Source organism: Pelobates fuscus, chromosome 4 (assembly GCF_036172605.1).
Source record: "Pelobates fuscus isolate aPelFus1 chromosome 4, aPelFus1.pri, whole genome shotgun sequence".
NCBI lineage: Eukaryota > Metazoa > Chordata > Amphibia > Anura > Pelobatidae > Pelobates > Pelobates fuscus.
The window spans coordinates 936,570-1,008,658 of NC_086320.1; the positions used below are offsets into that span (position 1 = coordinate 936,570).

Consider the following 72,089-nt stretch of genomic DNA (forward strand, 5'->3'; position numbering starts at 1 on the left):
GCCCATTATATCTGGGATAGTGTCTATCTCAGCAAAAGTATCAGAGTACCTCGATCACTTACTACAACCCCTAGTCGTCCGAAATCCAGCCTATCTAAAAGACACCTTACAGATCTTACAATTAATTAAGGCAATCACGTGGCAAGAAGGCAATTTTTTAGTAACGTGCGATGTGACCTCTTTGTATAGTATTATACCGCACAAAAAAGGTCTAGAAGCAGTGCAATATTTTTTAAAGAAAAATAATTTTAAAGAAGAACAAATTTTATTCATTTTAGAAGGCATCCATTTAATTTTAACCAATAATTTTTTGGGGTTCAACGAGACCTTTTACCTACAGATTAGGGGAACGGCGATGGGCACCAAGTTCGCCCCAAGTTATGCCAACTTGTTTATGACTTATTGGGAGGAACAATTTGTATACCAAGGGCACCCATGGGGGGCGAACTTGGTGTGCTATCGCCGTTTTATAGATGATATATTTTTTATCTGGACAGGTACTAATATGGATTTGAACAATTTTATCACACATTTGAATACCAATGAATGGAGCATTGTTTTAACTGCAGAGATTAGCATGAATAAAATTAACTTCTTAGATTTAGAAATCAACATAATGGATGCACGGATCGTAACAAAAAAACACTTCAAGGAGGTTGATGCCAACGGGTACATTAGTAAGGAAAGCTGCCATCATGCACCTTGGCTAATGAACGCCCCAAAAGGACAATTCTTGCGAATTAGACGCAACTGCACAGAAGACCATGACTATATAACACAAGCGAACAAAATTAAGAACCAATTTTTACAAAAGGGATATGAGGAAACAAAACTTCAAGTAGCTTTAGAAGAGGTCCTTAAGATTCCACGAGAAAGCACTTTAGTTTATAAAGATAGAAAGAAGAATCCGAAATGGGGTGGCCATACCACTCCATTTATATGCAGCTTTAATGGAAACAATAGGAAAATAAACAAGATTTTAAATAGACACTGGCACATTTTGAAAGATGATCCTGTTCTTAAAAACATTCTACCAGACAAACCCAAAATAATATATAGAGGGGCGAGGAATTTGAAAAACACGCTGGTGCAAAGTTGTAACAAAGACATAACACCATCCAACAAAACCTTTTTGAATATGAGTAATGGTTTTTATGGATGTGGGCAATGCCTGGCATGCAGAAATACCAAAAGCAAAAAACGCCATATAATAGATGTGGAGCCCATCATAAATCAAAAGTTCCAGATAAAAGACCATCTAACCTGCCATTCAAAGGGAGTAATATACGTTTTAAAATGCCCATGCAACCTTTTATATGTAGGCCGAACAATCCGAAACCTAAACACAAGAGTGGCAGAAAATATAAGAAACATAAGAAAGGGAATAGAGACGCATAGCGTCTCAAACCATTTTAAAAAAGTCCACAACCTTAACCCTGAAGGACTAATTTTTATGGCAATTAAAACAGTGAAGAAGGATTGGAGAGGTGGCGACTATATTAAAAAAATTGGAAGGGAAGAGATGAAATTTATTTACAATTTTAACACTATGACTCCACATGGGCTAAATAATGATTTTGAATTATGCCATTTTATGAATTAATATGGTACATCTTAATTAATTGTTTTAAAAATTGGCTTTGAAACATTACTTCATTTTATCAGTATGTTTTCTAGATCATATCAGTACTGCCTTTTATTTACAAGTTCATTTTAAACAGTCTCTTTTTATAAACATATTCATGATTATAGTACCTAATATACATGGAGGTAAATACAACCAAAACATTAAAAATCCATATAAATATTAATGAAGTTACTCTTGAAAGATATATCAATATAGAAATACAGCAGTATTATAAGAGTAACTCTGGAATTGAACACATTGAAATAATAAGGTCCAGTCCTGATGTGAAGGATTGCACTATCTATATGCATTACATATGTATGTGTTTCTGCCTAGTGATTATAACTGATGAGATCGTGATAACGCAAGCTGGAACGCACGTGCGTTCCACAGACCGCAAAACCGGAAGCGGAAACACGACGCAGGTGGCGTTCCACCAAAATAATGGCTAAAAAAAGTGAGGACGCACAGTGGAACGCACGTGCGTTCCACGTAACGAGAAACCGGAAACGGAAGTACAAGGACCAACAATCTGAAGCGGGCGATTTAAAAACAGAAGGAGAGAGGAAGAGACAGAACAGCCAACTGAGGAAGCCTTTTAACAAGGCGAAACGCGTTTTGGACAATTGACATTGACTATTTAGTCTATCCAGGTACACATCTGGCACAGATATATTTATTTTATACTTTTTGATTTTTTTAAACGAATAAAGCACTTTATTGGATTCACTACCCTGGACCTGGTGTATCTATTATTTGAAACCGGCCAAAAAGGGAAAGGAGGAACCCAAAGCACTTGGAAGGAAGAATCACAGCACTTTAAAGAAAGCACCTTATACAGAAGGGGTTTGGACAACCTTGAATGGTCCAAAGGCGTATACAACCTGAGTCATATGACGGTATGACTCTAGGCTTGTGAGTAATATTACTACATTCTTATATTGGAAATTTTTATATACTGTGTTACACTATTTTGCTGCATTGTTTTATTCCTGTGTGATACAAAATCATAAAGTTATAAAAATGTATAAGTTTTAGCTTGGAGATAATTGAGGAGATACAGTAAGAAACTCAATTATCTCCCAAGCAGAGGGGAGGGAATATGTGGGATGAAACCGTTATCTGGTTGGTTAATGTATAATTGCCTGTGGGCGTCTCCCTTGCAGGGGAGCACTGCATAAAAGCAGAGTACCTGCCATTAAACATCAGTTCTACTTCACCCTCAATCTAGAGTCCTGTCTCTTATTGGGGGTAACTGCTATACAGCTATTCACACTAGCTCTTGTAAGAGCTTCTTCACTTGGAATACGACTGGATGCTGAGAATCCTCCTCACTGATCGGGAAAAGGACACTCTCCAGCGGTTGAAACCCCTCTGCTACACGGGGTAACCGCTACAGCTTCTTCCTCCTCATCCTTCGGGAGAGGGGTTTTGTCCTCAGTTAACTCTCATGAATCTCTTTTGCAGCAGAATTGATGGGGTCTTGTTTTATTCACCCTCCCTTTGTTGCGGAGCTTGGGTATTACCCATTAGTGATGCTGCCATGATTGGCCAGGAATACAGAACATTTTCTCCATACTTACCGTAATTTTATTTTCCTGGCTATAATTCATGGCAGCATCAGCAACCCTCCCATGTTTTTTTTTTGGTTTTGTTTTAGCTTTATACTAGACTGTGGGTTGGAGGGAGGAGGGACCTACAGTCTGGTTATAATTGGATAATTGTTTCCTGTCCTGTTCCAGTTAGGGGCGCAGCTAACCCATTAGTGATGCTGCCATGAATTATAGCCAAGAAAAGAAAATCACGGTAACTATGGAGAAAATGTTCTGTATTTGTTACCTAGAGATCTACTATGAACAGGTTAAGGGCACAGCTATGGGTACTAATATGGCGCCAACCTACACCAACCTGTTCATGGCAGAATTTGAAGACAACTTTGTATATAACAATAATCTATTTAAGGAACATGTACCTATTTGGTTAAGATATGATGATTGTTTCATGCTCTGTGTGACAAACTGCCATTTGCCACTGGGCATTGGAGAGGACTGATTGCTAGCCTCCTGCCCTGCGACAATGGCCCTGGGATGTATTACCATTTAACCCCTTGAGGACCAAACTTCTGTAATAAAAGGGAATCATGACATGTCACACATGTCATGTGTCCTTAAGGGGTTAAGAACTGTATTTGGGCATAATGGATTTTTATAACGCTGTTCCTGGCCCTTTAATTACTTTGGAGCAGTGTTGCAACTTTAAATTGGCACTTCGGATACAGTCGAAATGCCGAAGTGGCCGCCTTTCGACAAACGAACACGTGGCGGCGGCCATTTTAACTTATTTGAACGCGGTCAGCGGTGTGTGCAGCCAAATCTATGGAACTCGCTTCGGCTACCTAATTGCACGAACACTGCTGACCCGTACCTTCTACCCTACTCGACACTGCGGCTGGAGACTAAGTCCCGTTCGAAGATTCGAACGCTCGTTCGAATGGGACTTAGTCATTTCCCCGGTGTAAAATAGACCGACCGCACAGCCCAAATCCATGGAACTGTTTTGGGCATGAAAATTTGCTTGCGGTCGGTCAAAAGTCACTTATACCTATCTCCCGAACGGCTGAACGGATTCAAATGATTTTTGGGTATGTTTGTATTTGGAGTGTGCTGATTAATAATATGTGACTTTATTAATATTGGATGTATAGTTTTAGAGTTATGAAAGTTGGGTAAAAAGTATGTTTTAAACTGTACGGATAATTGGGTTAGGGAGGGAATCTGTGGGATGTAACCAGTGTGTGATTGGGTAATGTATAATTGTCTGTTGGCGTCTCCCTTGCAGGGGAGAATTGCATAAAAGCAGAGTGTGTATCATTAAATCTCAGTTCTTCTTGACCCTCAACCTTTTCTCGTGATTGGAGGGGACAGCTGTATTCACACTGGGGATTGCTATGCGCTGCATACTCCTTTGAGCTTTAATCACTTAGCTCTTTTGAGAGCTTGCTCCTGCTACGCTCTCTTTGGAGGAGAGGTCTTCCCCACACGGTCCTGGATGCTGGAGGTTCATACAGGGTGGAAAGAAGACGGCGAGACTCCAGTTAAGCTACGGCGGTTGTGGAGTCCGCGGTGTCTGCTGCAGTGCTTGGAGTCCTCAGGAAGCGCTAGGAGAATCAGTCAATGGTAGGTGTCCGTTACACTCTGGCATGGAACATAGACTGACCTCACAATTTTCCTTAACTACCTTAATCAATGCTATCCTGATATTAAATTCACCATGACTGTAAGCACTGTATCAGTTAACTTCATAGAAGTTTTGGTGTGTAAGAAAAATGGTCAACTAAGCACTGATCTATATTTAAAACCCACTGACTCGAACAGTTTAGTAAATGGTTTTCACCCACCTAAACAGCCAATTTTTACGAGTATGTAGAAGCGTCAATTCACAAATGTGATTGATATTGGGCTAACTGACCTTTCCAAAAAAAATCTTGGACAAAGGAGACAGCCAACACCTTCTAAAGAATTCTAAACAGAAAGTTAAGAGAATCAAACTAGAAACACTACTAACATCCAGACAGAAATCCAGACAGGACAGACTTGCTTTTGTAAGTACCCCTTTCATCCCAAATACAAAATATTATCTGTAAACACTGGTATATCCTTCAATTGGATCAACACATTGGACACCTGTTTAGAGATCCTCCTCTATTTGCTCTTAAACGGTGACAAGGTAGTCAGGGCAGACACAATGACATCCAATAAACAAAGATTTCTATCAAAACCTGTATATAGTTCATATCCATGTCTCAGTTGCAATCATTGCAGTGGAGTCATTAAGGGGAATTCTGTACTCATCCCAGAACTGGACAACAGATCGAACTGAGGTTTTTTTTTACACGTCAGACAGACATGTAATTTATGTCCTGATGTGTCTGTGCAGCTTAGGATATGTGGGCAAGACCATACATTCACTTAAAGATCGGGTGTCACATAAAACAACTATATGTAGTGCCTAGTCAGAGGCACCAGTCGCACGACACTTCAGAGAGAAAAGATGTATCGCAATTGTGCTACCAGGTTTTGGAAAGAGTAGCGCCACTTCCTCATGGAGGTAATAAGGAAAGAATCCGGTTACAGAAAGAGGGTCGCTGGATGTACCTCTTGGATACATTGTCACCTCATGGTCTTAATGAGAAGCATGAGTGGTACTGGTTCCTCTAGGTACTCCAGTGAACACCCGCTGGAAGGCTGAAGTGTCCTGGAGCGGGGTATGTACAAAATGTAAAATATTAATGTGATGGACCGCCTTGCACCCCGACCGGTAACCTCCGTCAATCGCTGCTTCCTAGTACTTGCGAGCACCATAAGCACTGTAGTAGAACAGCACAACACCCTTTAAACTCTATTGGAAAGGATTTGCATTTTCGAAGTGGCACTTCGGATACAGCCGAAGTGGCCACCATTCGACATACGAACATGTGGCCATTTTGTTTAGCCGAACACGCTCATCTGTGTTTTGCCGTCGAATGCCTGGAACTAAAATCAGACACTCAAAGGCACGAACACCGCTAAGACTTCCACCTTCGTGCGTTCGGCTAAATACATACGAACGGAGCGCTATTTCTGGAGAACAATCTACCGAACGAGGCACATTTAATGGAGAAATTCACAAATGGATCCGCTCGTGCAATTTAGACATTATGTGAAGGAGAAAATAGAACGGCCGCACAGCCAAAATCTGTGGAACTGTTTTAGGCATGAAAGCCATGCGGTCAAATGTGACTTCCATAAAACCTTTGAACCTCTGCTCTGATCTGGGTGATTTTTGGATATGTTGTTCGCTTAGATCAGAGCTATCCAAGATATATAATTTATGGGGATATGGTTGTGTTTTGGGGTGTTTCTGGACTTTGGGTAAAATTTGATATGTTCTGCCTGTGGATAATTAGGTTATTCCATTAGCTAGCTTAATTATATCACAGGCAGAGGGGAGGGATTGCTGACTGTATGTGGGAGTGCTACTGTACTAATTACTGTTCTTATTGGTTTGTGTCCCTTTTGTCTCAGTTTACCATCAGGTCCAGGGGTGTGCCTCTGGCCTGAAAATGTGTATAAAAGAAATGCCCTTGCACTCAATAAACCAGACCTTCTTACCGTCAACTTGCAGTCTCGTCTCGTGCTGTAGGGAACAGCTATAACTGCTATAATCACTGCTAGCTCATGTAGTGCTCTCCTCAGCTATACTCTCCTGGAGGAGAGATCCAGCTATACTAGCTACTCAGGATATCAGGTTGGAGCTCTGCAGCGCTCTCCAGTTATGGGAGGAAGGACGTCCAGATGGTAGATAACCCCACTCTATAGGGGTAACTGTCACACCATACAAGGGGTACGCCCACAGGGACCTTGTGGGGAACAGATTTACAACTTTACAGACCAATAGCAATAAGGTTACAAGGCACAACACTCCCACACACAGCACATAATCCCTCCCCTCTGCCTGGGAGATAATTGGATCAGATACTGTATTAACCCAATTATCTCCAGGCAGAAAAAACACATTTCTATAAGTCCCAAAAGTACCCCAAAACACATAATATCCCCACAAATGTTGGGGATATCCCCAAAACAGTTCCAGAGAATCAGGGCTTGTGGTCGGTCTAGTTCAGTCGTTTGAAAACAAACAAACTACCGACCAGAGTCAATAATCTTACCCTGGAGCTTGTTCCCTTCATCCAGACGATTGATCCCACAGAACAGTGCTCTTCTAACTTGTATAGAACCGAACGCAGGCAATGATGGAAGTCCAGCTGTGTTCGGGAGTTTCTGTATCTGATTTTAGTTCCAGGAGATTCATGCCCAAACACCGCTGCCTGCGTTCATGCGAACAAGATGACCGCCACCTCATGATTGTCCATAGGAATTGTGGCCACCAAAATGAACAATTAGAACACTGCGGTGAGAAACAATCCAAGTTGTTAATAGGTGTTAACTAGCTCCAGGGTGGTCTCTGGTGCATGTGGTAAACGAATTGCACAAACAGAGTCTGTTAAAAGTATTTTAGCCAGGTCTATTGCAGGGGACAAAGTCACAGGGCAAGAGGCTGGCCAGCAGGCTCCTCCAAGAACCAGTGACTAGGTTCAGTTCATCACAATCATATCTTCTCATGTCTTATTCTAGTAACTAATACCTTTATATATTTTTTGCTTTATTTCTTCCAGGGATATTAATAGCCCTGCACTTTGTTATTCTAAGCTAAATGCACAGGATTAGGCACCCTGTATACCCTAATACCTAATTGGTAATGGGTGGTTCTTCTCTTTATTACATATCTACACCCAGTTCCAAATTATTATGCAAATTATATTTTTCTCATTTACCTAAATAATAACAGTCAGCATAATTATCATGTTATCAACTATTAAGAGTAAATTCAAATTTTATTTAACAAACCTAATGATAACAGTATATATATATATTTTTTTAAACATACAAAACTTACAATGCACTGTTCCAAATTATTACGCACAGTAAGTTTCAAAACACTTTATAGGTTGTAAAGAACTGAAAATTGTCATCTGTTGTGTTTGCAGCATATTTACTGAAATCAAAAGCTATTTCAATCAAACTTATAACAACATATAAACTTACAATTTACAAGTCTTGCATCCATTGAACTTGTGAGTTTTTGGACAGTTTATGCTTGAATTTGTTTGCAAGATGTCAGAATAGCCTCCCAGAGCTGCTGTTTGGATGTAAACTGCCTCCCACCCTCATAGATCTTTTGCTTGAGGATGCTCCAAAGGTTCTCAATAGGATTGAGGTCAGGGGAGGATGGAGGCCACAACATAACTTTCTCTTCTTTTATCCCCATAGCAGCCATTGATGCAGAGGTATTCTTTGCAGCATGAGATGGTGCATTGTCATGCAGGAAGATGAGTTTATTACGAAAAGCATAGTTCTTCCTTCTGTACCAGAGAAGAAAGTGGTCAGTCAGAAACTCCACATACTTTGCAGAGGTCATCTTTACACCTTCGGGGACCCTAAAGGGGCCGACCAGCTCTCTTCCCATGATTCCAGCCCAAAACATGACTTCTCCACTGCCTTGCTGACATTGCAGCCTTGTTGAAAAAGGGTGGCCGTCCACCAACCATCCACTACTCCATCCATCTGGAACATCCAGGGTTGCATGGCACTCATCAGTGAACAGGACTGTTTGAAAATTAGTCTTTTCTACCCAATGCAGCCGTTTCTGCTTGTGAGCATTGGTTAGTGGTGTCCGAATAGAAGGTTTATGCACATTTGCAAGACTCTGGAGGACTCTACACCTTGATGTCCGTGGGACTCCAGAGGCACCAGCAGCTTCAAATATCTGTTTGCTGCTATGTAATGGTATTGTAGCAGCTGCTCTCTTGAACCAATGCATAGATCTGGCAGAAATCTTCTTCAATGTGCCTTTATCTGCACGAACCAGTCTGTGCTCTGAATCAGCCACAAATCTCTTAATAGTGCGATGATCACGCTTAAAGGGAAACTCCAGTGCCAGGAAAACAATCTGTTTTCCTGGCACTGGATGGTCCCTCTCCCTCCCACCCCCCAATCCCCAGTTACTGAAGGGGTGAAAACCCCTTCAGTCACTTACTTGAGGCAGCGGCGATGTTCCTCGTCGCTGTCTCCTGCTCCGCGCCTCTCCTCCCTGTGATTCCGTCGGCCGGTGGGCGAGGCTGATCCTGCGCACCGGCCAAGGAGACCTGCCGCGCATGCGCGCTCCCCATAGGAAAGCATTGAAAATTATTTTCAATGCTCTCCTATGGGGAAATGAGCGACGCTGGAGGTCCTCACACAGCGTAAGGACGTCTAGCGACGCTCTAGCAAGGAAAATCCTTGCTATAAATCAGGAAGTGACCTCTAGTGGCTGTCTAGTAGACAGCCACTAGAGGTGGAGTTAACCCTGCAAGGTAATTATTGGAGTTTATAAAAAACTGCAATAATTATACTTGCAGGGTTAGGAGTAGTGGGAGTTGGCACCCAGACCACTCCAATGAGCAGAAGTGGTCTGGGTGCCTGGAGTGTCCCTTTAAGTTTTCATTGAATATCTAATGTTTTCATACCTCGTCCAAGGCATTTAACTATTTCACTCTTTTCGGCAGCAGAGAGATCTTTTTTCTTCTCCATATTGCATGAAAATGGTGCTCTGCTTAATAATGGGGAACGCCCTCCTTTAGTAGTTTTTCCTTAAATTGGGCTCACCTGGCAATCTAATTATCACAGGTGTCCGAGATTGTTTTCAGTGATCAAAATAGCCCTGAGACACAATGCCATCCATGAGTTAAAGATTAAATATTTTGTTTTTCAGTTTGACACTTAAATAGAATTTGCATAATAATTTGGAACAGGGTGTAGTATATATGGGTATAACATTATATACACTATAATATTATACACCAGCGGTTCCCAAACTGTGTGCCGTGAGCCATTTTGTGCTCTTCCCTGGGGAGTGAGGGAGAGAGGACCCGGGGGAGCTCAAACCTTCTCTTCTCGTGAGTTACCACAGCAACGCTCCAAATCTTGCGAAAGTGAACTCGCAGATCCTGAGGATGCTAGAGTTCACTCATCCCTCTGGGACCAGCAGGGATTACAGGAAATGTTCCCCCTCCCAGGCAAAGTGGGGATATTTTAATTGAAAAAAATAAAATGTAAATATATATTAATTTGCCCTCCTACACCACACAATAGCTCATTCATACACACACACACACACACACACACTGCCCCTCCCCACACAAACTACATCCTTCACAAACACAATGCACCCCAGTACCCCCACCCCCCCACAAAAATATGGATATTAATACCACACTAAAAATGCATCAAATGTGCATAAGAAGGCAGAATCAATATATCAACATGCAAAATTTCATTTATTGTACACTAACTATAGATTCATCCAAAAATAGAAAAAAAAGAATCACTATTGCTGACAAATTGATGATCTCTCCATAAATTCATCTATAATACACATAGGAGCAATTAATAATATATATACACACATCTCAAACTATTTACAATAATATACCGTTTATGAATTTTATATATATATATATATGGTGCTGAGTATGTTGGCGTATTTCAGGTGGATCCACCACTGAGATGCTGTGATATCCAGTGAGTCAAGATAAAAAAAAAAAACCTGAAAAAACTAAAGCAAAATAAAAGATGAAAAAATAAGTAAGAAACTGAAAAAATAATCTAAGGGGAGGGTATGAACCCAAAAATAGAAAAAATATAATAATTAAAGAAATGAGAAAAATAATAACAATAGTCACTGGCAAAAATAGAAAGGACAGTGCACTGATCCGATAGTAAAACGGAGGTAATGCTGGTAATGTAGATATCCAGGGGAGAGGGTCTTTAACTGTAGTGAAGCTGTGTAGGAAAAAATCCTCATTCCATCTGATTCGCAGTTCACAAATGGCAGTCTTCCTTTCTCATGTCTGGGCTGCGCACTTGGGACGGAAATGTCCCTTCAAGGGCCCCGGAGTTTAAAGGTGGTATACAATATATTTTTGCAGCTTTTTTTTTTCTTCACACACTGGACATTATATTTCACTTTTATCTTTTCATTCAAATTCGATTACGTGGCTTCCTGTGTTGTAATTTTATGCTTATGACCTGTTTTTGATATATTCCATATTTGAGGTATATCGGTTTGAACTAAGTTTATATGTAGATTTATTTATTGTGATCTGTATTGTATACTCGTTTCCTAGCAATGTGCGTCATGATGTCACACTCTCACAGAGAGAAGCCAAACAATGAGAAACAGCTGCACTTTATCTGTGGGGGGGAGGATGGGGGCGGCACCTGGGTTCTTAATTTATTGCACATTGTATATAAACTGGTGAGTGTTGCTGCCTGTTGAAGGACATTTGCATTGAAAAAGGGCTTGTGCCCGAAACGTTTGCCTGACTTTTATGCCCAAATAAATGCTTGGTAGCAGATTGGTGCACACTACAGCTGGAAGCGCAGACCTCATGGTTTCTGTTTATTTGGTTTACACAGCTGGAACTACAGTGGGATTAGCTGCAGCTGAGGAGAAACGGTTTGTATTTTCAGTCCTTTTAATATTGCAATTACCTTTGCCTCTACTCCTTTTCTCTACGTAGAAAATTACCGCAGATGACCTATTGCTCTCCCTTACTAACCCATTGAGTCTCTGCCTGAACTTGGAAAATAATTGACAAGTCTGCATAGCTCCCCAAAGGGCTTACCATGCAGGTTAGCGATCTTATCAAACGTAACCATCCCTTTAGAGAGCAGAACCTCTCTTACCTACTAAGGCATTAAAAAGGACTTGAAACCCGGCTAACTTATTTGCCACAAATTGACACAACACTGTATCATAGTGACCTATTTTCCTTAGTAAATTTAATTTGGAAGGAAAATTATGACTGGATATGGCACCACAGTGACACCATGTAGTCTATGCAACAAGTCACATTTAACTTTGTTTTAAAGTTGGACTAAGAAAATAAGTAAAAGTGTATAAATATTATACAGTTATTAAATCACTGACTGGCCCAAGTACTGTCTCTACAATTCTCACTCTTAACTCTATACATTCAAAGTTAAGTTTTAACTATACCACAATTCTTTTTGTCTCAACTTACAGGATGGAACGTGACTTGTGAAAGACAGAACCCACATTTGACAATCTTTAAAAAAAAAAAAAAAATAAAAAAAAAAAAGTTGAACTACCTGACAAAATGTAAAGGCCTAATACGATGAAGAGAGAATATAAAAAAAAAAAATAAAAAAAAAAGTTACATTTCTCTAATAATGTAGAATTTGTACCCTCCAAATTCTACATTATTAGAGAAATTATATTAATGTTACATTGCAGAATTTTGGGGGCTCAGTCAATAAAGCACACAATACGCATTTACAAAATTTGTTCATTAAAAAACAAAAAACAAACAAAAATAAGACAAATACAAACTGTACAAAGAAACATTCACAGAATATCAGCACTCAGAAAAGAGATGTCACACGGTCAATTTCCAGCAAATCGTCCAATATCTGGAAAAAATAAATGCAAAGAATGTTTGTAACGAACTTGAACAGGAAAAAGCGATAAGAGTAATAATTTCACCCACCTGAATCTCCAACTTTAACCATTTATACAAACCTCCCTCGTCATCTATAGAGGCCAATCCTCACCCACACAAACCTCCATCGTCATCTATAGAGGCCATCCTCACCCACACAAACCTCCACCGTCATCTATAGAGGCCAATCCTCACCCACACAAACCTCCCTCGTCATCTATAGAGGCCAATCCTCACCCACACAAACCTCCATCGTCATCTATAGAGGCCATCCTCACCCACACAAACCTCCACCGTCATCTATAGAGGCCAATCCTCACCCACACAAACCTCCATCGTCATCTATAGAGGCCATCCTCACCCACACAAACCTCCCTCGTCATCTATAGAGGCCAATCCTCACCCACACAAACCTCCCTCGTCATCTATAGAGGCCATCCTCACCCACACAAACCTCCACCGTCATCTATAGAGGCCAATCCTCACCCACACAAACCTCCCTTGTCATCTATAGAGGCCAATCCTCACCCACACAAACCTCCCTCGTCATCTATAGAGGCCAATCCTCACCCACACAAACCTCCATAGTCATCTATAGAGGCCAATCCTCACCCACACAAACCTCCCTCGTCATCTTTAGAGGCCAATCCTAACCCACACAAACCTCCCTTGTCATCTATAGAGGCCAATCCTCACCCACACAAACCTCCCTCGTCATCTATAGAGGCCATCCTCACCCACACAAACCTCCATCGTCATCTATAGAGGCCATCCTCACCCACACAAACCTCCATCATCATCTATAGAGGCCAATCCTCACCCACACAAACCTCCATCGTCATCTATAGAGGCCATCCTCACCCACACAAACCTCCATAGTCATCTATAGAGGCCAATCCTCACCCACACAAACCTCCATAGTCATCTATAGAGGCCAATCCTCACCCACACAAACCTCCCTCGTCATCTATAGAGGCCAATCCTCACCCACACAAACCTCCATAGTCATCTATAGAGGCCAATCCTCACCCACACAAACCTCCCTCGTCATCTTTAGAGGCCAATCCTCACCCACACAAACCTCCCTTGTCATCTATAGAGGCCAATCCTCACCCACACAAACCTCCCTCGTCATCTATAGAGGCCATCCTCACCCACACAAACCTCCATCGTCATCTATAGAGGCCATCCTCACCCACACAAACCTCCCTTGTCATCTATAGAGGCCAATCCTCACCCACACAAACCTCCCTCGTCATCTATAGAGGCCAATCCTCACCCACACAAACCTCCATCGTCATCTATAGAGGCCATCCTCACCCACACAAACCTCTCTCGTCATCTATAGAGGCCAATCCTCACCAACACAAACCTCCATCGTCATCTATAGAGGCCATCCTCACCCACACAAACCTCCATCGTCATCTATAGAGGCCATCCTCACCCACACAAACCTCCATCGTCATCTATAGAGGCCAATCCTCACCCACACAAACCTCCACCGTCATCTATAGAGGCCAATCCTCACCCACACAAACCTCCACCGTCATCTATAGAGGCCAATCCTCACCCACACAAACCTCCATAGTCATCTATAGAGGCCAATCCTCACCCACACAAACCTCCCTCGTCATCTATAGAGGCCAATCCTCACCCACACAAACCTCCATAGTCATCTATAGAGGCCAATCCTCACCCACACAAACCTCCCTCGTCATCTTTAGAGGCCAATCCTCACCCACACAAACCTCCCATGTCATCTATAGAGGCCAATCCTCACCCACACAAACCTCCATCGTCATCTATAGAGGCCATCCTCACCCACACAAACCTCCATCGTCATCTATAGAGGCCAATCCTCACCCACACAAACCTCCATCGTCATCTATAGAGGCCATCCTCACCCACACAAACCTCCATCGTCATCTATAGAGGCCATCCTCACCCACACAAACCTCCATCGTCATCTATAGAGGCCATCCTCACCCACACAAACCTCCCTCGTCATCTATAGAGGCCAATCCTCACCAACACAAACCTCCATTGTCATCTATAGAGGCCAATCCTCACCCACACAAACCTCCATCATCTATAGAGGCCAATCCTCACCCACACAAACCTCCATCGTCATCTTTAGAGGCCAATCCTCACCCACAAAAGCTTCTGCCATCCACAACAAAGACATCTATTGTCATCTATCATCAAAGCCAATCCTGAGCCACGTTGTCAGTCATCCACTCAAAACATTAACTCTTTGTCCATCAACAAGGATATAATTAAAGGGAAACTATAGTCTTGGAAAAAAAAAATAAACCTTACTAATTAAGATTACTTACCCAATTTCCAGCGCAGAGACAACGCTGGTGCAGCCGCCCGCCGTGCCTCTGTCTTTGTCAACATGCCTGATTTTATCAAACGACCATGTTTGACTTCGTTCTGGAGCAGGAAGTGCTTCTAGTGGATTTAGGAACAGAGCCACTAGAGGTGTATTTAACCCTTCCATGTAACGTTTTACATGAAGGGTTAAAAGACCAGTGCATACAGATCACTTCATTGAGATGAAGAGGTCTCGATGCCTTTAGTCGTCCTTTAACCCCTTAAGGACACATGACATGTCATGATTCCCTTTTATTCCAGAAGTTTGGTCCACATGTCGTTGATCCAAGCTGAAATCTGCTTACCATTAAGGAGTCAAGAAGGAACTTTTTCCCCCCTTTTTTGTAGCATAATCGTCCAGTTTGCTATATCAACAGCATGAAATGTTTTTTATATAAAGGTTGAACTTGATGGACTTGAGTTTTTATTCTACCTAGATTACTATGTAATAACTCCAAATTGTATCCATGAATAACGTAAAATGTCATTGTGATGACATGGACCTCCCTGAAAAACCAACCTGCGTTGTGGGCGATTTCATCATCTCATGCTGCTTTGGGCAATACAGTGCATGCCAAGTCATGGAAATGAGATCTAGAAATCCACAGGACTCTCTTTAACCCTTTAATCCTCATTTAAAGTAAAACAATCCTTCTATTTTACAAAGCCCACTTCCATAAAACCGCTGTATCCTTAAAGTGCAGAATTCTATTCAATAGAAAATGCCGTCACAGACAGAGAACACCCTGTACTTACAATGTCAGTGGTGGTACCAATCTTTTTGGCGAGTTCGCTCCTTTCCATAGTGCTTAAATACAGAAATCTGTTGAGTAGTTCACCATCGAGCACATTTCTTACAGCATTTTGCAGAGTACGTCGAGTGGAATGTAACATCCTGAAAGCGAGAGAGAAAATATAACCCAACTTACACCGTTATTCACGTAAGGGAGAATGGTCAGGAATTCAAACTTGATTTTAGCCAGAAAATTTATGAATTTACAATTTACTTTTAAATCCTGACATTTTTCATTTTTCTCATCCAGAAATGCAATATCCATACAGTACAAGGTGCCAGTGACTGGCTCATATAACGGTTCCAGCAGGCATTTTGCCGGTGCCTGGTTCATATAACGGTTCCAGCTGGTATTTTGCCAGTGCCTGGTTCATATAACTGTTCCAGCTGGTATTTTGCCAGTTTCGGCACAACGGTTCCAGCTGGTATTTTGCCGGTTCTGGCACATAACGGTTCCAGCTGGTATTTTGCCAGTTCAGGCACATAACGGTTCCAGCTGGTATTTTGCCAGTGCCTGGTTCATATAACTGTTCCAGCTGGTATTTTGCCAGTTTCGGCACAACGGTTCCAGCTGGTATTTTGCCGGTTCTGGCACATAACGGTTCCAGCTGGTATTTTGCCGGTGCCTGGTTCATATAACGGTTCCAGCTGGTATTTTGCCAGTTTCGGCACAACGGTTCCAGCTGGTATTTTGCCGGTGCCTGGTTCATATAACGGTTCCAGCTGGTATTTTGCCAGTTCTGGCACATAACGGTTCCAGCTGGTATTTTGCCGGTGCCTGGTTCATATAACGGTTCCAGCTGGTATTTTGCCAGTTCTGGCACATAACGGTTCCAGCTGGTATTTTGCCGGTGCCTGGTTCATATAACTGTTCCAGCTGGTATTTTGCCAGTTTCGGCACATATATAACGGTTCCAGCTGGTATTTTGCCGGTGCCTGGTTCATATAACTGTTCCAGCTGGTATTTTGCCAGTTTCGGCACAACGGTTCCAGCTGGTATTTTGCCGGTGCCTGGTTCATATAACGGTTCCAGCTGGTATTTTGCCAGTTCTGGCACATAACTGTTCCAGCTGGTATTTTGCCGGTTCTGTCACATATAACGGTTCCAGCTGGTATTTTGCCGGTTCTGTCACATATAACGGTTCCAGCTGGTATTTTGCCGGTTCTGTCACATATAACGGTTCCAGCTGGTATTTTGCCAGTTCCGGCACATATAACGGTTCCAGCTGGTATTTTGCCAGTTCCGGCACATATAACGGTTCCAGATGGTATTTTGCCGGTTCTGTCACATATAACGGTTCCAGCTGGTATTTTGCCGGTTCTGTCACATATAACGGTTCCAGCTTGTATTTTGCCGGTGGCTGGTTCATATAACGGTTCCAGCTGGTATTTTGCCGGTTCTGTCACATATAACGGTTCCAGCTGGTATTTTGCCGGTTCTGTCACATATAACGGTTCCAGCTGGTATTTTGCCAGTTCCGGCACATATAACGGTTCCAGATGGTATTTTGCCGGTTCTGTCACATATAACGGTTCCAGCTGGTATTTTGCCGGTTCTGTCACATATAACGGTTCCAGCTGGTATTTTGCCGGTTCTGTCACATATAACGGTTCCAGCTTGTATTTTGCCGGTGGCTGGTTCATATAACGGTTCCAGCTGGTATATTGCCGGTGGCTATGCTAACATGGGGCACATACTGTATGTTTTGTTTTTGGATTGGAATCTGTGTGAGTAACTGGAGCTGAACTGATAGAAACATACCTGAAAGCCCTGGGATTAAGTCCTGCGTGGTGAGGCAGCATGGTGGTAAGTGCATTCTGTAACATTAAAAGCCGTCTGTATGTCTTCTCTTGCATGGGAAGCAGCAGACCAACCCCCCCATCCAGAGTGGCAAACCACGTAATATGTTTGTTGTCCCAAAGTACTGTTTTACGACTTGGCCCTTCATTGGCTCCTCGGCACGGGGTCCTCCAGAATGCATTCACATGGGACCCCGCATGGAAATCTGCTCTCCGCAGGAGACGCATTCCACCAAAACTTTCCTTTGCTGGGAACAGAATAATAAAATTGAGAAACGTGGCTGTATTCAATTTTACGGAGGAAACATTTGTTATAAGACTCACAGAGGGAGAAAGAGGGAGGGCAGGTGAGAGAAAGTGTGCATGTTTGAAAAGAAAACAAAAAGGAGTGATGTTTGACGGCCTGAGGTCCAACATGATCATGGAATCGGTGTGAGACAATTCTTACCTGCTGGAAGGTACATGTACAGCAAGAGGTTCCTGTCTCGATCTGAAACTAAAGTATTTAGAGAATTACCAAAAAGCTAGAACAAGTGGGGATGAAGACAGCCATATGCAGTAAAAAACAAACCAAAAAAACCCACACAAAAAAGGAAAAAGGGTGATGTGCAGCAGAAGACAGCAACAATTAGGAGGGATCACCAATTGACAGCAGAGAGCAGCGGAGGGGCGCTAAGCGGCAGCAGAGAGCAGCGGCTCGCTTAGCGGCAGCAGAAAGCAGGGGGGCGCCAATCGGCAGCAGAGAGCAGGGGGGCGCCAATCGGCAGCAGAGAGCAGGGGGGCGCCAATCGGCAGCAGAGAGCAGGGGGGCGCCAATCGGCAGCAGAGAGCAGGGGGGCGCCAATCGGCAGCAGAGAGCAGGGGGGCGCCAATCGGCAGCAGAGAGCAGGGGGGCGCCAATCGGCAGCAGAGAGCAGGGGGGCGCCAATCGGCAGCAGAGAGCAGGGGGGCGCCAATCGGCAGCAGAGAGCAGGGGGGCGCCAATCGGCAGCAGAGAGCAGGGGGGCGCCAATCGGCAGCAGAGAGCAGGGGGGCGCCAATCGGCAGCAGAGAGCAGGGGGGCGCCAATCGGCAGCAGAGAGCAGGGGGGCGCCAATCGGCAGCAGAGAGCAGGGGGGCGCCAATCGGCAGCAGAGAGCAGGGGGGCGCCAATCGGCAGCAGAGAGCAGGGGGGCGCCAATCGGCAGCAGAGAGCAGGGGGGCGCCAATCGGCAGCAGAGAGCAGGGGGGCGCCAATCGGCAGCAGAGAGCAGGGGGGCGCCAATCGGCAGCAGAGAGCAGGGGGGCGCCAATCGGCAGCAGAGAGCAGGGGGGCGCCAATCGGCAGCAGAGAGCAGGGGGGCGCCAATCGGCAGCAGAGAGCAGGGGGGCGCCAATCGGCAGCAGAGAGCAGGGGGTGTCAGGGTATTTATATCGGCAGACATTTTGTGCAATGATAGAAATTAAAATGTATATTGTCAGTCACTCTGAACAGAGCAGACTCCATTTTGTTATTTTCAAACTAACAGAAGACACAAGATTTCTACCCCTTCTGTAAAACTTGCCTTTGCTAAGGAATGCTTAGTATATACAATCTAGAGATAAGAAATGAGAACGGGGGATGGACAGACTGTCTAAATGCTAATGGAATATAATCATTTCTAAACCCAGACATTTGTGACAGAGAAGATTAAATAATTAATTTTAATTTCGATATTGTACAAGATTCCCTGTAATTTAAGGTGAAATTTAGTTCACAAACTGTCATATTAGAAATTATAGCAGAATATGGAGACACAGTCTGGACAAAACTGAGAAAAAACCTTTGAAGTGAAAGGATACTTAAGTTATAGGCAACATATAGATAAGCTAAAATGAGGTCAAAATAGCCACCAGGAAAAGTTAACTCTTTCCTGGATAGGTATGTTTAGTGGGATGAAACTGCCATCTACAGTCCAAATAATCAAATGGTTATCTAGAAGGCAACCACCCCCTAGTGTTGCTATTGGTTTATAAACTAGTGACGAACAGAGAATCTGTTCCTTTAAAAGTTAAGACAAAGGGAAGAGAAATTCATTCAGAGAATCAGGCAATCGGCAATCAGAGATCAAGGCAGATGCAAGGGCATGCAAAGGAAGCAGAGAAGTGAGCAGTCGGGGACAATGCAGAGAGGCCTATGACACTCAGAAACTCTTACACTCCACGCAGAGAAAGAGACCCATGACAGACAAGTTCCTGAGACTACCTACCAATCTGACGAAATATCCAATTACTGGTAATTATACTGGGTTAATTTAATTAATTTTAATTAATTAATATTTTCTAATAGCATGATATATGACTGGATAAATCACGATCAGATTTCGATATTCAGAAATCTTAGTTATTAAAGAATATATATGGTTATAGCATCCCAATCTGCAGATGGGATTAATATTAATTATATATATTAATGTAATTATTATCACATGTTAGCACATCGTGATATTTATCCAGCTCTATTGATTTGCTATGAAATAAGAATAAATATCTGTTTAGGCAAATTAATAAAATTCTGCTTATAGAACATATAGATTTCTTCTCATTGGATGGATCCAGGAAATGACTAATGACTGGTTTAAATGTTATTTTATTTAAAATTACATAAGAATAGATCTTAAATGCCTAGAAGAGGTCTAGCCAGCATTGAAAGGGTTATTCTGTCAGCTAAAGTTTTTACGACTTCACGCTGCACTCTAAGGAATTCTGTTCTCTCTGTGAAACATTTTCTTTGTCTCTGTGAAAGACCGTCATAAATCTTCTTAACAGCTATGTTGTAGATTCTATACTGTATTAACCAGTGGAAGTTTATATTACCATATTGTATTGCATATTCATGTTATACTGAAATTCCATTGATTATTGTCATGCATGTTACTCATTATTATTATTTAAATTGTTAAAAATAAATTGTATCTATTTTTATAAACAATTTGTGATTTTATTTATATGGTATACATTTCACTTACCCGATACGTTCTTTGGGATCTGAGAATTTAAATAGTGGGAAATTCTCTCTGTTTACTATTATTATCCCATAAATATCCCCACAGGGGGCGCCAATCGGCAGCAGAGAACAGGGGGGCGCCAATCGGCAGCAGAGAGCAGAGGGGCGCCTAATGGCAGCAGAGGGCGCCAATTGGCAGCAGAGAGCAGAGGGTGCCAATTGGCAGCAGAGAGCAGAGGGCGCCAATTGGCAGCAGAGAGCAGAGGGCGCCAATTGGCAGCAGAGAGCAGAGGGCGCCAATTGGCAGCAGAGAGCAGAGGGCGCCAATTGGCAGCAGAGAGCAGAGGGCGCCAATTGGCAGCAGAGATGAGTGCGCCAGGCAGGAGAGATGAGTGCGCCAGGCAGGAGAGAGCATCGATAATATTGAGAGATAACATCTGATAATTGTGCTCACCCAAAAAGCCAAGCTGGTTATTATCCACCAGGAACTCCACACTGTAAACCTCCAGCGGCTTCACATCCTGAACAAAGACAAAGGCAAAAAAAATGGCAATCAATTCAGCTATAATGGGAGAATGATGACAGGGATCAATCAGGATCCAGTCTCTCTAGCTCCGTTCTACAATCCCAACGTAGCACAGACGGTGCGAATATATGCCCTAGCTAGGGATGTTAAAGGAACAGTTTAAAGTTATATCTTATATTACTACTGTTTTTATTATATGGAACTTTATCGTTTCCCTGGTCCCACTTATTATTCTTCAAGGTGCATGAACTAAAGATAAACTTGTCCTGGTCTGGACGAGGATCCGCATCCTTCTGAGATCATCTCGATTGATGAGAGCTAATCATTGATGGTCCTGCACTGTGTAAACATCCTAGCAGTGCTCTATGAGGAAACTTCTCTGCAAACGTGAAATCTGGAATAATTCTACAGCATTCACATGGAAGTGCATCGAGCGGCCGTCTGATAGTCTGAATGACAGAGACAGACAGACTGACAAATGTAAACACTGCTTTTGCAGAGAAATGGCCAGGTTTACAACTGTCACTGTTGGAGGCAGCAGGCCCCAGAGGGTGAGCTAACCAGAGATAGTAATAGACCTGCCCTCACAGTAGCGCAATACAGATAGGGTTTCTAGATTACTTTAGGTTCTGCAGTGGTTGTTACATTACCCTGCTGACAAGTGACAGTGTTTTGCTCTCCTCCTGATAGCGCAGAAGTGAGATGCTCTTCATAACATCTGCGGCCAGGATGAAGTTCTTGACGCTGATCATCTGGTGTATATAGAGCTGAGTGTCGATGAACGCCATGCCGGTCAGATCATTGTCTTTCAGACTCCACAGGAAAATCTAATGGAGATAACAAGAATACGTGGTCTGGTCACATGTCTACTGGAGTCCCTTTAATCCACGGTCTGATCACATTGCTACGACAGTTGCTAGGATGCGATATGGCATGGAAGCGATGAATACAGTTTGGACCACTCTCACCTTTTGACCTATGGCTGTCACCAGGTACCCATTGCAGTGACACAGGGCAGTGACGGGACCTTTCTGCTCCTTTTCATAAAGGACCTTGAACTTGTTCTTTGTAAGTGGCTGCCCAGGCTCTGGGACAACTTCGATGATATCCGTGATTAAGATCTAGAATAGGAAGAAGTGGGATACAACATCAAAAGGAGCTCCCCCATGGGTCAGCAAAACACCCATCCACCATTAACTCATTCTCTGGGTTCACTTCTTCCCAGAGGGTAACTCACCCGTCCTCTGCAAGTCACCTCCTCTCCATGCATCAAACATGTACCAACTGCAATGTACCCCTTCAGCCCAGACACTGTTTCTTCACTTTTAAGGTTCACGGTCTTCATACAAGTGACGTGCTCCCATTCCTCCAAGTCAATCCTGAAAAAAGCAGAGGAAAAAATGGCTGTTTCAATGACTTGAAGAGGCTACATCTCCACACAGAGACCATGAGTGGGTCGGAGGTTACAAATCTGGCTATGCACAGATATATGTACACATCTGAGGTTACTGGTTCTGTTATAGTTAGGGGGGGCGGCCATTACTAGATCCACTTTAAGCATTAGTGGGTCAGACATAACAAGCCCTGCTACATTGGGGTGGTCAGAGGTTATCTGTCTAGCTAGAAAACGAGTGGGTTAGTCGATACCTATGTGCTATAGAAGGAGCAGGGTTACTGCCTCTGCAGTAGACGTGGTGGGTAGCTAAATGAGGAAGGAGTCACATGTGACAGGGATTGATTTGGTAAATGAGAAAGAAACAACAGAGTCTGCTCTGTGTAGAACAGTTGTAAAACATTGAAATGGAACAAATTTACCTGGTATTTGGGATTGTTTCCCAGCTAACCGGAGAGATAAGCTGGATTGAAAACGCCTCTTGGACAGCAGGAATATAGCGATCATCTGCATAAGAGTGAATGGGGGTAATTAGACGATGGTTACATTTTGGATACATTCCTATAGCGACTGAGATACTTAGTTACATAGTTACATAGCTAAAAAGAGACTTGCGTCCATCAAGTTCAGCCTTCCTCACATATGTTGTTGCTGTTGATCCAAAAAAACCCAGTCTGAAGCGCTTCCAATTTTGCCACAAACTAGGAAAAAATTCCTTCTTGACCCCAAAATAGCATGCAGCAGTCAGATGATTCTGTTAATAGATTCAGTATCATCACTGGTGGCCACCCAGTAAGTACTTATAATTTAATTCTATGTCAGCTGGTATTCTGTGACCAAACAGTTCAACTGACATTTGATTCAGTGATTTACACTTTATCTGTCTTAGAGATTTTTTACTTTTTTGGTGTACTATGGACCAGCCTCTGTCATTTTATTTAATTTTAGTTTTTTGTGTATGTGTAGTTAGTACAATTAGTTTTGTGTTGTAGTTGGTCTTTTTTTGTCTTATGAGATCTTTTAGGGATTTATACTTTTATTAAAAGTTACGTTTTAGTGCATACATATATACTTCTTCCAGTATTCCATTACCCATTGTTACGGACACTCCACAGACCAGTATTGGATTACATTATTTTAAGTTACCGAAGCTGTTCACTTCGGTATTATTGTTACATACACCCAATTACACGAACAACTAGAATTGCATATTCGTGCATACGAACTCAGACCACCCAGCCCTTGGCGTGTGCCGCCACTTAACCTTTTTCACCTTTGAAACAACCGAACGGACAACCACCGGGAAGCTGCGGTTTGCGGTTAACCACAACCTTAATTGACTGCCTCAGGGTGGCCTCGTTCGTCTTCTATTTTCACCATACTCAAACTCCCGAACGAGGACCACCTACGCTCCGGCGTGTGTCTTCAATCAGAACGTTGTAACCGCAGGCTAATTGACCCCTTCAGGGCGGTCTACGTTTGGTTCACGAAGGGCTGGGACAACCGTCTAGGGAGCGGTATTCGCACAGCATGTTACCCGTGTCTCGCTCCAGGAGTTTTGGAGCCAAGTCCCGCTCACCTATTCACAGATAGAAAACATGGCCGCCATCTCGTGTTCGGGACAAAGAAACACGAAAGGACTTATATACAAGAGACTGGCTATACTGTTCGTGAGGTCTGAGCGCTATTCGTCTATATGATGCGCTCAGACCTGAGCTATCTAATGAATGGTAGAATGTAAGGGGTGCCTATTAAAATGTTATAAATATGTATTTTATGCTGTTTTTACATGTTGGAATAACATGTAGGATTCTGGGCACTTGGAGATAATTGAATTGTCATAACCGTTGGAATCATTATCTCCAAGCTGGGCGGTGACTATTTCAAACGATGCAGGGTACTGTCATTGGTCAACTGTTTGTATTGTCCCTGTATCCCATCAGGTCTAGAGGGGGCTGTCCCTGGACCTGGGGATTTGCATAAATAGCGCTGTCCCTGTGCCATTAAAGCACAGGGTGTTTGACCCTCAAATCGCAGCCTCGACTCGTTTTGTGGGAACCAGGATATCCTAGCTGTACCAGAGCTAGTGGGATTGCTTTATATTCACAGGATTCTGGTGGTCTGCTGAACGGAGCGGCACTCGGGAACCAGACATCCAAGCGGTCCAGCCTTCAGCTAGCTTGGAGGTAACCGTAATACCCATATAGTATATTGTATCCTCTGCCCTCTCTTGCTTTCATTTCTCTGCAGGGGTTATCCCCCAATTAGGAGGTATACATGGGCATTTATTTATAATTTTTTCTTTTATCTTTCTTTTTGTTCACCTCTTTCTATTGTTTCAAACTCCTTCTCCTCGCCAGTCATGCGTGGGAGGCGCGTGCAAACATCGTTCACACTCGTGGCCACAGCGTACACCTGATAAGAGAGGTGAGGATTATATGCAGGTCGTCCACAGCTAAAATATACCAAAAAGCCTGCTCTGCACTCTATAAATCCCAAAGCAGGGTGATTAATGCAATACTAAGGAAATATCCTAATGGCTATAGCATCCTTAACAAGAATTCAGCCCATCTTCGTAGGACGTATTGCTGACATAACCTGGCTTCTTGTACCCCCATTCACCGCACAACCACCCGCCACCCCTTCACCGAACAACCACCCCACAGTAATCACACACATTCACCCATTAAACAATTTAAAGATATTTAAGTAGTAAATAATAAAATGGAACCATGTGATATTATAGGTTAAATCCTAAATTGTGAATATTAGGAACAGGTAAACCAGCTGCTGGGCAGTTTCCATACAAATTGTCTGGACAAAGACACTCCATTTGGTACCTTGGACTCCACGTGGTACGAGACGTAATGAGCAGTACAGCGAAGCGGGATCTTTCTCACAGGCCAAGGAGCATCATAGGAGAGATATGCTGGTAAGACGCTTATCCGCAGCTCACCCTGAGGGAGGAAGGAGAGTTACAGTAGAGGTTTATTATATATATCTCTCTATCCATCCCCCATACTTACTGCCTTCCTACTTGACCTGATATTGCAGCTAATACAAACACAGATATTTGCTTCTTACCTGACGGTTGAAATACAGGAATCCCTTGGGGCAGTTAACGTTGTGGAAGGGTGCAAAAGATTCAACAAAGCCATCAATAGTCATTGGGTGCAGTCGCAAAGCCCCTCGAGAGGTCACCAGGAGCCAGTGAGGAGATGGACCACAAATGAACACCTAAAAAGGAGAGTGTTATAAATGGAACAGATGGTACTTTGATATAGTAATCTGCAGATACTGGTGAACAGGAGATCCAGTCTGCACAACAGGAACTTACCCCTGAATATCCATATATATCCTGGAAGTACCGGAACCTGGCCACCCTTCCACGTGTGGAGTAGTCTTCACCGGTTCCTTCACATTTCTTTTTAGACTGTCTAACTTTCTTTTCCCGAAAATTTATGTTATGTGGAACCTTTTAAGGGGAGAAATAAAACTATTATAATTTGGAATTCCAAATCCCAGAGTTTCTGAGATCTAAAATCCGCAAATTATTAAAAGGCCAAAAATCTTACTTTTTTGAATCGAACTTTGAGATTCCCCTGTCCAGGCTGAGAATCATGTGCAAAAGCCTCATAAATCAGGAGCTCCGTGTCGACAAGAACCTGGCGGAGACAGCTTGAGGTCAGATATGAACTGTGACTGAAGATGCCAAGAATGTAAAAGTACTGGGAGAGATGATTCATTTGCCAAGAGTTTCATAACAAGCAGCAAAATAGAGAGATGAAAGGAAAGACATGAAGATCACACCAACAAGCTGATTAAAACACTCACCAGCAAGTATGGACGACTCTGCCTATTTCCCAGGCCCACAAGCAACACTTCCTTCACCAGGGGCATCTCCCCCTGACGGGTTACCTCTTCCTTCCTGCTATCACCAGGAGCACTTGGCTGCCCAAATGAGCTGTCCACAAGGACACGCTGCCCAACAGGGAAGTTCTTCACCAAAAATACCAGTCGCCATTCTGGAAGCTGATATATCTGAAGAGGAGAGTTATAGGGAGAACTAGGGTCAGATTTCTTAAACAGGGGCTCTGATGGTCTGTGACCCAAGAGTAAACCGGAGCTCAGCAATATTGGAAAGGGTCAGCTTGTAATTGAAACCAAGAGAGAGGTAGAGGTGAATAAAGTGTTACAATGAACAGCTTGGAATATGACAGGGGAAGTACTCACCTCCATGATCCCACTTTCTCTTACTAAGACACACCAGTGAGTGGTCTCTGTCTTATAAGGAGAGGATTCCTTTTCTGAAGCAGGTTGGCAACCTCTGCGGGGCTCATCTTTGGTGGGGCTGGACAGGAAGCCGGAATCTCCATATAGCATCTCGTCCTCATCATCAACTGAGTGACTGGCCAAAAGAAAGCAAGAGAGTCTGAGTGACTGACAGTCCGAGAGACAGAAAGCAAGACAGCCTGAGTGACAGGCTGACAGAGTCACTGACAGACAGACAACCGAGCGACTGACTGACTGACAACGTGACTTACAGACAGAAAGCAAGACAACCCGAGTGACTGACAGACAGAAACCAATACAGCCCGTGTGACTGAACGACAGAGAAAGCAAGACAACCCGAGTAAATGACAGACAGATAGAAAGCAGGAGGGTCAGACAGGAAGCAAGATAGCCAGATGACAGCCAAACAGAAAAGGCTCCAGACCGCTTTCTGAGCGACCAACTCTTGGATACCCTCTTTCCTAGTTTGTGGGGGATACCAACCGGCGATGCACAGATTCCGTGCCATGTGAAGTAAAGGACCAAGGAAATAGCAAGGAAGGTTCTCACCTCATTTCCTGCAGGAGGCTGTCACCCTCCGACAAGCTCATTCCAAAGCTCTCTTCTCGGGGTTGATTAGTCCTGGCCTCAGTCGTAAACATGCCGCTGACGTCACGATACACACACAGAGCGATCACCCTGGATTGCTGGAAAGACACATTCAGTGAGAAAAAAACAAAAAACATTTAATGAGACAGTATCTGCCTACACGGTGACAGGAGATAGCACATGGATTAATTCCCATTTATCAAGTATTAGGTCTGCACAAACGCTCAAAATTTTAATAATAATTCCCAAACATGTATAGAAATGCTTTAGGGGTATGTATTACTATAATATAGCTACCTAGTCTGATTGTATGCCCCTCATTACGCAAGGTCTGCACCCATGCTTATTCTCTCTCTGCTGGGACAAAATCTTGACCTGTGATGGGAGTCCTCTCAATGTACACACTAACGATGGCTGACCTGTGATGGGAGCCGTCTCAATGTACACACTGTAACGATGGCTGACCTGTGATGGGAGCCGTCTCAATGTGCACACTGTAACAATGGCTGGCCTGTGATGGGAGCCGTCTCAATGTACACACCAACGATGGCTGACCTGTGATGGGAGCCGTCTAAATGTACACACTAACAATTGCTGACCTGTGATGGGAGCCGTCTCAATGTACACACTGTAACAATGGCTGGCCTGTGATGGGCGCCGTCTCAATGTGCACACTGTAACAATGGCTGGCTTGTGATGGGAGCCGTCTCAATGTGCACACTGTAACAATGGCTGGCCTGTGATGGGAGCAGTCTCAATGTACACACTGTAACAATGGCTGGCCTGTGATGGGCGCCGTCTCAATGTGCACACTGTAACAATGGCTGGCTTGTGATGGGAGCCGTCTCAATGTACACACTGTAACAATGGCTGGCTTGTGATGGGAGCCGTCTCAATGTGCACACTGTAACAATGGCTGGCCTGTGATGGGAGCCGTCTCAATGTACACACTGTAACAATGGCTGGCCTGTGATGGGAGCCGTCTCAATGTACAAACTGTAACGATGGCTGACCTGTGATGGGAGCCGTCTCAATGTACACACTGTAACAATGGCTGACCTGTGATGGGAGCAGTCTCAATGTACACACTGTAACGATGGCTGACCTGTGATGGGAGCAGTCTCAATGTACACACTGTAACGATGGCTCACTTGTGATGGGAGCAGTCTCAATGTACACACTAACAATTGCGGACCTGTGATGGGAGCCGTCTCAATGTACACACTGTAACAATGGCTGACCTGTGATGGGAGCAGTCTCAATGTACACACTAACAATTGCGGACCTGTGATGGGAGCAGTCTCAATGTACACACTGTAACGATGGCTGACCTGTGATGGGAGCAGTCTCAATGTACACACTGTAACGATGGCTCACTTGTGATGGGAGCAGTCTCAATGTACACACTGTAATGATGACAGACCTGTGATGGGAGCCGTCTCACTGTAACAATGGCGGACGTGTGATGGGAGCCGTCTCACTGTAACAATGGCTGACGTGTGATGGGAACCGTCTCACTGTACACACTAAAACGATGGCTGACCTGTGATGGGAACCGTCTCACTGTACACACTAGAACGATGACTAGTTTGTGTTTTCAAACTCAGGCTCAGAGCAAGGAGACAGTGAGCACTGATTAGTGACTCACAAAAGTAATACTCACATGGTGCAGGGTGGGTTTCTGTAGGGCCAATCTGTGAGTTTTGCCTCCGAATGTATCACTCTTCAGAACAAACATGGAGACCTGACCCTCCGCACTGAGAATCACGACATAAGGATCGGCCACCGCACAGTGAACGATGGGGGAGCCCAGGTCCACGGGGATGAAATGCAGCTGCGTGACTGAGAGAAGAAGAGAATGTGGTGACACGGCACAGATGATGATGATACTACCCACGTCCATTTCTCCTACCTCCTTCCAGTAGGCGGATTCCTAGTGGCGACACTTGCACTATGTACTTGTTGTCACCGATGTTCCCAGCATACACAGTAGGGCCCTGTGTTGCAAAACCACTGGTGTCCAGCTCCATGATCTCCTGGCCAGTCTGTAGAATCTGGAAAGAGTCAGAAGATGGAGGGTAAGACAGGGTAGAGACGGCAGCTTGAGGATTTTAACGGCACTGAAAGGGTCGCGGGGAAGATAAGAAATTCTAGAGGTGGCGTCATTACCATTGTGGAGTCTTCTCGGCTTAAGATAAGGAATCCATGGCGGTTAGCATCTTCCTCTGAATCCACGGGGTTCTTCTCTCCTTCAGTATTCTCTCCCTCCTGCTTCATCAGCTGCAGAAAATAAGGAATGTAAATAGGAAAAAAGCAGAATAGATGGGGGAGGGAAAGGGAATGATGGGAAGAGGGCAGGGGAGGGAAAGGGAATGATGGGAAGAGGGCAGGGGAGGGAAAGGGAATGATGGGAAGAGGGCAGGGGAGGGAAAGGGAATGATGGGAAGAGGGCGGGAGGCAAAGGGAATGATGGGAAGAGGGCAGGGGAGGAAAAGGGAATGATGGGAAGAGAGCGGGGGAGGGAAAGGGAATGATGGGAAGAGAGCGGGGGAGGGAAAGGGAATGATGGGAAGAGAGCGGGGGAGGGAAAGGGAATGATGGAAAGGGAATGATGGAAAAAGGGGGGGGAGGGAAAGCGAATGATGGGAAGAGGGGGGGGGAGGGAAAGCGAATGATGGGAAGAGGGCGGGGGAGGGAAAGGGAATGATGGGAAGAGGGCGGGGGAGGGAAATGGAAAGAGATGGGGAAAAAGAGAGATGGGGAGAGATGGGGAGTTATGGGGAGAAGGCAATTTGACAGAGAAAGAGTCCAAGGGGAGGGTCAGGAAGAGAATGACGAAACAAGAGGAAAATAAATCTTACTGAGCTAACCTCTTCCTTCTTGTGTGAGGATACAACGGTCCACATATCATGGCAGCCAGGAAGTTCGAAGGTCGTCACCACTTGAGGGCGGATACTTTTCTGGGGAAATTTTTTTTTTTTTTAACTGATTTGATATATACCTATTTATTTATAACGTCAAGTCCATTCTAGCGTTACAATGTATTAATGACAGTGACATGTTTAAAGGGACACTATAGTCACCTGAACAACTTTAGCTTAATGAAGCAGTTTTGGTGTATAGAACATGCCCCATGCAGCCCTCCTGCTCAATCCTCTGCCATTTAGGAGTTAAATCCCTTTGTTTATGAACCCTAGTCACACCTCCCTGCATGTGACTTGCACAGCCTTCCATAAACACTTCCTGTAAAGAGAGCCCTATTTAGGCTTTCTTTATTGCAAGTTCTGTTTAATTAAGATTTTCTTACCCCCTGCTATGTTAAAAGCTTGCTAGACCCTGCAAGAGCCTCCTGTATGTGATTAAAGTTCAATTTAGAGATTGAGATACAATTATTTAAGGTAAATTACATCTGTTTGAAAGTGAAATCAGCATTTTTTTTTCATGCAGGCTCTGTCAATCATAGCCAGGGGAGGTGTGGCTAGGGATGCATAAACAGAAACAAAGTGATTTAACTCCTAAATGACAGTGAATTGAGCAGTGAAATTGCAGGGTAATGATCTATACACTAAAACTGCTTTATTTAGCTAAAGTAATTTAGGTGACTATAGTGTTCCTTTAATATTCAGTCCCTCCCAGGGTCACAGCGTACTAATGACAGTGACATGTTTAAGGGTCGGTCCCTCCCAGGGTCACAGTGTACTAATGACAGTGACATGTTTAATGGTCGGTCCCTCCCAGGGTCACAGTGTACTAATGACAGTGACATGTTTAATGGTCGGTCCCTCCCAGGGTCACAGTGTACTAATGACAGTGACATGTTTAATGGTCAGTCCCTCCCAGGGTCATAGCGTACTAATGACAGTGACATGTTTAATGGTCGGCCCCTCCCAGGGTACTAATGACAGTGACATGTTTAATGGTCGGTCCCTCCCAGGGTACTAATGACAGTGACATGTTTAATGGTCAGTCCCTCCCAGGGTCACAGCGTACTAATGACAGTGACATGTTTAATGGTCGATCCCTCCCAGGGTCACAGTGTACTAATGACAGCGACATGTTTAATGGTCAGTCCCTCCCAGGGTCACAGCGTACTAATGACAGTGACATGTTTAATGGTCGGTCCCTCCCAGGGTCACAGTGTACTAATGACAGTGACATGTTTAATGGTCAGTCCCTCCCAGGGTCACAGCGTACTAATGACAGTGACAGGTTTAATGGTCGGTCCCTCCCAGGGTCACAAGGTACTAGTGACAGTGACATGTTTAATGGTCAGTCCCTCCCAGGGTCACAGCGTACTAATGACAGTGACATGTTTAATGGTCGGTCCCTCCCAGGGTACTAATGACAGTGACATGTTTAATGGTCAGTCCCTCCCAGGGTCACAGTGTACTAATGACAGTGACATGTTTAATGGTCGGTCCCTCCCAGGGTCATGGTGTAATAATGACAGTGACATGTTTAAGGGACAGACCTCACTAAGGTCACAGTGTACTAATTACATTGATAAGTTTAAGGGACCACGGTTCACATTGTACTCAAGGTAGTGATAGATTTAACACAGGCGTACTCACCTGCAGTACAGACAGGGCCCCGTTCTTTCCGTATCCAGAACATAACACAATCTCAAGGTCTGGCTCTGGACTGTTCTGAAACTGAATTAAAAAAAAAAGAGATTTCAGTTGTAATTCGGAGATAAAAAGCCTATATTAAAGGTAAATCTTTAAAGGACCACTATAGTGCCAGGAAAACATACTCGTTTTCCTGGCACTATAGTGCCCTAAGGTTCCCCACACCCTCAGGATCCCCCTCCCACCGGGCTGGATGGAGAGGAAGAGGTTAAACCTACCTCTTTTTCCAGCGCCAGGCGGGGAGCTCTCCCCTCCTGCTCTCCGCCTCCGTGCACATTCAGCCAGTCTCATTGGAAAGCATTTCCAATGCTTTCCTATGGACGCTGGCGTCTTCTCACTGTGATTTCCACAGTGAGAAGCAAGCAAGCGCCTCTAGCGGCTGTCAATGAGACAGCCACTAGAGGCTGCCTAATATAAACATAGCAGTTTCTCTGCTATGTATCACTCTCCCCCCCAGGGAGCCTCCTCAAAATGTATCACTCTCCCCCCCAGGGAGCCTCCTCAAAATGTATCACTCTCCCCCCCAGGGAGCCTCCTCAAAATGTATCACTCTCCCCCCCAGGGAGCCTCCTCAAAATGTATCACTCTCCCCCCCAGGGAGCCTCCTCAAAATGTATCACTCTCCCCCCCAGGGAGCCTCCTCAAAATGTATCACTCTCCCCCCCAGGGAGCCTCCTCAAAATGTATCACTCTCCCCCCCAGGGAGCCTCCTCAAAATGTATCACTCCCCCCCCAGGGAGCCTCCTCAAAATGTATCACTCCCCCCCCCAGGGAGCCTCCTCAAAATGTATCACTCCCCCCCCAGGGAGCCTCCTCAAAATGTATCACTCCCCCCCCCAGGGAGCCTCCTCAAAATGTATCACTCCCCCCCCCCCCAGGGAGCCTCCTCAAAATGTATCACTCCCCCCCCCAGGGAGCCTCCTCAAAATGTATCACTCTCCCCCCCAGGGAGCCTCCTCAAAATGTATCACACTCCCCCCCAGGGAGCCTCCTCCACTGTATCACACCCCCCCTCCCCCAGGGAGCCTCCTCCACTGTATCACACCCCCCCTCCCCCAGGGAGCCTCCTCCACTGTATCACACCCCCCCTCCCCCAGGGAGCCTCCTCCACTGTATCACACACCCCCTCCCCCAGGGAGCCTCCTCCACTGTATCACACACTCCCCCAGGGAGCCTCCTCCACTGTATCACACACTCCCCCAGGGAGCCTCCTCCACTGTATCACACACTCCCCCAGGGAGCCTCCTCCACTATATCACACACTCCCCCAGGGAGCCTCCTCCACTGTATCACACCCCCCCTCCCCCAGGGAGCCTCCTCCACTGTATCACACCCCCCCTCCCCCAGGGAGCCTCCTCCACTGTATCACACACCCCCTCCCCCAGGGAGCCTCCTCCACTGTATCACACACTCCCCCAGGGAGCCTCCTCCACTGTATCACACACTCCCCCAGGGAGCCTCCTCCACTGTATCACACACTCCCCCAGGGAGCCTCCTCCACAGTATCACACACTCCCCCAGGGAGCCTCCTCCACTGTATCACACACTCCCCCAGGGAGCCTCCTCCACTGTATCACACACTCCCCCAGGGAGCCTCCTCCACTGTATCACACACCCCCTCCCCCAGGGAGCCTCCTCCACTGTATCACACACTCCCCCAGGGAGCCTCCTCCACTGTATCACACACTCCCCCAGGGAGCCTCCTCCACTGTATCACACACTCCCCCAGGGAGCCTCCTCCACTGTATCACACACTCCCCCAGGGAGCCTCCTCCACTATATCACACACTCCCCCAGGGAGCCTCCTCCACTGTATCACACACTCCCCCAGGGAGCCTCCTCCACTGTATCACACACTCCCCCAGGGAGCCTCCTCCACTGTATCACACACTCCCCCAGGGAGCCTCCTCCACTGTATCACACACTCCCCCAGGGAGCCTCCTCCACTGTATCACACACTCCCCCAGGGAGCCTCCTCCACTGTATCACACACTCCCCCAGGGAGCCTCCTCCACTGTATCACACACTCCCCCAGGGAGCCTCCTCCACTATATCACACACTCCCCCAGGGAGCCTCCTCCACTATATCACACACTCCCCCAGGGAGCCTCCTCCACTGTATCACACACTCCCCCAGGGAGCCTCCTCCACTGTATCACACACTCCCCCAGGGAGCCTCCTCCACTGTATCACACACTCCCCCAGGGAGCTTCCTCCACTGTATCACACACTCCCCCAGGGAGCTTCCTCCACTGTATCACACACTCCCCCAGGGAGCCTCCTCCACTGTATCACACACTCCCCCAGGGAGCTACCTCCACTGTATCACACACTCCCCCATGGAGCCTCCTCCACTGTATCACACACTCCCCCAGGGAGCCTCCTCCACTGTATCACACACTCCCCCAGGGAGCCTCCTCCACTATATCACACACTCCCCCAGGGAGCCTCCTCCACTATATCACACACTCCCCCAGGGAGCCTCCTCCACTGTATCACACACTCCCCCAGGGAGCTACCTCCACTGTATCACACACTCCCCCAGGGAGCCTCCTCCACTATATCACACACTCCCCCAGGGAGCCTCCTCCACTGTATCACACACTCCCGCAGGGTGCCTGCCCAAATTCATCATACACTCCCCAGTCTCCCCAAATTTCTGTGACCGCCAGTTCCATGTTACCTCCTCAGATAGAAATGCTGGTTCCCCCATAGAAGCCATCGCGCACGGTCCTATGTTTAGGATACTGTCACAAACCTGGAGACAGAAACATTATTTGTACATTTTGATTGGACTCAATAACCTAATACAGCCTCCACACCTTTCTTCAACCCCCTCCTCTACCGAGGTCATTTCACCTCGCTGTCTTACCTCAAAGGAGTACGTGGAGAGCTGCGTGCCGGACTGCATCTCATTGCCATAAACTTCAATCTCATCAATCTCATCCGACATGGTTCCCTTAATGCCTATATGTTGAGAAAATAATAAAACACAAGAAATGGGGGATGTCCACTTTACTCAATGAGTGGCTTCGGAATCCAGTAAGCCTCACTCCCACCCATACTTACGGCCTAAAGATGAATCCACTCGTTTCTTCTTATTGGGAGGTTCGTCCTGCAAGAAAAAGGAGCTGCATATAATCGTGTCACAGCCTTACAGCGCTGCGTCAGCCAGTCTAACTAAAGATCTCCTAGTCTCCTTAAAGAGACATGTATCACTGGGAAATTTCTCTATTCTGTTACAGACACAGCACCTGTGCAAATACCGACCCCTCTCTCTATTCTGTTACAGACACAGTACCTGTGAAAATACCAGCCCCTCTCTCTATTCTGTTACAGACACAGTACCTGTGAAAATACCGGCTCCTCTCTCTATTCTGTTACATAGTACCTGTGCAAATACCGGCTCCTCTCTCTATTCTGTTACAGACATAGCACCTGTGCAAATACCGGCCTCTCTCTCTATTCTGTTACATAGTACCTGTGCAAATACCGGCTCCTCTCTCTATTCTGTTACATAGTACCTGTGCAAATACCGTCTCCTCTCTCTATTCTGTTACATAGTACCTGTGCAAATACCGTCTCCTCTCTCTATTCTGTTACATAGTACCTGTGCAAATACCAGCCTCTCTCTATTCTGTTACATAGTACCTGTGCAAATAACGGCTCCTCTCTCTATTCTGTTACATAGTACCTGTGCAAATACCGGCTCCTCTCTCTATTCTGTTACATAGTACCTGTGCAAATACCGGCTCCTCTCTCTATTCTGTTACATAGTACCTGTGCAAATACCAGCCCCTCTCTCTATTCTGTTACATAGTACCTGTGCAAATACCGGCTCCTCTCTCTATTCTGTTACAGACACAGTACCTGTGCAAATACTGGCTCCTCTCTCTATTCTGTTACATAGTACCTGTGCAAATACCGGCCTCTCTCTATTCTGTTACATAGTACCTGTGCAAATGCCGACTCCTCTCTCTATTCTGTTACAGACACAGTACCTGTGCAAATACCGGCTCCTCTCTCTATTCTGTTACATAGTACCTGTGCAAATACCAGCCCCTCTCTCTATTCTGGTACAGACACAGTACCTGTGCAAATACCGGCCCCTGTCTCTATTCTGTTACAGACACAGTACCTGTGCAAATACCGGCCCCTCTCTCTATTCTGTTACATAGTACCTGTGCAAATACCAGCCCCTCCCTCTATTCTGTTACAGACATAGTACCTGTGCAAATACCAGCCTCTCTCTCTATTCTGTTACATAGTACCTGTGCAAATACCAGCCCCTCTCTCTATTCTGTTACATAGTACCTGTGCAAATACCGGCTCCTCTCTCTATTCTGTTACATAGTACCTGTGCAAATACCGGCCCCTCTCTCTATTCTGTTACATAGTACCTGTGCAAATACCAGCCCCTCTCTCTATTCTGTTACATAGTACCTGTGCAAATACCGGCCCCTCTCTCTATTCTGGTACAGACATAGTACCTGTGCAAATACCGGCTCCTCTCTCTATTCTGTTACATAGTACCTGTGCAAATACAGTCTCCTCTCTCTATTCTGTTACATAGTACCTGTGCAAATACCAGCTCCTCTCTCTATTCTGTTACATAGTACCTGTGCAAATACCGGCTCCTCTCTCTATTCTGTTACATAGTACCTGTGCAAATACCGGCTCCTCTCTCTATTCTGTTACATAGTACCTGTGCAAATACCGGCTCCTCTCTCTATTCTGTTACATAGTACCTGTGCAAATACCGTCTCCTCTCTCTATTCTGTTACAGACACAGTACCTGTGCAAATACTGGCTCCTCTCTCTATTCTGTTACAGACACAGTACCTGTGAAAATACCGGCTCCTCTCTCTATTCTGTTACAGACACAGTACCTGTGCAAATACCGGCTCCTCTCTCTATTCTGTTACATAGTACCTGTGCAAATACCAGCCCCTCTCTCTATTCTGTTACAGACATAGCACCTGTGCAAATACCGGCCCCTCTCTCTATTCTGGTACAGACAAGGTACCTGTGCAAATACCAGCCCCTGTCTCTATTCTGTTACAGACACAGTACCTGTGCAAATACCGGCCCCTCTCTCTATTCTGTTACATAGTACCTGTGCAAATACCAGCCCCTCTCTCTATTCTGTTACAGACATAGCACCTGTGCAAATACCGTCTCCTCTCTCTATTCTGTTACATAGTACCTGTGCAAATACCAGCCCCTCTCTCTATTCTGTTACATAGTACCTGTGCAAATACCGGCCCCTCTCTCTATTCTGGTACAGACATAGTACCTGTGCAAATACCGGCTCCTCTCTCTATTCTGTTACATAGTACCTGTGCAAATACCGGCCCCTCTCTCTATTCTGTTACATAGTACCTGTGCAAATACCAGCCCCTCTCTCTATTCTGTTACATAGTACCTGTGCAAATACCGGCCCCTCTCTCTATTCTGGTACAGACATAGTACCTGTGCAAATACCGGCTCCTCTCTCTATTCTGTTACATAGTACCTGTGCAAATACCGTCTCCTCTCTCTATTCTGTTACATAGTACCTGTGCAAATACCGGCCCCTCTCTCTATTCTGGTACAGACATAGTACCTGTGCAAATACCGGCCCCTCTCTCTATTCTGGTACAGACATAGTACCTGTGCAAATACCGGCTCCTCTCTCTATTCTGTTACATAGTACCTGTGCAAATACCGTCTCCTCTCTCTATTCTGTTACATAGTACCTGTGCAAATACCAGCCTCTCTCTCTATTCTGTTACAGACACAGTACCTGTGCAAATACCAGCCCCTCTCTCTATTCTGTTACATAGTACCTGTGCAAATACCGGCCCCTCTCTCTATTCTGTTACATAGTACCTGTGCAAATACCAGCCTCTCTCTCTATTCTGTTACATAGTACCTGTGCAAATACCAGCCCCTCTCTCTATTCTGTTACATAGTACCTGTGCAAATACCGGCCCCTCTCTCTATTCTGGTACAGACATAATACCTGTGCAAATACCGGCTCCTCTCTCTATTCTGTTACATAGTACCTGTGCAAATACCGGCTCCTCTCTCTATTCTGTTACATAGTACCTGTGCAAATACCGGCCCCTCTCTCTATTCTGGTACAGACATAGTACCTGTGCAAATACCGGCTCCTCTCTCTATTCTGGTACAGACATAGTACCTGTGCAAATACCGGCTCCTCTCTCTATTCTGTTACATAGTACCTGTGCAAATACTGGCTCCTCTCTCTATTCTGTTACAGACACAGTACCTGTGCAAATACCGGCTCCTCTCTCTATTCTGGTACAGACACAGTACCTGTGCAAATACCAGCCCCTGTCTCTATTCTGTTACAGACACAGAACCTGTGCAAATATCGGCTCCTCTCTCTATTGTGTTACATAGTACCTGTGCAAATACTGGCTCCTCTCTCTATTCTGGTACAGACACAGTACCTGTGCAAATACCAGCCCCTGTCTCTATTCTGTTACAGACACAGAACCTGTGCAAATATCGGCTCCTCTCTCTATTGTGTTACATAGTACCTGTGCAAATACCGGCTCCTCTCTCTATTCTGTTACATAGTACCTGTGCAAATACCGGCTCCTCTCTCTATTCTGTTACAGACACAGTACCTGTGCAAATACTGGCTCCTCTCTCTATTCTGTTACAGACACAGTACCTGTGCAAATACCGACCCCTCTCTCTATTCTGTTACAGACACAGTACCTGTGCTAATACCAGCCCCTCTCTCTATTCTGTTACAGACACAGTACCTATGCAAATACCAGCCCCTCTCTCTATTCTGTTACATAGTACCTGTGCAAATGCCGGCTCCTCTCTCTATTCTGTTACAGACACAGTACCTGTGCAAATACCGGCTCCTCTCTCTATTCTGGTACAGACACAGTACCTGTGCAAATACCAGCCCCTGTCTCTATTCTGTTACAGACACAGAACCTGTGCAAATATCGGCTCCTCTCTCTATTGTGTTACATAGTACCTGTGCAAATAACGGCTCCTCTCTCTATTCTGTTACATAGTACCTGTGAAAATACCGGCTCCTCTCTCTATTCTGTTATAGACACAGTACCTGTGCAAATACTGGCACCTCTCTCTATTCTGTTACAGACACAGTACCTGTGCAAATACCGACCCCTCTCTCTATTCTGTTACAGACACAGTACCTGTGCTAATACCAGCCCCTCTCTCTATTCTGTTACAGACACAGTACCTATGCAAATACCAGCCCCTCTCTCTATTCTGTTACATAGTACCTGTGCAAATACCAACCCCTCTCACAGTACCTGGCCTATATTTGCACTCACCAACTTGTCTGTGTCTTTATTTTGTGAAGTCAGGGAGTCTTGGATCTTTTCTGTATATCTGAGGAGCAGAGAGTTTCCAAGACGGGACCCCAAAAAAAGATAACCAGGTTCCATCAGCGTCATCTGTAGAGAGAGAGAGGGGTAGACATCAATGGCAGGAATGAGAAACTGGTGGAGACCGTAAACTCCTACAGGACCAGCTGCAGCGATGGCCCCTCTACGCGATGGGACCGAACTCGCATGATGAAGCCCAATAATGGCATTGAATGGGTTAATTTGTATTTGTTGTTTTGCAATGCAAGAGTTGAAAATATTCTAGTTAATTTCAGTTTAAATAACAGAGGTTTGTCATTTATCCAAGGCTGCTGAAATAAAACGATACTTAATAGGGCACAAATTCAGTTAAGCCTTAGTTTTTTTTGTATTAGTTTTAGGCTGTTGGTCACAGCTAACTGGGTCTATAAAAAGGTTTTCTTGTATGTATATCTAATCAACACCAACTTGCTTCTGTATAACAAAGCTTGTATTTATCAAGATTAAAACCTGCTCAACCAATTTAGAAGAATCTGAATGTCATGATCTGCAACAATACCACTTGCGAGATGTAAGAACAGAAAACACATCCAGCCTCTGATTCCTGGTCTACTGGAGTACAAATTCCAAGAACATGTCTGTGGCAGGACCGCTGCCTGACTATGAATTGCCTTTTCCTATGTGTGGATGTACTCTCATGGAATGTATGTTTTCCCTTGTTACATTTCCCCCTCTCTGTAATTTTCACATTGAATCCTGCAAATTTCTTTTTAACCACACGGGAGCGCTCCGGCGCCAACGAGGTGTGAAAACCGCAGACTCCAAGAGAAATAAGCGGCGCGTGCTTCACCTGGGTGGTCACCATTTCGTATCACCGAACGCCCACCAGGGGGAACATTCACATCCCGAACCAGCCTGCACACACACTCTTCGATCCCCGTGTCGGGGATCGTCCCACCCGAGCTATAATCACGCCTTATACCCCTACCTAGGAGTGACGAGGCTAGGCCCATGGCTGCCCAGGAAAGCACTCCCTCAGGTGGATACCAGCAAAGGGATGTCCACCCGAGAGAGAGGCGTGCACCAACAGGGAATCCCTGGGGCTGTGCGTCCGTCTCACGGCAAGAGAGCCCCGTTGGCCGCGTGGAAGTCTGTGCCGTCCAATGGGTTCCCGCCATTCTCCTGGTTGGTCAGCCGAGGGAGCGCTGATTGGTCGCTGCAAGGAGCCGGCGACCAATCAGAGCAAGGGCGCCAGTTCAAACGGGGTTTTGCGCCCTTTTTCCTGATTTGGCGGCGAACCCCCTCTACTTCATGAGCGCCGATTAGCGCAAATTGGTTTGGCGACCCTCAGCGGTTTGGTGTAATCGGGTTTCGCGCCCTTTCTTTTGATTGGGCGGCAAAACCCCTCTGCTACCCAAGCGCTGATTGGCACAAATTGGTTTCGCACCTTTCAGCGGATTGGCTGTTGCTTGGTTTAGGAGCGAAGTTTGAATTCACTGGACTAAACCAAGCAACGCTGTGGAACTGATTTCGTGGATGTACAGAGCATCGAGCCCCAGACTTTAGACACTGGTATGTCAGGCTCTGTACAGCCAATAGCCCCACTATTTGCAGGGATCCTAGCTGGGACCCAGGGCTTTCTAACGAGTTTTACCTGTGTGACCCCTTCCTTTCCCGGGGTGCCAAGCCCCAATGTTTACCCCTTTGTAAGGAATGTGTTGGCATGTGTGTACCTGTGTACTATTCTACAACCCAGCGCCTGCCTCCATCCTGGGATTGTGTTGATTGGGAAGGAGACCCCCTATGGGGGTCTGTGCGTCCAAATAAAGGTTGTTAAACATTGTACCCCTGGAACCGTGTGTCGTCCAGTTACTGGGGGGAGGTGGAAATGGGTCTCCTAATGCATTCATAGCAGGGATAACCAGCCGGGTTCCCCAGGTCCCGCTACAATGTAGAACAAGTGAACCTGTCCCATCAGTCACATTGATGGCAGACGAGAACACACTCAACCTCTGAGTGTGAAAGCAGAAGAGGGATCTTGTGTCCGGTCCCTAAGTTATACATGGTTACATTAAGGCAGTGCACATCGAGCCATGGAGGATCCTTTCACAAGGTAAATTCTAGGCATGAGATTGATTGCGGTACTCACTGACGTGGTGAGGACACTCGCAGCTGCTTTGTCAAAGTGGAATGATCGCACACTTCGCATTCCGTCAGTAATCAGAGTCAGAACGTAACTGGGGGAGACAGAACACATGCACATTATAATCCTGCCATTAGATATCTGGAGAACGCCATTTTAAAAGAACCAGAATGGTTTCTTACATCTCTCCACCCTTCAGCGAAATCACCATCTTGTCATAAGAGATAAATGTGGCCTGAGAGCAGTCCAGTGAGATTCGAACAGCCTCCTGATTCTCTGCAAGAAGAGAGCTGGAGGTTAAAAGAGGAATTCCATCCAAACAAGACACTGAGAGATGAATCCATTCCAGACTACCGGATCTAGCAATGGGACAGGACGTGGCAAGTGCCCTTAGCCTTTCTGTAGACAGTAACACAGTAAAGGGCGACTCCTCCCAGACAACGCGTTAAATGAAAACGCATACACAAAATAAAATGAACATGTATTACATATGGGTGTTCGTTTGTATTTACAAAGCTTCAAAGTGGCATATTAACATAAGGAGGCATTCACATAACACAGGTTATCTATGGTCTACAACAATTATAAAAACAGTATCAGTGTAACCTTCAATCCTGAAAATGGGGTTAAAGTGTGTGTGTAAAAAAAAACTAGGTCTATTACAAGGAGGAGGCAGGGAGCGACTTATTGACAGAGAACAAAGTGAAGGTCGGGAGCGACTTCCTGACAGAGAACAAAGTGAAGGTCGGGAGCGACTTCCTGACAGAGAACAAGGTGGAGGTTCGGGAGCGACTTCCTGACAGAGAACAAGGTGGAGGTTCGGGAGCGACTTCCTGACAGAGAACAAGGTGGAGGTTCGGGAGCGACTTCCTGACAGAGAACAAGGTGGAGGTTCGGGAGCGACTTCCTGACAGAGAACAAGGTGGAGGTTCGGGAGCGACTTCCTGACATAGAACAAGGTGGAGGTTCGGGAGCGACTTCCTGACATAGAACAAGGTGGAGGTTCGGGAGCGACTTCCTGACAGAGAACAAGGTGGAGGTTCGGGAGCGACTTACTGATAGAGAACAAGGTGGAGGTTCGGGAGCGACTTACTGACAGAGAACAAGGTGGAGGTTCGGGAGCGACTTACTGACAGAGAACAAGGTGGAGGTTCGGGAGTGACTTACTGACAGAGAACAAGGTGGAGGTTCGGGAGTGACTTACTGACAGAGAACAAGGTGGAGGTTCGGGAGTGACTTACTGACAGAGAACAAGGTGGAGGTTCGGGAGCGACTTACTGACAGAGAACAAGGTGGAGGTTCGGGAGTGACTTACTGACAGAGAACAAGGTGGAGGTTCGGGAGTGACTTACTGACAGAGAACAAGGTGGAGGTTCGGGAGTGACTTACTGACAGAGAACAAGGTGGAGGTTCGGGAGCGACTTACTGACAGAGAACAAGGTGGAGGTTAGGGAGCGACTTACTGACAGAGAACAAGGTGGAGGTTAGGGAGCGACTTACTGACAGAGAACAAGGTGGAGGTTCGGGAGCGACTTACTGACAGAGAACAAGGAGGAGGTCGGGAATGACTTACTGACAGAGAACAAAGTGGAGGTTCGGGAGCGACTTACTGACAGAGAACAAAGTGGAGGCCGGGAGTGATTTACCGAAATGGAAATTGGTGGAGATCTGATGATGCTTACAGAGAAGGAATGAGGTGGAAATCTGAAATTACTGAAAGTGAACAAAATGGAATACTCACTGAGAGGGAACGAGGTCGTCCCATTAGTCAGGCTGTTTAGTGACACACCATATGGTGGAACACTCTGATTGAGATACAGTAGAGAATTCACTGCAAAGATCACAACGCCTCCTGTAGAGAAATTGGGAGAAACAAAGGTCAGGTTAGTTATGGAATTGTAGAATTGTGCACCGATGGGTTCAGGACCTGCCATGAGGAGGATGAAGTTACTCACTGGAGGATTTGCACATTGTCAGGGGGTAGTTGAGTTTACTCACCGATGGGTTTGGGCACAGCTAATGCTTGTGTGCAGTCAAATGGCAAACTGCTGAGGGACCAGATAACTGGATGCACTTTCTGAAGAATATTCAAGGAGATGGCGACAATGCTGCAGGTGTCCTGGCGCACGGCTACGCGGCTATAAAAACACACATTAAAGCAATAAGAGAGGGCTGTCTGGCTGTTACAGGAGTGTCAGATTTGACTTTGGGTTAAGGGTGATCACTACACATACCCAGGCCAGGTCTGATTTGGCTCAAACAGGATGAGCAAGGTGGGCTCATAGTATCCATGAAGAAATTGCATATCAATGATGTTGAGCAGCTTTTCATCGAGTTCTCGTACATCAATGATGTAACTGGGAAGGAAACTGGATTTCTGCCTACAGAACCAAAATGTTAAACTGTTTTAATGCAGTAATTAGCAAATAGAAAACAGTACAGACTGGGAGAATACAGAGACCGTAAACACAAGAGAGAACAGACTGGGAGAATACAGAGACTGAATTCTCACAGTCTGTTCTCTCTGGTGTCAGAGGCTGTAACACCAGAGAGAACAGACTGTGACAATACAGAGACTGTGACACCAGAGAGGACAGATTGGGAGAATACAGAGACCGTCACACCAGAGTTCTCCCAGTCTGTCCTCTCTGGTGTCACAGTCTCTGTATTGTCACAGTCTGTTCTCTCTGGTGTCACAGTCTGTGTATTGTCACAGTCTGTTCTCGCTGGTGTCAGTCTCTTCTCTCTGGTGTCACAGAGACTGACACCAGAGAGAACAGACTGGGAGAAAACAAAGACAGGAATTTCTTCTATAATTATCAATTCCCTGTCCTAGTCATTTCCCTTGGCGAGTTACCTTCACAGTAATGCCTCCTCTACTTAAAGGTCTCAGACTATAAAAATATACATACCCCTCTCCCATGAGTCCTTCATGTTCCTCTGTCAGGGTATCTCTACGAAATGGCAGCACCACCAGTCTTGTACCATAAATAAGCATGACGGCACAGCGCCCACTGGGGTCCACACGAACCTTTGGAATGTGAACATTCTGCACAAAGCCATCCTGTGGAGAGGAAAGAGACCATGCCAATGGGGCACACTAGGTTCAGCACAAATACACAACTTCAGAACTTAAAAGGCAGAATGCACAGATAAAGCTTCCCCTCTGCTGACAAAGTCACAAAATCCTTGTCATAGCTCATACTGAAGGCACAGATGTAGAGTGAGGAATCGCTTACCCTTAACTCAGGCTCCTCAAAATAATGTAGAGATAAGGTCTTGAGATCATGAGTGCCAGGGTCGTACTCCACAACTGACAGCTGGGACAAATGAAAAATTAAAATTATATCCAACATGACAACTAAACACAATAATACATGGATCCCATTGGAATGAGTATCTTACTCTATCCTTTCATGGGGAAATTGGAAAGCAATCTTTGGGAAGTAGATAATATTAAGATGCTGCACACTGGGGGTCTCTGCCTCCTTTATAGATACAATGAGCAGTGGTCTCACCTTAGCCTCCTTAAAGCTCAGCAACAGAGCATCTCTCTTGGCTCCAGCCAGCTGCACGCTTGCCATGGACATGACATTTCCAAAGAAAGAAAAGGAAGCCATTAGCTCCAGCTTCTCTTTGTGGCCTTTCACATCTGGAAAAAGGACAAACTAGGTTTTGTATCAAAAAATGAGATATATATACACAAAGATAAAGAAAAAAGAAACATAATCGAGGGTTCTCACAAGTAGACCCAAGATCATAGTATGGATATCTAAATAAATGGTCTAAATAGAAAAACCAAATATAAAATAAAAAACAAATACTTTATTAATTATAAATATAATTGTCAGCCTTTATTATTAGTTATTTTTTGGCAACTTTGTATCTACTAGGGAGCATTTAGACTTAGTGGCTACATCTGTATTTAGTTACTTAGCTACATTGTCTGACTCCATGATCGTACTGCAAGCATATTATTGAAGGATAGACTATCTTAGACTGTGTTAGGCACAAGATAGTATCTCTAGTAGCCTTATATTGGATATCAGCAAGGTCTTTTCAGATTTAGTAGCCATGTTAGCGACTTATGGAGAGATAGATTTATTTAGGTGTCTCTCTATTTAGTACTAGCCAGTACTTTGAGCTACTTTACGCTGAGTGGACCAGTACCGAGTCCAGTGTTTATATAGATTAGTGTCTCCTCTCTCACAAATTGCAATGTGAGCGCTATTTTAGTCATACACTGGATGGGTTCATACCACAGATCTATCCATTAGAATATCTTGCTGTTTTATACTATGTAGATACTTCGTAGCCACAGCCAGCTTTATACACTTTTTAGAGGTATAATAGGATTTGCCCTTTTTTTAAGTGGTCTTTGTATCCATCTTTGAGATAAGATCAGCCACCGACATTATTTCATCCTACCTCTGGTATTTTGATGCTGGACTGCTCTGCATGGTATTCTAACATTTTGAGCTTTTATAGCTCCCCTCTGAGATTCACATATTGTTTTTTTGAGTGATTAGTTAGTTTTTTTCTGTATATTTATAATTAATAAAGTATTTGTTTTTTTTATTTTATATTTGGTTTTTCTATTTAGACCATTTATTCTGATATCCATACTATGATCTTGGGTCTACTTGTGAGAACCCTCGATCATTTTTCTTTATCTACGTTCAACCAGGGTTACCCCCTATTTTGGATATCTGGTAGACACTCACACATTCACCCAGATTGGGAGATTGTGTGCTCTTTATCGTATATATATATATATATATATATATATATATATATATATATATATATATATATATATATATACACACACACATACATATATATATATATATACACACACACACACACACACATACATATATATATATATATATAATGACAACACACTCAGAAATAGCCAGAGAATGGAATAGTACACTAAGGGTAATGCCACATGTGCTACTGATTTAGTGAAACCCTTAAAACATGGTCTAGAATATCCCGGATTGCCCTCCACCAATACGATATTACACAGAATCAGATCAGATTGGATTTGTTCTCCTCTGAGGTTACACTTTTATGTCAGACATGTAGTGGGAGATCATTTCCACTACTATGGCCAATCAGCCTATTCGCTATAAGATAAAGCTAGGTAACTGTAGGATCAGTTAATCCACAAGTGAATCGGAAACTCTAAAAAGGCAAAACTGGAAAAACCATGAAGCCAATATTTTAACAGTCAAATCCACTAAATAACGTTTTATTGTGCAAACGGACATCCATTGACGCTGTTCAACTCTTGCACTATGACGCGGTTACCTATATTGATTTTACAGTGTCCTTTTGCCAGTGTCCTTTTGCTCTTATTGTGGCAATCTGGGATATTCTAGACATTGTGTTAAAAGGGACACTATAGTCACCAAAACAACTTTAGCTTAATGAAGCAGTTTAAGTGTATAGATCATGCCTGTGAAGTTACATTGCCATTTATCGGTTAAATCACCTTGTTTCTGTTTATGCAGCCCTTGCCACACCTCCTCTGGCTCTGACTGACACAGTCTGCATGGGAATAAAATGGGTTTCACTTTCAATCAGATGTAATTTACGATAAAATATTTTATCACCTGCTCTGTAAATTGAACTTTAATATCATATATATGAGGCTCCTGTAGTGTCTAGCAAGCTATTAACAGAGCAGGAGATAAGAAGTTCTAAATTAAACAGAATCTGTAATGACGGAGGGATAAATATTAGATGACTCTTTACAGGAAGTGTTTAGGAAGGCTGTGTAAGTCACATGTAGGGAGGTGTGACTAGGATGCATAAAAAAAATTATTTAACTCCTAAATGACAGAACTGAGCAGTGAGAATGTAGAGGCATGCTTCATTAAGCTAAAGTTTTTTTTGGTGACTATAGTGTCCCTTTAAAGATTTTATGTATGCTTGCATATTTATTTTGCGCTATATTTTTCACAGTGATCATTACCCAGTGTGCAGGGCAGTAGTAAACATAAAAATGATTTTCATTTTTTTAAGACTAAGTCAGTCTCCTTCCTGTATGTAAGATTGTAAAAGCCAGTCTCCTACCGGTACGTACTGTAAGACAGTCTCCTACCGGTACGTACTGTAAGACAGTATCTTACCTGCACCTTTGTCGCCTTTTGTAGAACTCTGTAAGAAGACAGTGAAAGGGGTCAATATGTTATATGGTGTGAGTTGCTGAGCCTAGGAATTACACTAAATGGCTGACATTACCCCAATAATACAAACAAACTTCCACCATCAATAATATTGACAATATAGTTGGGACTCATGTTGGATGAACGTGCGCATGCTCAACGAGACGTCAAAAACATCTGCTGTGCAGAGGAACCTGTTCTCATCAGTTGTCAAGAATGAAAGCTGATGGGAAATGGCTTCACTCAAATTATATCAGTTATCATCTTGTCAGTCTCTTATAATTATTAAAAAAAAAAAAAATTAAATCAAGCACTGCTTTTGTATGTGTGCCATATAGCAGAATTTAGTTCTACATTTAGTTTCCAGCAGGAAATACTCAGTGGAGATGCAGAAATGCCCACAGTAGCACTGACAGAGGTGTCCCAAGTGTACATGCTTTAATGCTTAGCACAGGATTGTAGCGAGCCTGTGATATCAGAGCCATGACGTGTACAGGGTCACCCATACCTTCTAACAGTCTGCTACCTATAAGCGGTTTAGTTACCATAAAGTGCAACTGTGCAGGCTATTCAAACATATATAGAAATACTTTACGTTGTGCATTTTAAAAAGGGTTATTTCAAGCACTGTGCTTTCTTTTTACAGAGGCACGGTCACCCCCAAAAAATAATTACACGCAAATTAGGCCATCCCTATAGGAAAGCATTCAATTATTGTCAGAGCTAAAGATCAATAACATTGGTGCAGAGGGTGACTGCATCAGTTACGTATAACTCAGCATTAGTGATGTCCCGAACACGCGCGATGTTCGGTCCGCCCCCTATTCGTCATCATTGAGTAAACTTTGACCCTGTACCTCACAGTCAGCAGACACATTCCAGCCAATCAGCAGCAGACCCTCCCACCTCCATGACGAATAGGGGGCGGACCGAACACACTATGTTCGCCGGCGAACGGTTCCCGGCGAACTGTTCGGGACATCACTACTCAGCATTACTGCAACCTCTGGCCATCACACCTCTAGTAATCACCATGGGGCTTTTTGGTAAAATGTACAAAGATCCCAGAAGGTGACAGAACCACTTTACTGTTAAAGACAGTATCCCCCCAGGGAATCAAAACTTAAGAACGTACCTCTGAGTCATGGTTCAGCCGATACACGTAGAGCTGGGAAGTTCCAGCTACCACAAGGTTCTTTTCTGTGTTATTAAAAAAGTTGCAGTACATGGAGAACTCCAGCCCTGTGGGAGGATGCGCCTGTCTGTAAACCGCATACATCCTACAGGGGAAAACAGAGAGAGAACAGCATTACACCCCACCTCAGTCACAACATGGACCACGCAACTTACACAAATTGTCACATTGCTAAAGGATCCCGGGAGCATTCAGTCTCCCCCCTACACCCGCAGGATCCCGGGAGCATTCATTCAGTCTCTCCCCCCTACACCCGCAGGATCCCAGGAGCATTCAGTCTCCCCCTACACCCGCAGGATCCCGGGAGCATTCAGTCTCCCCCTACACCCGCAGGATCCCGGGAGCATTCAGTCTCCCCCCTACACCCGCAGGATCCCGGGTGCATTCAGTCTCTCCCCCCTACACCCGCAGGATCCCAGGAGCATTCAGTCTCCCCCTAACCCGCAGGATCCCGGGAGCATTCAGTCTCCCCCCCTACACCCACAGGATCCCGGGAGCATTCAGTCTCCCCCCTACACCCGCAGGATCCCGGGAGCATTCAGTCTCTCCCCCTACAACCGCAGGATCCCAGGAGCATTCAGTCTCCCCCTACACCCGCAGGATCCCGGGAGCATTCAGTCTCCCCCCTACACCCGCAGGATCCCGGGAGCATTCAGTCTCCCTCCTACACCCGCAGGATCCCGGGAGCATTCAGTCTCCCCCTACACCCGCAGGATCCCGGGAGCATTCAGTCTCCCCCCTACACCCGCAGGATCCCGGGAGCATTCAGTCTGCCCCCCCTACACCCGCAGGATCCCGGGAGCATTCAGCCTCCCCCCTACACCCGCAGGATCCCGGGAGCATTCAGTCTCCCCCCTACACCCGCAGGATCCCGGGAGCATTCAGTCTCCCCCCCTACACCCGCAGGATCCCGGGAGCATTCAGTCTCCCCCCCTACACCCGCAGGATCCCGGGAGCATTCAGTCTCCCCCTACACCCGCAGGATCCCGGGAGCATTCAGTCTCCCCCCTACACCCGCAGGATCCCGGGAGCATTCAGTCTCCCCCCCTACACCCGCAGGATCCCGGGAGCATTCAGTCTCCCCCCTACACCCGCAGGATCCCGGGAGCATTCAGTCTCCCCCCCTACACCCGCAGGATCCCGGGAGCATTCAGTCTCCCCCCCTACACCCGCAGGATCCCGGGAGCATTCAGTCTCCCCCCCTACACCCGCAGGATCCCGGGAGCATTCAGTCTCCCCCCTACACCCGCAGGATCCCGGGAGCATTCAGTCTCCCCCTACACCCGCAGGATCCCGGGAGCATTCAGTCTCCCCCTACACCCGCAGGATCCCGGGAGCATTCAGTCTGCCCCCCCTACACCCGCAGGATCCCGGGAGCATTCAGTCTCCCCCCCCCTACACCCGCAGGATCCCGGGAGCATTCAGTCTCCCCCCTACACCCGCAGGATCCCGGGAGCATTCAGTCTCCCCCCTACACCCGCAGGATCCCGGGAGCATTCAGTCTCCCCCCTACACCCGCAGGATCCCGGGAGCATTCAGTCTCCCCCCTACACCCGCAGGATCCCGGGAGCATTCAGTCTCCCCCTACACCCGCAGGATCCCGGGAGCATTCAGTCTCCCCCCTACACCCGCAGGATCCCGGGAGCATTCAGTCTGCCCCCTACACCCGCAGGATCCCGGGGGCCCCAGCCTTACACCCGCAGGATCCCGGGGGCCCCAGCCCTACACCCGCAGGATCCCGGGGGCCCCAGCCCTACACCCGCAGGATCCCGGGGGCCCCAGCCCTACACCCGCAGGATCCCGGGAGCATTCAGTCTCCCCCCCTACACCCGCAGGATCCCGGGAGCATTCAGTCTCCCCCCCTACACCCGCAGGATCCCGGGGGCCCCAGCCCTACACCCGCAGGATCCCGGGGGCCCCAGCCCTACACCCGCAGGATCCCGGGGGCCCCAGCCCTACACCCGCAGGATCCCGGGGGCCCCAGCCCTACACCCGCAGGATCCCGGGGGCCCCAGCCCTACACCCGCAGGATCCCGGGGGCCCCAGTCCCCCGCTATTCTTACCTGGGGTTACAGGATTCCCCGCCGGCTCAGAAGAAAATACAAACTAACCGGATATCCGGTCTCTGAGAAGCACCGGTTTCTGATTGGTCAGATTAACTTCCGTCGCACAGCGGATGATGTAACGCGCTGGGAGGAAGTTACGTATTCCGGATTAGGATGCTGGGAAACCCGAGTATCAACTTCCCTTCCCAGTAACACAGCCAGGTCCTGGAAGGTCAGTAAGTAACACAGCCAGGTCCTGGAAGGTAAGTAAGTAACACAGCCAGGTCCTGGAAGGTAAGTAAGTAACACAGCCAGGTCCTGGAAGGTAAGTAAGTAACACAGCCAGGTCCTGGAAGGTAAGTAACACAGCCAGGTCCTGGAAGGTAAGTAACACAGCCAGGTCCTGGAAGGTAAGTAAGTAACACAGCCAGGTCCTGGAAGGTAAGTAAGTAACACAGCCAGGTCCTGGAAGGTAAGTAAGTAACACAGCCAGGTCCTGGAAGGTAAGTAAGTAACACAGCCAGGTCCTGGAAGGTAAGTAAGTAACACAGCCAGGTCCTGGAAGGTAACTAACGCAGCCAGGTCCTGGAAGGTAAGTAACACACAGCCAGGTTCTGGAAGGTAAGTAACACAGCCAGGTCCTGGAAGGTAAGTAAGTAACACAGCCAGGTCCTGGAAGGTAAGTAACACAGCCAGGTCCTGGAAGGTAAGTAAATAACACAGCCAGGTCCTGGAAGGTAAGTAAGTAACACAGCCAGGTCCTGGAAGGTAAGTAACACAGTAACACAGCCAGGTCCTGGAAGATAAGTAACACAGAGCCGGGTCCTGGAAGGTCAGTAACACAGCCAGGTCCTGGAAGGTAAGTAAGTAACACAGCCAGGTCCTGGAAGGTAAGTAACACAGTAACACAGCCAGGTCCTGGAAGATAAGTAACACACAGCCGGGTCCTGGAAGGTAAGTAACACAGTGACACAGCCAGGTCCTGGAAGGTAAGTAACACAGCCAGTAACACAGCCAGGTCCTGGAAGGTAAGTAAATAACACAGCCAGGTCCTGGAAGGTAAGTAAGTAACACAGACAGGTCCTGGAAGGTAAGTAACACAGCCAGTAACACAGCCAGGTCCTGGAAGGTAAGTAACACAGCCAGTAACACAGCCATGTCCTGGAAGATAAGTAACACACAGCCGGGTCCTGGAAGGTAAGTAACACAGCGACACAGCCACGTCCTGGAAGGTAAGTAAATAACACAGCCAGGTCCTGGAAGGTAAGTAAGTAACACAGCCAGGTCCTGGAAGGTAAGTAACACAGCCAGTAACACAGCCAGGTCCTGGAAGATAAGTAACACACAGCCGGGTCCTGGAAGGTAAGTAACACAGCGACACAGCCAGGTCCTGGAAGGTAAGTAACACAGCCAGGTCCTGGAAGGTAAGTAACACAGCCAGGCCCTGAAAGGTAAGTAACACAGCCAGGTCCTGGAAGGTAAGTAACACAGCCAGGCCCTGGACGGTAAGTAACACAGCGACAGCCAGGTCCTGGAAGGTAAGTAACACAACAACACAGCCAGGTCCTGGAAGGTAAGTAACACAGCTAGGTCCTGGAAGGTAAGAAACACAGCCAGGCCCTGGAAGATAAGTAACACAGCTAGATCCTGGAAGGTAAGTAACACAACAACACAGCCAGGTCCTGGAAGGTAAGTAACACAGCTAGGTCCTGGAAGGTAAGAAACACAGCAACACAGCCAGGTCCTGCAATGTAAGAAACACAGCCAGATCCAGGAAGATACGTAACACAGCAACACAGCCAGGTCCTGGAAAGTAAGTAACACAGCTAGGTCCTGGAAGGTAAGTAACACAGCAACACAGCCACTTCCTGAAAGGTAAGTAACACAGCCAGGTCCTGGAAGGTAAGTAACACAGCATCACAGCCAGGTTCTAGAAGATAAGTAACACAGTTAGGTCCTGGATACCGGCGCATCTTTTGGAGAGGGATATCCCTAGCACTCGTGCAGCGTCCTTGTTGGCTTTCTTCAGAGGTGGTGTAACATATTCAGCCTCACCTTGTGGTGTTTACGGTAGTTGCCTTCCTGACAGTTGCGGAGGTGCCGTTCAGCGGCCATGCAGCAATGTATCTGACTCCTGCGGCACTTGGTGGACGCTGCGGATCCACGCCAATATGTAGCCCCATTTCCGACCACATTATTGACGTCACGTAAGGGACGCGCACACATGTTCTGAGGTCAAAGGCCGGGTACGGCCAATCGGATCTGAAGGAGGCTTATTTAAACTTCTCTTTTCATTTTACTCATTAGACATGCAGTGGCGGATCCAGAAGCTAATCTCGGGAGGGCCACTGGCAGATCATTTTAAGAAACAATCCAGGCACAATAACCACTACAGCTCTCTGTAGTGGTTTTGGTGCCAGGATTTGCTGTGGTGCCCTCCCAGAGTAAGTAGTCAAACCGTTTAAATTTTTTTTTGATAACTTACCCAGGGTCTGCTGGGATAGTGGCTGTAGTGTGTGTGTGTGTGAGTGGTGCAGTGTATGTGAGGGTTGCAGTATGTGTATGGAGGGGTAGTGTGTGTGTGAGAGGGGTGCAGTGTATGTATGGGGTAGCAATTTGTATATTGTGAGCAGTGTGTTTGTGTGTGAGTGGTGCTGTGTGTGTGTGTGTGTGTGTGTGTATGTATGGGGGGCTGTGTTTGTATTTGGGCAGTGTGTATAAGGGGGCAGTGAGTGTGTGTATTGGGGCAGTGTTTGTAAGGAGAGGCAGTGTGTGTAAGGGGAGGGCTGTGTGTGTAGGGGGGGCTGTGTGTGTAAGGAGGGCTGTGTATGTAAGGGGGGGCTGTGTATGTAAGGGGGGCTGTGTGTGTAAGGGGGGGCTGTGTATGTAAGGGGGGGCTGTGTGTGTAAGGGGGGGCTGTGTATGTAAGGGGGGATGTGTGTGTAAGGGGGGGCTGTGCATGTAAGGGGGGGCTGTGTGTGTAAGGGCGGGCTGTGTATGTAAGGGGGCTGTGTATGTAAGGGGGGGCTGTGTGTTTAATGGGGTCTGTGTGTGTAAGGGGGGGCTGTGTATGTAAGGGGGGCTGGGTATGTAAGGGGGGCTGTGTGTTTAATGGGGTCTGTGTGTGTAAGGAGGGCTATGTGTGTAAGAAGGGCTGTGTATGTAAGGGGGGGCTGTGTGTGTAAGGGGGGGCTGTGTGTGTAAGGGGGGGCTGTGTATGTAAGGGGGGCTGTGTGTGTAAGGGGGGCTGTGTGTGTAAGGGGGGGCTGTGTATGTAAGGGGGGCTGTGTATGTAAGGGGGGCTGTGTGTTTAAGGGGGTCTGTGTGTGTAAGGGGGGACTGTGTATGTAAGGAGTCTGTGTTGCTGTGGGGGGGGCTGTGTATGTAAGGGGGGCTGTGTGTTTAAGGGGGTCTGTGTGTGTAAGGGGGGACTGTGTATGTAAGGGGTCTGTGTTGCTGTGGGGGGGCTGTGTATGTAAGGGGGGCTGTGTGTGGTGCAGTGTTTTGAGGTGATAGGGGGGCAGATTAAAGATATTTTTTTTATTATTATTAAATAATAACTGTGACTAAACCAATCTCGCCACATTGTATTGGAGGAGCCTGGTTGCCCGCCTTCTGCCTTTGGATTATGGACCGGCAGCTAAAGGGTTAATTTTACTGTGTAGAAGGATTTATTTCTCCCTTTCTGCACAGCAGTTCGGTAGATTTCATCTACCGAACAAACAGCCGTTCACCAACCTCCCCAGAGCCGTGGGAAGCCGGCCGGCGTTGTTAATTGGCCACCCAGAAGCTGGAGTGTGCTGCCAATTTACCTCCCTGAAGCTGCGGTTAATTGCCTGTTAACTGTGTGGCCGCTGTTACACTTAGCGGCCGCTAGGTGGCGCTGTTCTGGAGCTCCCCGGGCAGCCAGCACTTTTCTGCCCGGCTTTCATGCACCAAAATCGTACACTTTTCCGTGCAGGCACCGCTGAACCTCCAGCCCCTGGTTCTCATTCGTATGAATTTGGTGAATGCAGGGAAATTCGGTAGTTTATGTTTTATGTGAACTGTAGTAACCCAGATAGCCTGCCATGGAGCCTGTTCGTATAATTAAAGACTTTGGCTCCATGGCAATTAAAATGTATTTGTGTGATCTGGGTGCCATTCACCTAATAATGTGCACCCAGACCTGAGCTATCTGGGGATATGTTACATCAGGGGCGTATTAGCCGCGAGGCAAACAAGGCATTTGCCTTGGGCGGCATTTTCCAGGGGGCGGCAAAAAACGCCGCCCCCAAATGCCCAGGGCAAATGCCTTGTTAACCTTGCGGCTAACTGACAAGCCCTCTGGGCGGGCGGTCTGCTGGGCGGCGCTGGCGGGCGGCCGGCGAGGGAGCACTTCCTCTGAGCTGTCTGCTCAGCTCCCTCGCGCGCCGCAGAGTGAGGCTGGGAGCCGGAATATGACATCATATTCCGGCTCCGCCTCCCAGCCTCACTGTGCGGCGCGCGAGGGAGCTGAGCAGACAGCTCAGAGGAAGTGCTCCCTCGCCGTCCGCCCGCCAGCGCCGCCCAGCAGCCACTGGACCACCAGGGAGAAATAGGACCCCCCCCCCCCAGCATTCCCAAAGGTAAGGAGGCTGGGGGGGGGGGTAAATTAAAAAAAAAAATGTGTTAAATATGTGAGTGAGTGAATATGTGTGTATGTCTGTTAGTGTGTGTGTGTGTGTGTGTGTGAATGTGTGTGTCTGTCTGTTAGTGTGTGTGTGTCTGTCTGTTAGTATGTCTGTGTATGTCTGTTAGTGTGTGTGTGTCTGTTAGTGCGTGTGTGAATGTCTGTTAGTGTGTCTGTGTATGTCAGTGTGTGTGTCTGTTAGTGTGTGTGTATGTCTGTTAGTGTGTGTGTGAATGTCTGTTAGTGTGTCTGTGTATGTCAGTGTGTGTGTCTGTTAGTGTGTGTGTGAATGTCTGTTAGTGTGTCTGTGTATGTCTGTTAGTGTGTGTGTGTATGTCTGTTAGTGTGTGTGTATGCCTGTTAGTGTGTGTGTATGTCTGTTAGTGTGTGTGTATGTCTGTTAGTGTGTGTGTGTGTGTATGTCTGTTAGTGTGTGTGTATGTCTGTTAGTGTGTGTGTGTGTGTATGTCTGTTAGTGGGTGTCTGTTAGTGTGTGTGTATGTATGTCTGTTAGTGTGTGTCTGTTAGTGCGTGTGTGTGTGTCTGTTAGTGTGAGTGTGTGTATCTGCTAGTGAGGGTGTGTCTGTTAGTGAATGTGAGTGTGTCTGTAAGTGTGTGTGTGTTTCTGTTAGCGAGTGTGTGTTTCTGTTAGCTAGTGTATGCGTATCTGTAAGTGAATGTGTGTGTGTGTATTTAGAAGGCGGGGCGGGGGAAGGGTGGGGGTGGTGGTTCGGGCGGGGGGAAGGGTTGGATGGGGGTGGCGCGGGCGGGAGGGGGGCGCCTGAGTTTTGTCCTGCCTAGGGCAGCACAAAACCAGGATACACCACTGTGTTACATGTCTGTGTTTTGTGTATAAAATGTGTCTGTATGTATTTTAAAGTGATAGTCTGTTTCTGTGTCACCATGTGCATAATGGAGTCTGGCCTTTGTCTTAGGAGATAATTGAATTACTTCATTAATTATCTCCAGGGCAGAGAGGAGGAAACCAAGATGCATGGTGGGAAAGTATTGTGGCTGTGTGTACAAAAATGATACATGTCTGTCTGCTGTTACAGTCTTCCATCTGGTCCCCTAGGGGAGTGTCCACCAGGTGGGAGACCTGCATAAATACAGGGGCAGGTAGCCCTGAATAAACAGACCACTGCTTGACCTTCAACACGGAGCCTTGTCTCGTTCTTGGGGGGATTCACCGTATGCTGCTGGAAGATTGATTGCTAGGAGTGTAAGCTGATGTCTGCTTTTCCTGTTCGTCTGCTAGCAGCTATTCGTGAGGTTCCAATTTGGAGTGCGACCTTATTCCCTTGTATGCCGTTCGGGAGTTTGATGTATTCACCTATATCCAAATTCGTGAGTTTTGTTGCTTTTACAGTAGCTGTGCCTTTTTGTGAAAAGGGGATTATCGCCTAAACGGATTTTTCCCCTTTTATGCTGAAATGGTCCGTAACAATTGGTGGCAAGCGGCGGGATCGTTCCTACAGCCACAGCTACAGGAGACACCATTGCTTTGGATATTACAATTTGAGGGCAACGCATGTCTCAGTACAGCGACCCTGACAGCACCAGGATGGAACCAGCAGTGGAGTACAGATATTCTGTAGAGGAATTTGACCGTATGATGTGGTTGCGGCTGAACTTCTTCGGACCTAATCCAGCTGAGAAATCCGTGAAGTTCGTGAGGGGTCTAGTGTTCAAGACTCTGCTATACCGGGCAGAGGGTGATGGTCAGCTGCCACGTTGGGTGGACCTCCACCGGAAATTACAGTTACGGGACAAAGAGAGCTCAATCTCCAGTCCCCAGCGGCAGTGTGAATTGCAGGGAATTGGGAGCCCAGTCTCCATTCCCCAGCGGCAGGCTGAGTTACAGGGGGCAGAGGTAGTTGTTCCTGCCCCCCAGCAGCAGAGTGATATGCCAGGAGGGCAATGTGAAGTGCAGGGAGAGGAGAGCAGCCTCCTCCCTCCCCAGCGGCAGGCTGAGTTACAGGGGGCAGAGGTAGTTGTTCCTGCCCCCCAGCAGCAGAGTGATATGCCAAGAGGGCAGTGTGAAGTGCAGGGAGAGGAGAGCAGCATCCTCCCTCCCCAGCGGCAGGCTGAGTTACAGGGGGCAGAGGTAGTTGTTCCTGCCCCCCAGCAGCAGAGTTGTATGCCAGGAAGGCAGTGGGAAATACAGGGAGAGGAGAGCAGCCTCCTCCCTCCCCAGCGGCTTCGTGATTGTTTGGGAATTGGGAGCCCAGTCTCCATTCCCCAGTGGCAGTGTGATATGCCGGGAATTGGGAGCCCAGTCTCCATTCTCCAGCGGCAGTGTGATTTGTTGGGAAGTGGGAGCCCAGTCTCCAGTCCCCAGCGGCAGAGTATCCAGCAGGGAATAGAGAGCCCAGTCTCCTTTCCCCAGCAGCAGGACTCTGTATTGGGAGGAGAGACAGTCGGTCTCCCTCCGCAAAAACTAGAAGTATGTATGGGAGAGGAGATTGTTACCACCTCTCCCCAGCGGCGGATCATCAATGGGCAGAGTGTTCTATCGGGAGAGGAGCTTGTTACCCCCTCTCCCCAGCGGCAGTTTAATGTACCAGGGGGAGACTGTAAGCCCCCCACCGGTGCAGATGGGACCGTGGTCTCTGCACTTACCACACAGGGGGTAGGGATGGTCGGTCCTACCCCCCCGACAGAACTGTGTATCCAAGGGGGAGACAACCGGTCTCCCCATTCCACAGCAGAGCTATGCAGCTAAGGGGGAGACAGTCCGTCTCCAGCAACCAGGCTCCAACCAGACTACTCCGGTGGTAGTGCTGGCACCAGGACAGAGTACCGCTGGTCTCTGCCCACTCAGCAACCCACCAAGGCAGCCTACCAGTCCCCTACACAGCCATGGTGAGGCACCTGGACATGGACAAACTTCTCCTCTACCCAGGTGTAGTAACCATTTATTGTGGGTGGGCTGTACTGTTTTTTCTGCTTTGTGGGTGGGCTGCTGGACTAACAAGGGCACTGACCGGCAGGAGGTCAGGTACCCTGTTAGTCTTTTTGGAAAGGGTGAGAGATGTGACGAAACCAATCTCGCCACATTGTATTGGAGGAGCCTGGTTGCCCGCCTGCTGCCTTTGGATTATGGACCGGCAGCTAAAGGGTTAATTTTACTGTGCAGAAGGATTTATTTCTCCCTTTCTGCACAGCAGTTCGGTAGATTTCATCTACCGAACAAACAGCCGTTCACCAACCTCCCCAGAGCCGTGGGAAGCCGGCCGGCGTTGTTAATAGGCCACCCAGAAGCTGGAGTGTGCTGCCAATTTACCTCCCTGAAGCTGCGGTTAATTGCCTGTTAAGTGTGTGGCCGCTGTTACACTTAGCGGCCGCTAGGTGGCGGTGTTCTGGAGCTCCCCGGGCAGCCAGCACTTTTCTGCCCGGCTTTCATGCACCAAAATCGGACACTTTTACGTGCAGGCACCGCTGAACCTCCAGCCCCTGGTTCTCATTCGTATGAATTTGGTGAATGCAGGGAAATTCAGTATTTTATGTTTTATGTGAACTGTAGTAACCCAGATGGCCTGCCATGGAGCCTGTTCGTATAATTAAAGACTTTGGCTCCATGGCAATTAAAATGTATTTGTGTGGTCTGGGTGCCATTCACCTAATAATGTGCACCCAGACCTGAGCTATCTGGGGATATTTACATGTCTGTGTTTTATGTATAAAATGTGTCTGTATGTATTTTAAAGTGATAGTCTGTTTCTGTGTCACCATGTGCATAATGGAGTCTGGCCTTTGTCCTGGGAGATAATTGAATTACTTCATTAATTATCTCCAGGGCAGAGAGGAGGAAACCAAGATGCATGGTGGGAAAGTATTGTGGCTGTGTGTACAAAAATGATACATGTCTGTCTGCTGTTACAGTCTTCCATCTGGTCCCCTAGGGGAGTGTCCACCAGGTGGGAGACCTGCATAAATACAGGGGCAGGTAGCCCTGAATAAACAGACCACTGCTTGACCTTCAACACGGAGCCTTGTCTCGTTCTTGGGGGGATTCACCGTATGCTGCTGGAAGATTGATTGCTAGGAGTGTAAGCTGATGTCTGCTTTTCCTGTTCGTCTGCTAGCAGCTATTCGTGAGGTTCCAATTTGGAGTGCTACCTTATTCCCTTGTATGCCGTTCGGGAGTTTGATGTATTCACCTATATCCAAATTCGTGAGTTTTGGTGCTTTTACAGTAGCTGTGCCTTTTTGTAAAAAGGGGATTATCGCCTAAACTGATTTTTCCCCTTTTACGATCAGTACTGTACGGAGCATGTGCAAGAATACCGGATGTAGTATTCCCCTCCTCCATTGTGCTGGACAAGCCATGCGGTCAAGCAGGAAGTTAATTCTTATTTGTTTTGATTGGTTAAGAGAATGTGCGGGTGGAGCTTAATATGGGAGGAGTTATGTGCCTATATAAGGAGCCTGCACTATTGTCCGGGGCTCAGAACTTGTTGTATTTTGGTGACATTAGTCCCTCTGAGTCCCGATTGGTGAACCGAATAAAGAATCTCTTCCTTCCTGAAGAAACCTGTGTCCATCTCTCTGTGCTTGGCTTCCGTCAGTTTCTCCGGTATCATTTGGTGCATTGGCCGGGAAGCTCATCGTTCAACGGTAGCTGAGAAGCAGAGGCGTGAGACTTTCTATCTTTGCCCACGTTCTCTACGGCTGCACCCCTGAACTTCTGCGTGGACCTCCCTTCGTCTCGGCGCCACTGGTCTGTTGTCCAGGAGATCATCGGCCTCTACGTAGTAAGTGCTGGGGTGTCCCCGTCGATGAGTGTGAACTCAGGTTCAGGAACGAGGAGGTAAGACGACCGCTGTTCTAGACGGTGGACCCACTAGGGGTATACCGATTGTGCGGTAGGCCCATAAGGGGTTATTTGTGTACGGAATCTGCCCCCTCTGTCGGAGGGAAGGAGCGAAGGCGCACCGCTCAATTGAACGCTCTTTAGTAAGACCGTTTAATTTGGTTTGGAGTCAGGCGGGGTTCTGTGTAAATAGCCCTAGCCGGACACCGGTGTCTTGTCTAGACTAGCGTTCTAGGGTGTACAATTTGTTCGCTAGGTCGGAGGGACCGGGAGACTAAGCGGCGTCTGTGTAAATTCGGTCCGCTAGATCTCAACCTATCTTGGCTAAGTGGGAAGGCGTGTAAATTTGGAACCCACTAGACTATTGATAGAGTAGAAAGACTAAAAGGGTTCTGTTGTAAATTCCGCCCTCTAGTTCGCTATATGTGGTGCTTGGGCAGTGTGGCTAACCAAAACGGATGTAGATAGTTTTAGGTAGTCCATCAAGGTACTGGCCAATAGTTTAGTTGGGATTGTATATGTGTTAAAGATTGTTAGTAAAGTGTATATCTTGTTAGATAGCGCGAGCTCAGCCGTCTAGCGAGAGTGTTAATAGTGTGTTGCTGTATTATAGTGCACGGTACCATAACCCTGTATATTTACTGACACTGTATATGAATACTAATAATTGTCGTCTATTGCATGTTTAACACCATAACCACTAATAATTGTACTGTGACCTTAAATTGTACTTGACCTATGCTAACCGTACTGTAACTACTGTTTGTAAAGACGATGTTACTGGGGTATGTTATAGACGGGTAATTCATATATAGGAATTATAGCGTGAGTGACGGTATAGTTTCGCCAAAGGGCATAGTATCTATTATTTAGTGACTGGTGTAACAGCTGTGTGTGTACGGGAATTCCCTGAGTGTTTTTATTGTGTACGTTTCACTTGGTTACTGTACCACGTGGTGCTGTTGCCGAGGGAACGGGTGTGACCGTTGAATAGAGTGCGTGTGTAGTATTCGTTGGAAACGACGCTCCATTGATAAGTATGGGCGCGTCGGAGTCGACGATTTTGGATCCCTTAGGTTGTATGATAAAGAATTTTAAAAAGGGATTTACAGTATGTGATTTTGGGATTAAAATGTCTCCTGCACGTTTGATCACTTTGTGTACTAGGGAATGGCCTACTTTGGTTGCGGCATGGCCGCCACGTGGCAGTTTAGATCCAAATCTGGTACAGCGTGTACACGTGGCTGTATCAGGTAGGCCTGAACTTTACGGACAGTTTCCATACATTGATTGTTGGAGACAGGCCGTAAACGACTCGCCAAGATGGATCCGAATATGCCACGAGGAGCAATGTCGCCTCATGGTGGCCAGGACTCGTTTGTCCACTAGAGCCATGGTTACGCCCATTTTGGACACGCCCCCTGAGTCCGAGATCCCTATGCCGCCCCCTTACTTCTCCTCAAGGGGAAGTGATACAGGAAGTTCTACACCCCTTCCCCCGTTGTCCCGATCCGCTTCCTCCTCTAGCTCAGAGTCCATCCCCCTCATTACTAAACACCCCCTTCCGGTACCAACTCCCGTTAAACCCACATATCCTGATTTGGCACCATTTCAAGCTTCCGGTCAGGCTTCCTCTAGCCCGGCTCGGAATATTCTATTCACCGACCTTCCCCACAATAAAGCTTCCACATCCCCATGCCTTACTACCCCTCGACCGGAACCCCTAACTGACGCCCCTCAACGAATGTAACGGAACTGCTGGCACCCCGACCGGGTACCCTCCGCTGACGGATGCTCCTAGTGCTTTCCGAGGTCTCCAAGCACTCCACCAGACACCATAACCACTGTAGACTCCCACGAACCGCCGCAGCTTGGTTGGGGTCTTGCCACGCTACCCACTCTGGACCCAAGACCAGGGTCTAGCTTCCAGTAGATGGACCTCTCCGAATTCCAGAGAGCAGGAACAGGAACAAGCTCTTAGCAGAGCTCAGCGATAATACCCTGGGGAGTATAGTGATTATAGCAATCCCCAGAGTGTAGTTCTCCAATCCCCCAAACATGAGCCGAAACTTCATGAAGGTACAAGATGATCTGAGGTGCTAGCACACCCAGTCTGGCTTTTATTACAGTTGTACACATACAGGCCACACCCAGGGGGAGGCATAAAATAACCAATCACATACATGGTTCAGCCCACACATCCCCTCCCCTCAGATAACAGTAAACCCAATTATACAGTACACATTTTTAACCAAGTTCTGGATGTACCCCAAAACCAGGGGGTACACCTTTAAATCCAGCATCGCTGGATAGCCCTTATTCAGGGGGACAACATATCAAAAAATCAGTTCATTCGGATAAACGGTTCGGGAGATATGGGGTTCCAAAGATTTGACCGACCGCATGGGTAAAGTATCCGAAAACAGTTCCATGCATTTTGGCCCTGCGGTCGGTCACAAACAAGGGAATGAAAACAGACTAATTGCCTGTGTTATAGAGCCTGGAGAGGGTTTGAATGAATTCCCTTGTTTGTGGGGTTCTTTCTACCGAACGGCGGGCCATTCGGTAGTTTCCATACGAATTTCTGGAAGTATGGAGGTCTCAGCGGTGTTTGCCTAGTCGAGTGTCCGATTTTAGTTCCAGACACTCGACGGCAAAACACCGCTGTTCGGGAGTTTAAGATGGCCGCCGCCACGTGTTCGTTTCCCGAATGGCGGCCACCCAGAGGACAAAGAATACATTACACTGATTGCCAATTACCCGTTTGCAACATTGTTGCAAACGGTAATTGGAGGCACACTTATTCCTGGGTGGTCTGGTTTTTCGGTAGTTTCACTCAATATACTGAATGGAGTGATTCTACCGAACAATCAGATGAATGCTGCATACATATAACCCAGGTTAACTGAACACATAAAAGCATACATGATATTAAAGGACTAAAGGCAGTATTACTGTAATATGCTCCACAGTCTTAAAGGTACAGTATCCCAAAAGTCCGAATAGGTCCACGGATGGCCCTTAAAGGCCCAGTAGCAGTAATATAAACTATTACATGCCCAAATATAGTTTTTACAGTGCAATATGTCCAAATATAGTTCTCTAAATGTACCAATTTTCCAGGGGCCATAGTCAGCAGGTAGGAGGCGGGCAAACAGGCTTCTCCAATGCCCAGTGGCAAGGTTGGTTTCGTCACAACGAAGCCCTGTACTAACCCGACAACTGACCGGTACCCAAAAACCTAAAAATTATCAGATGCCACTTCGTTTGACTCCCGGGTCAGCATACCTTAATGATTTAGGTCAAATGGTGTATGCTTACTCAATCTTCGTATATGTCCCATTCACAACTACCGATCTCTTGAATTGGAAAACCCATAATTCCTCGTATACTGATAAACCACAAGCCATGACCGACCTGTTCACCTCGATAGTCCAGACGCACAATCCAACTTGGGCTGATTGCCAGCAATTATTAATGACATTGTTTAACAACGAGGAGAGGACTAGGATAAACCAAGCGGCCATTAAAGCGCTGGAAGAAGAAGCTCGTACATTAAATCAAGCTAATCCAGCAGCATGGGCCGCAACTCATTATCCTAATGCTGATCCCGAATGGGATGTTAATGGCGCAGACATGGTTCGTTTAAGAAAGGTCCCGCGATAGAGAAGATAGGGACTTTGTAGGATTGGCTGACACGGTCATGGATGACTATTGATACCGACCGGGCTCCATCCCCCTTGGCCGAGCGGAGCCTATGGTCGAAGTATCAATAGGGGGAAAAAGGAGTGCATTCATGATTGATACTGGTGCTGAACATTCGGTGGTGACTGATCTGGTTGCTCCTCCATCTGGAAGAACTATTACCGTAATAGGAACAACTGGAAGAAGTGCTGCAAAACCGGTTCTTAAAAGTCGACAATGTGCATTGGGAGGCCACGTAGTGAAACATCAATTCCTTTATATGCCTGAATGTCCAGTCCAATTGCTGGGACGTGATTTGCTATCAAAATTACAAGCGCAGATAACGTTCCTACCAAATGGAACAACATCCTTAAAGTTTAATGGACCTTCAGGTATTATGACATTATCTGTACCAAAGGAAGAAGAGTGGCGACTTTATACAGCGTTGACTGGCCAAAACCCTAAGAGTGATGAATCCTTATTCAACATACCAGGAGTTTGGGCAGAGAACAAACCACCAGGACTGGCCCGCAATATTCCACCCATTCGAATTGAACTAAAACTTGGGGTTTATCCAGTGAGCCTACGGCGATATCATATCCCGCAGAAGGCTAAGAAGAATATTCAATCTTATCTGGATAAGTTCATACGGTATGGTATCCTAAAATTCTGTACTTCCCCCTGGAACACCCCATTGCTGCCTGTTCAAAAGCCCGGTACAGATGAGTATCGCCCTGTGCAGGACTTGAGAGCAGTCAATGATGCGGTTGTCAGTATACATCCAGTTGTGCCCAATCCGTATAACCTGCTTGCTTTAATTCCGGGCGGGGCTACCTATTTTACAGTCTTAGACCTCAAAGATGCCTTCTTTTGCCTCCGAATTGCCGCAGAAAGCCAATGTATCTTCGCTTTCCAATGGGAAAATGCTGTAACGGGCTCGAAACGCCAGATGACTTGGACAAGACTGCCCCAAGGGTTTAAAAATTCACCTACCCTATTTGGTTCAGCTCTAAGTCAAGACTTACTGGATTTCAAGTCCATCCCAGGAGAGTGTGTATTATTACAATATGTAGATGACTTGTTGATAGCCGCAGTCACAAGAGAAATATGTCAGCAAGCAACACACGAGCTACTACACATTCTCTGGAAGGCAGGATACAAGGTGTCTAGGAAGAAGGCTCAGTTGTGTCTGCCAACTGTCAAATATCTGGGATTCCATATCTCTGAAGGTCAAAGAATAATGGGGCCAGAGAGAAAAGAAGCTGTGTGCCAAATACCAATACCCAAGAATAGAAGACAAGTGCGAGAATTCTTGGGGGCAGCAGGCTTCTGTAGGATATGGATTCCCAGTTATGCGATACTGGCGAAACCACTGTATGCAGCTATCAAGGGTACATAACACGACCCCTTCCTATGGACCCCAGAACAACAAAAGGCATTTGAAGATGTGAAGAAGGCTTTGATGAGTGCCCCAGCATTAGGTCTACCTGATCACACACGACCATTCTACTTATATGTACACGAGCAAAGAAGAATGGCTGTGGGAGTATTGACACAGTACTTGGGATCATGGCAAAGACCTGTTGCCTATATGTCTAAGCAATTGGAAGCAGTGGCCAGTGGTCTTCCACCTTGTCTAAGAGCCATAGCTGCAGCCGCCCTGCTGGTAGCTGAAGCCGATAAACTCACTCTGGGTCAAGAACTTTATGTACGAGTCCCACACGCAGTACAGACATTGTTGGATTACAAAGGCAATCATTGGTTCAGTAACAGCCGTATGACCAAGTATCAAGCAATGTTGTGTGAAAACCCAAGAGTGCATTTAGAGACTGTCAATACCTTAAATCCAGCTACCCTTTTGCCGCAACCTACTGAAAGTCAACACGATTGTTTGGAGGTGATGGATGAAGTATTTTCAAGTAGACCAGATCTTCGTGACTTTCCCATCCAGAACCCAGATGTCTAATATTATACAGATGGCAGTAGTTATGTGAAAGAAGGGATTCGCTATGCAGGATACGCAGTAACAACGATAGACAAGGTGATAGAAGCTCGGCCACTGTCAAAAGGAACATCTGCACAAAAGGCAGAATTGATAGCACTAACACGAGCGTTACAATTGGCTGAAGGTTTACGAGTGAACATCTACACGGACTCCAAGTATGCGTTTTTAACCACTCATGCCCACGGAGCTTTGTATAAAGAAAGAGGACTATTGAATTCAGAGGGCAAAGAAATCAAGTACGCAGCTGAAATACTACAACTATTGGAAGCAGTATGGGAACCGAAAGAAGTTGGTATTATACATTGTCGAGCGCATCTGAGAGGAGATGGTGATGTAACTAAAGGAAACCGGATGGCAGATAATGCAACTAAGCGTGCCGCTGAATCAGGAAGACAGGAATATGTGGAACATATAGCTGCTCTTATACCGACTCCACTGTCTCAATGGACTCCAGTTTATACAGCTCAAGAAGAGGAGTGGTTAAAGACCTGAACCTGGAAAGTACCTGGAGAACAAATGGTATCAGTTAGAAGATGGGAGAATAGTTATTCCAGCATCACTAGCGGTAGAAATTGTCCAAAACTATCACAACGGGACACATTCTAGAAGAGATAGTACAGAAGAATCTCTCAGAAAACCAGGGCCGCCATCAGGGGGTGACAACCATTACAGTTGTCACGGGCCCGGCGGCCCTGGGGGGCCCGGCGGCCCAGGCCCCACGTGTGGGGCCCATCGGGTGGCCCACACACTTAGGGCCACCCGATGAGCCCCCTCGTTCAGGGGCCCGGTCAGCGCTGTGGCCGTTGTATAGCGCGACCGGGCCCCTTAAAAAAAAAAAAAAAGCAGCCGCAAGTGCTGCTGGGAGGAAGTGCTCACTTCCTCCCAGCTCACTCCGCGCGGGAGGAGCGCGCGGCCAGGCAATGAAGAGGGAGCAGCGCCGACTCCCATCATCCCCAGCCACCCTCCTGCAAAGAAAAGGTAAGAGACAGGAGGGTGGCTGGAAAATGAGCTGTGTGTATGTATGTATGTCTGTCTGCCTGTATGTATGCATGCATGTATGTGTATGTCTGTGTGTATGCATGTATGTGTATGTATGTCTGTCTGTATGCATGTATGTCTATGTATGTATGTCTGTCTGGATGTATGCATGTGTATGTCTGTATGCGTGTATGTATGTATGTCTGTGTGTATGCATGTATGTGTATGTCTGTCTGTCTGTCTGTATGCATGTATGTCTGTATGCATTTATGTCTGTCTGTATGCATGTATGTCTGTATGCATGTCTGTCTGTATGCATGTGTATGTCTGTATGCATGTATGTCTATGTATGTATGTCTGTCTGGATGCATGCATGTCTGTCTGTATGCGTGTATGTCTGTGTGTCTGGATGCATGTATATGTATGTATGTCTGTCTATGTATGTCTGTCTGCATGTATGTATGTGTGTATGTCTATGTATGTATGTCTGTCTGGATGCATGCATGTCTGTCTGTATGTCTCTGTCTGTCTGTATGCGTGTGTCTGTCTGTATGCGTGTGTCTGTCTGTATGCGTGTATGTCTGTCTGTATGTATGCGTGTATGTCTGTGTGTCTGGATGCATGTATGTGTATGTCTGTCTGCATGCATGTATGTCTGTCCGTATGTCTATGTGTGTATGTCTGTATGTATGTCTGTGTCTATGTATGTATGTCTGTCTGTATGTATGTATATTTCTGTATGTATGTCTGGATGCATGTCTGTGTGTATGTCTATGTCTGTCTGACTGACTGCATGCATGTATGTCTACGTATGTATGTCTGTCTATGTATGTTTGTGTATGTCTGTATGCATACATGTATGTCTGTATGCATGTATGTCTGTATGTATGTCTATGTATGTATATATGTATGTCTGTATGTCATTATATATGTATGTCTGCATATTATTATGAACGTAGGTCTGTGTGTATGTGTGTATGGATGTCTGTATGCATGTATGTCTGTCAGTATGTCTGTATATATGCATGTATGTCAGTCTGAATGTCTGTATGTCTGTATGCCATTATGAATGTATGTGTGTATGGATGTCAGTGTCTGTATGTATGAATGTGTGTGTATGTATGTATGTATGTATGTCGGTGTCTGTATGTATGTGTGTCTGTATGTATGTTATTATGTGTCTGTCTGTCACTATGTATGCCTGTGTGTATGTGTCAGTATGTATGCCTGTATGCGTGTATGTCTGTTTCAGTATGTGTGTCTGTTAGTATGTATCTGTGTCCTTTTGTATCAGTGTGTGCGTTTGTGTCTGTGTGTGGACCCAGTGGGCGGTATTTGGAGGCGGGCCCCAGACCCTGAGCTGAGTTAGGGGCCCCAAAATTTCTGGTGGCGGCCCTGCAGAAAACATTTCTACATACCAAGATTGTCCAACTTAGCTCAAGCCATTGTACGAAGATGTGTAACATGTGCTAAAAATAATGCAAGGCAAGGACCAGTAAAGCCACCAGGAGTTCAGTATATGGGGGGACTCCCTATGTCCGATCTACAAATTGACTATACAGTTATGCCTAAATCTGGTGGACATCGCTACCTACTAGTAGTTGTGTGCACCTATTCAGGCTGGGTAGAAGCATGTCCTACTCGTACAGAGAAAGCAGGAGAAGTTGTGAGATTCCTGCTACGAGAAATAATACCCCGATATGGACTACCCTGTTCTATAGGATCGGACAATGGTCCAGCTTTTGTTCATCAGTGCCTACAACAACTGACTCATATGCTTGGTATAAAGTGGAGACTTCATACGGCATATAGACCTCAGAGTTCTGGTAAAGTAGAGAGAATGAATAGAACTATTAAGAACCAGTTGGCAAAAATGTGTCAGGAAACTCAGCTTGAGTGGAACGTTCTTTTGCCTATAGCTCTGTTGCGAATTCGCAGTACACCTACCAGAAGGATGGGTCTCTCTCCTTTTGAAATCATGTATGGGCGTCCACCTCCCGTACTTGGTAACTTAAGGGGGGATGTGAGTCAGTTGGGAGAAGGAATTACCCGGCAGCAGGTTGTAGAGTTGGGTAAGACTATGGAGGAGGTACAGAAATGGGTACAAGATAGATTACCTGTGAATATTTATCCCCCTGTTCATAGTTACCATCCAGGAGACCAAGTGTGGATTAAATAGTGGAATAATATACCTTTAGGGCCTAAGTGGAGGGGTCCTTATGTTGTTCTTTTGTCTACCCCTACAGCGATAAAAGTGGCCGAAGTGACTCCGTGGATTCATCACTCCTGGGTTAAACCAGCAGCAGTAGATTCTTGGCAAGCTACAACAGATCCAGAGAATCCCTGCAAGATCCGGTTAAAGCGCACGACTCAGTCGGAGTGACGAGGAAACCTTGTGGATTACAAATTTTATTGTTTCAGAGATTGGTAAGTGAGTGTTTAGACGGCCATAATAACGCTTGTCCGCTCACCAACGTGTCATTTAAAAGCCAGGAAAGTCTCGAAGGGACCCCTGTGAAGACGAGCAGAACTCCATTCCCTGCAGCCCTTACATCCTGGAAGCTGAGGTGCCATCGCACGGACAAAGACTGAGGATGCAGCCGACGAAAGATGTGCTTATGATAATGTTTATTTATATGTCTTTTTATATTCAGGAAGGTAGAGGTACCGACACTCCTAGCTGTGAGGTTTGCATTAAGACTACAAGAACAGGTAATCATATTTCCCAGACCCTAATTTGGCATTCGCAATATGAGTGTAAAGGAGATGTGTCTAGGTGTAGATACTTAAATGTAGAGTATAGTGTGTGCCATTTAGGAGTAGGAGAACCTAAGTGCTTCAATCCGGAATATCAACCCCGTACAATTTGGTTGACCCTCAGGAATGGAGATCCTCAGGGGACCCTAATAAATAAAACAGTGTTAGAATCCGTACATTATTCGGGTGTTCTGCTATTTGATGCATGTAAAGCGATATCAAGTGGTAGAAAGCCATGGAATGTATGTGGGGATCTTAGATGGGAGAGAACGTATGGGTCTAATGATAAATATATTTGTCCCAGTAGTAAAAATAAGTATGTGAGTCCAAGATGCCCAAATAGAGAATATAATTTTTGCCCATATTGGTCTTGTGTGGGGTGGGCAACTTGGGGACAGACAGCAGACAAGGATATGATTGTTACTAAGTTGCCTACCAATCCATACTGTAAGTCTATGGAATGCAATCCAGTCCATATTCTTATAAATAATCCTGACCAATTCTTAGATAAATATGGTAACTTATTTGGGTTTCAAATATATGGGACGGGTTTAGACCCTGGGACAATATTGTTTATAGGGATAGAGACCGATACTGTAACCTCCCAAACTCATCAGGTATTCCATTCTTTTTATGAAGAGATGAGTATAGATAATAAGATCCCCCATAACGCTAAAAACCTGTTCATAGATTTAGCTGAGAGTATTGCTGGTAGTAGTGATGTACCGAACTGTCCGCCGGCGGACAGTTCCCGGCGAACTTAGCGTGTTCGCGTTCGCCGCGGCGGGCGGACACATGCGCAGTTCGATCCGCCCCCTATTCGTCATCATTGGGCAAACTTTGACCCTGTGCCTCTCGGTCAGCAGACACATTCCAGCCAATCAGCAGCACTCCCTCCCTTCCACACCCTCCAACCTCCCTCCCAGCATCCATTTTCGATTCATTCTGAAGCTGCATGCTTAGTGAGAGGAGGGAAAGTTTAGCTGCTGCTGATTAGATAGGGAAATTGATAGCTAGGCTAGGGTATTCAGTGTCCACTACAATCCTGAAGGACTCATCTGATCTCTGCTGTAAGAACAGCACCCCAAAAAGCCCTTTTTAGGGCTAGAACATCAGGCTGCTTTTTTTTTTTCTTTTTTTTCCCTGTGTAATGTAATTGCAGGTGCCTGCCTGCCAGCTTCTGTGTGAGGTTCACATTGGATACTGTGCCCACTTGCCCAGTGCCACCACTCATATCTGGGGTCACAATAGGTTAAGCTTTAGATTTAAAATAAATAATTTTTTTTCACTGTAATAGAAGAGCAGTTGCCTGCCTGCCAGCTTCTGTGTCAGGTTGGATGCCTTGCCCATTTGCACAGTCAGTGCCACCACTCATATCTGTTTTTACAATAGGTTAAGCTTTAGATTTAAAAGAAATAATTTTTTTTCACTGTAATAGAAGAGCAGTTGCCTGCCTGTCAGCTTCTGTGTCAGGTTGGATGCCTTGCCCATTTGCACAGTCAGTGCCACCACTCATATGAGTTTTTACAATAGGTTAAGCTTTAGATTTAAAATAAATATTTTTTTTTCACTGTAATAGAAGAGCAGTTGCCTGCCTGCCAGCTTCTGTGTCAGGTTGGATGCCTTGCCCATTTGCACAGTCAGTGCCACCACTCATATCTGTTTTTACAATAGGTTAAGCTTTAGATTTAAAATAAATAAAAAAAATTTCACTGTAATAGAAGAGCAGTTGCCTGCCTGCCAGCTTCTGTGTCAGGTTGGATGCCTTGCCCATTTGCACAGTCAGTGCCACCACTCATATCTGTTTTTACAATAGGTTAAGCTTTAGATTTAAAAGAAATATTTTTTTTTCACTGTAATAGAAGAGCAGTTGCCTGCCTGCCAGCTTCTGTGTCAGGTTGGATGCCTTGCCCATTTGCACAGTCAGTGCCACCACTCATATCTGTTTTTACAATAGGTTAAGCTTTAGATTTAAAATAAATAAAAAAAATTCACTGTAATAGAAGAGCAGTTGCCTGCCTGCCAGCTTCTGTGTCAGGTTGGATGCCTTGCCCATTTGCACAGTCAGTGCCACCACTCATATCTGTTTTTACAATAGGTTAAGCTTTAGATTTAAAAGAAATAATTTTTTTTCACTGTAATAGAAGAGCAGTTGCCTGCCTGCCAGCTTCTATGTGAGGTT

General features: G+C 46.2%; 1 protein-coding gene across 2 annotated transcripts; it reads right to left on the minus strand.

The window, feature by feature from the left end:
* Window positions 1-12,555: 12,555 nt before the first annotated feature.
* CPSF1 (cleavage and polyadenylation specific factor 1) lies at window positions 12,556-51,109 on the minus strand. 2 transcript variants are annotated; one of them, XM_063450895.1, is made up of 37 exons: window positions 51,035-51,109; window positions 48,912-49,056; window positions 47,741-47,768; window positions 45,116-45,249; window positions 44,837-44,917; window positions 44,510-44,661; window positions 43,832-43,978; window positions 43,596-43,735; window positions 43,339-43,449; window positions 41,780-41,873; window positions 41,604-41,691; window positions 39,422-39,544; window positions 35,160-35,205; window positions 34,963-35,057; window positions 34,774-34,848; window positions 32,034-32,114; window positions 30,333-30,422; window positions 29,632-29,742; window positions 29,375-29,516; window positions 29,126-29,304; window positions 27,424-27,560; window positions 26,815-26,989; window positions 26,416-26,622; window positions 26,157-26,246; window positions 25,919-26,056; window positions 25,666-25,818; window positions 25,422-25,538; window positions 24,906-24,996; window positions 23,004-23,088; window positions 22,426-22,567; window positions 22,157-22,309; window positions 21,839-22,015; window positions 21,117-21,183; window positions 18,146-18,193; window positions 17,660-17,945; window positions 15,861-15,999; window positions 12,556-12,699 (listed from the first exon to the last, which is right to left on the minus strand). In XM_063450895.1, the coding sequence occupies exons 2-37, from the start codon at window positions 49,053-49,055 to the stop codon at window positions 12,652-12,654; spliced, it is 4,314 nt and encodes a 1,437-aa protein (XP_063306965.1). In that variant the 5' UTR covers window position 49,056; window positions 51,035-51,109; the 3' UTR covers window positions 12,556-12,651. The 2 variants fall into 2 exon arrangements, with proteins under 2 accessions (XP_063306965.1, XP_063306966.1); XM_063450896.1 differs by having other exon boundaries at window positions 51,083-51,103.
* Between the last annotated feature and the right edge of the window lie 20,980 nt (window positions 51,110-72,089).

Bases quoted from the DNA above. Each gene is read 5' to 3' on its own strand.
- CPSF1 (XM_063450895.1), bottom strand. From the start codon at position 49,055: ATGTATGCGGTTTACAGACAGGCGCATCCTCCCACAGGGCTGGAGTTC. The intron at 29,743-30,332 runs GTTAGCTCAGTA...TATTTTCTGCAG, and splicing joins CCTCACACAAGAAGGAAGAG to CTGATGAAGCAGGAGGGAGA. The intron at 25,819-25,918 runs GTAAGTTCCTGT...TCTCCTTTTTAG, and splicing joins ATATATATGGATATTCAGGG to GTGTTCATTTGTGGTCCATC.